The sequence below is a fragment of the Miscanthus floridulus genome, chromosome 9 (assembly GCF_019320115.1).
Source record: "Miscanthus floridulus cultivar M001 chromosome 9, ASM1932011v1, whole genome shotgun sequence".
Classification (NCBI taxonomy): domain Eukaryota; kingdom Viridiplantae; phylum Streptophyta; class Magnoliopsida; order Poales; family Poaceae; genus Miscanthus; species Miscanthus floridulus.
The window spans coordinates 33577137-33649225 of NC_089588.1; the positions used below are offsets into that span (position 1 = coordinate 33577137).

At 46.4% G+C, this 72089-nt stretch overlaps 3 protein-coding genes, 1 non-coding gene and 1 pseudogene across 4 annotated transcripts; 2 read left to right on the forward strand and 3 right to left on the reverse strand.

Annotated features, from left to right (window-relative positions):
* Positions 1–3049: 3049 nt before the first annotated feature.
* LOC136481699 (uncharacterized) lies at positions 3050–4092 on the reverse strand. The gene is made up of 2 exons (XM_066479019.1): positions 3512–4092; positions 3050–3364 (listed from the first exon to the last, which is right to left on the reverse strand). Exon 1 carries the CDS (start codon positions 3821–3823, stop codon positions 3521–3523), a length of 303 nt encoding a protein of 100 aa, XP_066335116.1. The 5' UTR covers positions 3824–4092; the 3' UTR covers positions 3050–3364; positions 3512–3520.
* Positions 4093–16022: 11930 nt separating this feature from the next.
* Positions 16023–25175, reverse strand: LOC136479629 (putative disease resistance RPP13-like protein 1; annotated as a pseudogene).
* A 4035-nt stretch (positions 25176–29210) lies between these two features.
* LOC136484598 (small nucleolar RNA Z247) lies at positions 29211–29347 on the reverse strand. The gene has a single exon (XR_010766106.1). It is a non-coding gene; the product is annotated as a small nucleolar RNA Z247 (small nucleolar RNA).
* Positions 29348–54183: 24836 nt separating this feature from the next.
* On the forward strand, positions 54184–54654 carry LOC136479630 (uncharacterized). The gene has a single exon (XM_066477427.1). The coding sequence runs from the start codon at positions 54184–54186 to the stop codon at positions 54652–54654; it is 471 nt and encodes a 156-aa protein (XP_066333524.1).
* Positions 54655–62662: 8008 nt separating this feature from the next.
* LOC136479631 (uncharacterized) lies at positions 62663–65104 on the forward strand. Its single transcript, XM_066477428.1, has 6 exons — positions 62663–63362; positions 63613–64229; positions 64320–64454; positions 64529–64600; positions 64675–64850; positions 64996–65104. Exons 1-5 carry the CDS (start codon positions 62663–62665, stop codon positions 64819–64821), a joined length of 1671 nt encoding a protein of 556 aa, XP_066333525.1. The 3' UTR covers positions 64822–64850; positions 64996–65104.
* Positions 65105–72089: the final 6985 nt, after the last annotated feature.

The following is a 72089-nucleotide window of genomic DNA, read 5'->3' on the forward strand; positions in this document are numbered from 1 at the left end:
GGCCAAGCCATGACCGCCTCCTCCCCGTGTCTTGGGTCGCTAATCCATCGCCATCCCATAATCTCACGAATTAGTGGTGGCAAGCAACCCCACTACGGAGATCGGACTAGCAGCTAAAAGACCCACAAAGGCACCCCACAAGGGAGGCACTTATAGACACGTGAACCATGCCCCTATCACGCGTGACAAGGGATGCTTCAAAACCCATGCGGTAATCCTTGGCTGACGAGGGCATCCGGGACCATGCCTCTGCTAGGGAAAGCAACCATGACTCAACTACTACCGAGAGAACTTGAAGCAATGAGCTCGAAGGACAATGAGCTCGAAGGATGGTCGCAGCAATGGCCAACTCAAAGCCACAACCCGAAAGCCACAGGGCTAACCCCAGCCGTGGAACCTGAGAGCTCATAGCAACCTCAAAGCAAACACAGAAAGGGTCTCTCCCACTAAGCTTTGGAAATAGGCACGGCCAAGCCACGTGCAAAAATACAAATCTTGAATCACCATGCCGGTGACAACTCTAGTAAGCCTTGGGAGACCCTACTACTGCCACAGAAGGACAAGGCAAAAAAGAACATCACGCTAGCCTTCCTGCAGCAACAGGACCCTAGGGCATAGGAGCATAGGAGGATGCAAGGGGGTCGCACCAGCTCAAGGATGCCTGAATGACCACTCATGGGCTTTCACATGCACCATTGGGACGTAGACAGAGAGCCTTGGGGTCAGGCAAAACCCATCTCACCCAAGATGGGATTGCCTGATCCCCATAGGACGTGCACACCACGAGCGTATTCTCTGTCGCTTGCAAGACCCCTTCTAGCACCAGTTGTCAAAGGGGTGCCACCGACTTTTAGGCACCACCAGTTGCCCCAAGTGGGATGCATAACGAGAACCACACAGTTCTCCTCAGACTTTTCTCCCTCATCTCCTCATTCTCTCATCATCTAACCACTCAGAGAGGCAAAGAACAGTTTGTAGTCATGGTCATGAGTGCCTCGAATGGTAGAAAGGCCCCCATTTATGGGCCAAGGGTAGACTAAACAGCCAGGGATCCCCGCGCCACGTGACAAACCATGGGAGGTCACAACCAATATCAGATGCTAGCGTAAGGTCATGAAAATCAAGACCCTCCCAAAGGCAGGGCCAGTACAGCGTCAACGAGACCACTCGGCCATGCCTGGGTCACAAACCCTGATACACAGCACACTGACGCGGCAGGCTCAGCAGTCGCATACCATGTCGTCAGGGCATCCTGATGGAGCGGAGCATGATGGCCACCTACCGCATTGAACGCACCAGCCTGCAAAGGGATTGAGTGACGAAGCTCGAACAAGCCACGACTACGAACCCGCACTCGACTTGCATGCATCTCAACGCTTTCATGATCCCTTTGCAATCATAAAATCACTCAGGGGCTACTGTCGGGGTTATGATCCCTAGGTGCCTCAAGGAACCGATTAGTTAGCAGGGCGAGTGGCCTGCTATACATCAGCTAACGAAGGCCCGAACGACCAAGGCCCAGCTGAGCCAAGTGAACCTGGCCGAACACTAAGGCCAGGGTCAGCCTCGACCCCTCCCTTATGCCTTAATCGCACAACGCACAAGAGACTGATGACCTCTCCACCGTCCTGACCCCTAGGAGGAAAGGGGAGAGGTCGAACCCAGCCAAGCGTGCCTGTTCTGACAAGAGTGAGCATGCCGCACTGACCCCGCAAGGACCGAGGGGACATCGGTCACCTTGGTCCGATCAGACACCATCCCTGTGCCACACGACATAGACAAGACAACACCGCACGACGGTGGCTGCCAGCACGGCGACCCACCGACCAAATACGGTCCAATAGGACACATATACGATTCTACCCACTACGGGATGGGATCCACGACGGAGGCCTTGATTTAGGGGCCATCCCAACCAACGGGAGCCTCGACCCCAAAGCTCGGGATCATGGCCTCCTGCTTGACGAACGGGGGCGGCCACCAACTCTTGTATGGTGCCCCCAGAACATCAGGAGGCGATGACGAAGACCATAACGGAGAACACGTCGCAAAGGATGGCTGGTGAACCACCACTGTGCCTATAGTACCGCCATGGCCTGCACAATAGCGCCACGCCACACCTTACCGTGACGTGGGCACAAGACCATGACGACAACCACGCCCAGGCGTACTTCACAAGACGACGTAGCTTGCAAGCCAAGTTAGCTAGGCCCCTCCCTTAGGCTCACGACCCATCGGTCGGGAGAACCTTCTTCTTTGTACATGCCCTGGCCCTGGACTCTATATATGGGCAGCCAGGGCATCCTTCCGAGAGGATCCAAAATCTTCAACACATTCACACCGTAGTAGGGCTCCTAAGGCTTCCATTGAGGCAGTCCATCTCCTAACTCTAACTCTCCTACCTCTTCCACCATTCTTGCACCCCCCATTGTAAGAACTTCAGACCATTCAAGCGAGGAATACGGACTCGATCATCTCTGAGACTGGACGTAGGACTTCGGCCTAAACCAGTATAAATCCTCGTGCCTTTTGGATGCTACTATCGTCTTCCTAGTGCAGTGCAATAATTGTATAAGTTTACTAGCCCGGTTTATAAAACACCGACAGGTAGTAATCTCCTATTGGTGGCGGCTTGCTACAATTGTTGTCTTGGCGGCTTGTCTCATAGGGTGATGGCAAGTTCGGCGTGCTAACAATGTGTTCCTAAATGGTGGTTGTTCTGTTGTTCCTTCTCGGTGGGAGTGGTTGTTTTTTGTTCTTTTATATAGTTTGTTGTTGTACTATGCTTTTTCTCTGTTAATACATGCCCAACAAACTTCTCACTGGTGCCTCTTTTTTTTAAAAAAAAAATCTTCAAGCGGAGCAAGTGCCAGTCAACCAGAGTGCTAACATGGCATGTCGAGCCCGCCACATCAGCAGGTGATGTTTATGCCAGGTCAGCAAGTTGTCTTGTATGCAGTGAAAATGACTATGCAAGAGGTAATCTATGAGTAAATATTACTATTTCTGATAGTTAAAGATCAATGCCTTCTAGCTGGCAACATTTTTTTTTAGGGAAACCTGGCAACAATTTCCAACCCAGCAAGCTAAAAAGTATTTGCACAGTTTTTTTAACACATTCTCCTTCCCACTCAACAAGTTAGGCTCAACTTTAAACTCTTAAAACTTTGACAGGAACTATACAGAGAAAGAAATGTTGGCTGGGATCTCATCAAAAAAATATATACAATTTCTCTGTGTGAAATTGGCCTTATAGTTCCAGATTTTTGGCATCCTCCACTTGACATCAATTTGTAGATTGAGCTGAACAGATTTAGTCCTTCGTCTCCTCATGTCGTTTTGCAGCTTCAGCGATCCTAAAGCACTGCAACAAAGCGCAGACGGAAACAAGCATATACCAATCTTAATTTCTTAATCAACGACTGTAATAAACAAAAATCATGTTTTACTCATCATCAATAATTAATATGAAAGTAATTACTAGTTTACACGGCAATGCAAAGTGTCTTACAGTTACTGTTCATGAGCCGGAGCGCGAGCACATGCTGCCGGGCGCCGGCGCGACGGCCATTCTGCGCTCGGCGGCCCGCGCCTTGGCGCACCGGTACGCGCACGTGGCGATCCAGAACGCCCACGGGAGCGCGACGAGCGCCAGGCCAACGGCGGGGAGCCAGGCCGGCGCCTCGTGCGGCGGCAGCAGGATGTAGGCCGCGAGGCACGCGCCGCCGCCGAGCAGGGAGAGGAGGAGCAGCACCGTCACCAGCCACAAGCACACGCTGCTGCCGCCCGGCGCGCCTTGGCGCTCCTCCTGCTTGCCCGGCATCGTCGTGGTCGCTCGTCGGCGGCGGATCAACTCGATCGGCACCGGGGCGCTGGCTAGGCGCGCGTCAAGAAGAGCGGGGCGGTGATCTGCGTGACAATGACATCAATCGGCCGGTCGCCCACTTCTGCTCTTGTTCATGGATGGGAATGAAATGAAACAAAGAAAACGTGCCAAAAAGTTCTGATCTGTTTTGTTCTTCGCCTTTTGTGGATCTTGGTTGGAGGATGAGAAGTTAGCAATGGAGATTCGCGTCGCAGGGCGACAGCATGGCCAAGAACGGCGCGAGAGGCGCAGAGCGAATTCTGGACAGAGTTAGCTTTGGACACCCTATAATAGGCCACTAATGGTGATGGGCTGGCATGCCGAAAAATGGACAGATTTAGCTTTGTCAGTTGAGCTCCATTGCAGAGCTTACAGTTTCTGTAGCAAGGGTAACATCTGGAAACTAGCAGCGTGTCAGTCAGATTAAGTGAACTTTGATGTCATCACACGCGGTCTACTCCATCCGTATTGATGACCCTGGAGAATTGCAGCGCAGGAAATTCTTTGCGTTCTCTGTTCATCTTCTTCATTCTCGAGTGAGCTGAGTGCGTCGGCGGCCTGACGTCAAGGCAGACGGTGCGGGAGCGGTGGCGTAAGGTTCGGTCGAACAGTGGTGGACAGCACCTTAGGCATGCACCGCGTCCCTTGACATCACGGAGTTCGGCGAGATCATGGCGCTAGCATGTTTACCCACAGCCATGGCCTGCTCGCCACGATGTGAGGTAATAGGTAAATAGACCAATATTTCCTTCCTCCTGGTTGTACCTGTATGAGCAGATCCCAACCCAGGCGTCCAGCTCCCTGTCATAGTGGCCTTGCCCTTTGAACAGCAGAGTCCACTCGGCACTCGCCGATGTATGTCCAATCGAAGCGCTCCATGTCAAAGGCGTAGGTGCTGCAACGGTTGCGGTGAAAGTGGTAGACGATTGTCGGACCAACGTCGGGGTCGTAGCCCCACACTGACATGAAGACTGTGCACCCATCTGGGGTGCACGGCGTAGCCACAGACGGAGCTGGACTTGAAGATAATAGTTATTTTTGGGTAGGGCGTTCGTCTAGGCGTATTCGTCCGCAAGCCAGTTCCGTGCACAGTGATTGGGCCTAAGCAGGCAAGGGCTTGTGGCCTCCCAACTCATCTGCTTGCTGCGAATATTTCCCCGCTCCTGTGGCATGTCCAACTCATCTACCTGCTGCAAACATCCCACACTCCCGACCACAGCAGCAACTTTCACCGCAGTGTCCGCTCGTAGCCCACGACGCACCGTCCACCGGCCCCACTCTGTCGCGACCATCTCCGTTGCCCCCATCCTGCGCCGCGCCCCGCCCAAATCTCGTGCCGCATCGCGGCTCCATCCCGCACTGCATGGGGCATCCCCTACCGTGCCCCTGTCCACCTTAGCTATCGCAGCTACGGCGTGCACCGTGCCACCAGAAGGAGGTCGCCAGCTGTTGCTCTCGATGTCCCCATGACCCGAACTTGCTGGCTACCGTAGTTCCACACAGGTAGGCCGTTGCCGCCGGCGACGTTGTGTGCTTCAAGTGTTTGAGACTTTGTGTTTCAAGTGTTTCATTTAGATGTTGCAAAAGAAGATTTGCGATGTTGCATATGTTGCAATGACAATATATGCATGTTGTAAGTCTATGTTTCAAGTGTTTCGGTTGTTTCAAACGTATGTTTCAAGTGTTTTATCTTAATGTTGCATATGTTTGCTATGGCTCTATATGCATGTTTCAAGTGTTTCAGATGTTTCAGACTTATGTTGCAAGTGTTTCATCTGGATGTTGCAAAAGTAGATCTCGATGTTGCATATGTTACTATAGCTTATATACGCATGTTTCAAGCGTATATTTTAACTGTTTAGACATATGTTGCAAGTGTTTCATCTTTATGTTTCAAAAGTAGATCTAGGAGAACACATGTTTCAATGACGTCGGTGGTTGGTGGATAGCTACCTGCTTGTGCTGGGGGCGTCGTCATTAGTCACCGTGTGGGCACCTTTGGCCAGCAGACGCCTCCACGGCGCGCATCTGCAGATAGGGCAGGTGACGGGACCCACATGGGGCCTGGGAATGGGCGTCGGTGTGGGACGGGCTGCTGGGGCATGGGATGGGCGTGGGGGCGCGGTGCGACTTTTGGATGAGGGGACACGGGCACTGGATGGGATGCAGACTCGGGTGGTGGGATGTGGTGCAATATAATGCGCGGGAGCTACGTCCGGACGCGCTGTCCGTCCGGACGTCCAGGTGCTAGCCTTCCCTATTTATTTAGGAAGTTTTGGCTAACAATAAGCTGGACTATTATCTGAGATGTTTGGAACCACTAGAGATACAAAAATTTAGTAGCTAACTATTATCCCTAGTGGTTCTAAACAGACCCTTACCTTTGGTCCCTAAACTTTAAAACTGAAATCTTAGTCCACAAGTTCTGTTATGAAGGGTTTGTGACTGTGTCTGCCCCAAACAGAGGAGAATGGCCCAAGGCAAAGGAACAAGCGGCAAGACGAGTGAGAAATCCCCCATTCATACGGCATACACGAATCGTACATCCAACCTCATCGTCGGACACGGGTAAGGGTGCTTATATGCTGACAAGCTAATAAGGTAAAAGCCCACTCCTGCTTGATATATGCTACTGACATACCAACGGGCATTCAGAAAGAAAAGAAATAAACCCAAGAAAGATTGGACTGACACATCAAAATGTAAAAGGTTCACCACCATTGCGGATAAACATAATAGGATATACATGCTCTAAGTTCCATAACACTTTGACGTTCATCAATGATGTTAACGTACTAAACTACATAGTTTCATCAATCCATCAATGATTATCATTCTAGAGTACATAGTTTCATCCAATCCATCCTAAACAGTTGACTTCAACAGGACCTGCTTCCTGAACAAAGACGCCAACCATGTCAGTCTTCGCAAAAGTCCTCTTTTTCCATGCATTACACATGCCTCAGTGTTAAGAAACAGCCAGGATCTCTAGTGGAGCCTTTAATCTACTCATAAACAATTTCAAAAATCAAAAGTAACTGCTTCATCAATGGAGATGCCAACCTTGTCTCTCTTCACAAAAGGCCTCTTCTTCCCTGTAATACACATGGATCAGTGTTAAGAATGGAAATCTACAACATGTTCCAAACATTTCCAAATGAATTGAAACTTGAGAATATGATTGACCAAGGTCACTAATAGAACATTCTCAAATGCTCAATAATTAAATATCATTTCAAACTTTCTGAATCCAATGAAACCTATATGGTACAGTTGAGAAAATTATATCTAACAAAAAGACAAACAGTTTATACTAACTTCCTTCAGTGCCAAGAAACAATAGCAAATATTTGAAACGAAGAAGACAGGGATTCTAAACTTAACAAGTTTCATAGCAAGTATGAAATAGCAGAACGGTGTTAGCCACATCCTAAATGAACTAATTATATATACAGTATAAGTGAGAACTAAAAAGTGCATGGTGAATAGAGCGTTTGATAATCAACATATAAAGAGTGATGGTATTATATACTACAAACAATAGAAAAGTTTCATAAAATTACCTTCTAGTTACATCCCCTATTTCACTCATTGCTCTTTGTATTTCATGAAATACACCAGGTATTGTTGATTCAAGCATGTGAACCAGGTTTTCATTTTTAAAGAGTGGTACAACATTGCACCACATTATCAACAGATCCAATGACTCTTCTAAGACCATATTCTTGTTTGCACTATGAAGGTCATAAACTGCTACAACATATGAGTCATTCTTTGCCATATTTGAACAAGGTTCTTCGCCACCTCTAGGATAGCTAAAGTGAGTGGAAATAATTGCAACACTTTCTATGATTTCTTTTCTTTCTTATAACTTTTTTTCATTTTCATGGATTTGCTGTCGTAATGTGTCATAGAGGGTGATGAAATGACTTTTTTCCCTAATCTCGCTCAGCAGGGACATATTGTAATGTATAATTTGATGGTGCTTAACAGGGTCATCAGAATTCAATAGGTCAAGAAGGCTCTGCAAATCATCTGGTATAGGCAAGCCACTATCATGAAAAGACAACATCTTCAGAATAATCCGATAAATCCAATGGAAATCATTGATCATTTCATTTCTCTCTCTCTTACATACAACTAATTTTAGAGCCGGGTCAAACTTAATGTTGATGTTACCATCCAACAGGAGAGAGCAAAGGAGACGAAAAGAGCAGCCAACCTCCTCTCCCCCTTCCCCTCTCCTCCTTTTATAGGGGGGGTTGGAGATGATGTTCTCTTTATTTTCCATGATAGGTTGGTATTTAAAAAATGCCACTAGGGGCTACTAATGGACCCTGGTGGGGTTTTGTATTTATAAAAATGCCACCAAAGACTACAAATGGCCCCCAAATATCATTTTTCGAACCTCTAGGCTATGTAATTTGACGTTGAACATGATAATAGGAGTCCCCAACATATGATGCACTCCAACACTTAACCTTCTTAATTAAGATGAATCCAGTAGAAGTTAAGTCTGAACCAACCGTTGAGGGACAACCCATGTATGTGAAGCTGTTAGATATCCTCAATAATTCCTAGAATAATATACTTAGCACTTGGAGGGATATATGGGCATGTGCAGGTCTTTCTCAAGCTGCTTCAATGCCTTTATAACTTTCCTTCCATGCACTTTTACATCCATGGTGAGCTTTGATTGAGGATCAACGAGAAATTATGAAAGTTTTTTTTGTAGTTAACTTATCAGGGCACAAGAATACATCATGACATTTTCTAAGTTCTTCATCAATCGGAGGGTCAGAATTGATGTATTTATTCCCTTCCTTGAGTTGAGCGGTGGTCTCAATTACAGCCTTATAGTGTGCCTGCCTCCGAAAATAGATTTACGGCCTCAAAAAATAAATCATGTTTGGAGGCCGTTGTCTTATGATGACCGTCGTAAATCCATTTTTGGAGGTGGGCATTTTTCAACCGCCTCCATAAATAAAAGGTCCGTCTCCGAAAATGGATTTTTGCGAGACGGTTATTTTTTGGTGCCTTGGTAAAAGAAACGACCGCCTCTGTTAATCGACAGGCATTAACTGAGGTGGTTAAATTTTGTAAAGGTCTTGTTAATGTTTGGATAGTGCCTCGTAAAATCATTTTTGCAGTAGTGTGTGCTGCCTCCGGTTTCTGTTTCAGTTATGCATTTTTAAGCTACTTCTTCATCTTCTCAAGATCTACATCATCATACTGCTGCATTAACAGATGAAAAGAAGAGCGGGGCGATGTGCGTGACAATGACATCAACCGGCACCGGCCGGTCGCCCACTTCTGCTCTTGTTCGTGGATGGAATGGATTGAAACAAAGAAAACTTGCCAAAAAGTTCTGATCTGTTTTATTGTTCGCCTTTTGAGGATCTTGGAAGATGAGAAGTTAGCAATGGAGATTTGCGTCGCAGGGTGGCAGGATTGCCAAGAACGGACTGAGAGGTGCAGAGCGAATTCTGGACAGAGTTAGTTTTGGACACCCTATAATGGGCCACTAATGGTGATGGCATGCCCAAAAATGGACAGAATTAGCTTTGTCAGTTCCATTGCAGATCTTACAGTTTCTCCATCAAGCAGAACATCTGAAAACTAGCAGGGTGTCAAATTCAGTGCACTTTGCTGCCATCACACGCACTCTGTTCCACTCATGACCTGAAGATACATCAAGGCATCAACATGTTTGTACATTTACACAAACGCAACTCCCCTGCACAAGCCACGCAAACAAGAACATCAGAAAAAGAGAGGAAACAGCCATCAAACTAATAAAAAACTGCACACCATGCAAGCTGCCATGCCACACAGATGAGCACACTGCACACACAAAGGCACTGGCCATCAGCCTAGCCTAGGACGCCGTAGAGATCACCACTGTAGAAGCCATCGTCAACCTTCTCCTTGGTGCTCTTCCTCCTGGAGAAGAGGATGTCACCGATGAGCGGCACGATGGGCTTGACCAGCTGCGCCTTCCTCCTCCGGCCGCTGCCCATAAGCTCGACGTCGTCCATCTCGCCAAGGCTCAGCGCGTGTGAGAATGACGGCAGGTACTCGCTTGCGGCGAGCCTGTCGCCCCACCGCTTGCTCCGGAGCGTGAGCGACGCCACGTCGGTGTCGCCCCCGATGCTGCGCCGCCCCGCCACCCCAGCCGACACCGCCTTGTCGGCCTCCATCTCGGCGAGCTTCGAGAGGCCCCGGTGGAGCTGCGCGCTGAGGCTCGCCAGCGCCATCTCCATCTCGTTCCCGCGTTTCCTGAGCTGCGCCACCTCCTGCCGCGTCTCCGCCACGTCGGCCTCCAGCTTCTGGATGGAGCGCACGATCACGAGACCACCTCCCGCCTCGTTGTCCTTGCCCCGGTGGTCGTCGCCGCCGCCGCGCCCCCTGCACGGCTTGACCGGCGAAGGTGATGACGCGAGCGATGTCGGGGAGGATGGCGCCGAGTACATCGGCACGGTGGCGGCCATTATCTCCGCCTCGCTCTCGGCCATTGGGGTGGGTGAGAAGGTCATGGTGCTGCTGCTGCTGCTTGCTTCATGCTTGGCACTCGGGGTGGCAGTAACGCTAGTGGCATTGGCACTGGCGCTTGGGGTGGCAATGGCGGCCGCACTGCTACTGCTGTGCCTGGAATGGCTGTTGCCAACAAGTATGCGGTCGCCGAACACTGCCACTGCCTCCTTGACAGACCGGAACGGGCGGGCTGTGTCGACCTCAGCACGGTCCAAGGCCGCAGCCATGCCGGAGCAGGCAGCCAACGACAAGGATTATGGCCTTTCCTCCAAAGGATCAGTTGTGAACCGGACTGCAGACAGCACAAGCTGCCTTGGCGGAATATATGGAGGCAGGAGAGGAGGGTGTCTTTGCTTCCACTTCAATAGCACGTTGGCCTGTGTCCACCAGCTTCCAAGCAACGAGCAACCGGTTTCCCAACAGCAACTAGCAAGGAGGATGACTTGCCACCTAAAAGAAGGCCAAGAGAACTCAGAAATAAGCCTGGAGTAGAGTTCTGCAGGAGTGCCGCTGAAGCTGCAGGGATGCTTTTTGGGCACTCTTGGCTGGCAATACAAAGAGACGATGGTAACAACTTCTGTCAGATCAGTCACGGGATCACTGTCAGATCAGCATACTTGCAGCAGAAAGGACTGAACAGAAATTCTGGTCGTGGAAGTGGTTGGGAGAAATCATATATATTTTCTTTTTCAGTTGGGGCTGTTCCCTGTTCCTGCAGTGGATTGCAACATTGTAACAAACCGATCGGTTATGTTATGGCAATCAGAAACATGATCGGTTTTCGAAAAAAAAGAAACATGATTCTGGGATGAGAAATAATGATGCAGTAGGTGGGGTGCAGCATATGAACACAGAAGCAAACTGTTACGAATCTATTTTAGATTAGGGAGAGTATAGTACAGGAATTCTCTCTGAATTCACTTACAAGTTACCAACGAGCCGAGCTCGCTGATCTCCAGACCCCAGCCGGCCAATGTATTATCCGTCGTGTCTTCCTTCCTCTCCAGCGTGTCTTCTTATCTCCTATCACCAACGTCTTGGACGGGTGTTTTACTTTTTCACCTATTGTGGGCTGACGTACTTCAGCTTTGGCCGAGCGGCGAGCCTTCCTCTTTGGGCCATTGACTCCTCCAAAGCTCTGTTGGACAACATCTTCATCACCACCAGCTTGGCCAGCCCGCTCTGAGGTCCTCCCGTGATTGCATAGTTATAAGGTAAGTGGAAATACAAGGGCAACAACCCATTATTTGGTTGTGGGCTTATCATTAGCACCACTCATCATCAAAGGTATAATCTTCTGCAACTCCTATCCATCCATCCCATCCATCACCACATCACTCCTCTAAGAATTACACCTTAATTACCATCCCTACTCTAGGTGACCCGGCAGTTTCGGGGGACAACTTTACCTCCTAGAACTAGCTACGCATCTCCTTCGCCGAATCCATCACCAGGACGGCCTCCATCGGCGGTGTGAGGCAATGACGACTCTGGATGTGTCAATTGTTGTTGGTCGCGGTGGCGGTGCCCGTGTGGACCATCATGCCGTGGGTTGTGCCTTGAGGGTGGCGTTTGGGACGATGGGACATCCTATCAGAGGCCACCTCGCCGCGATCATCGTCCTTGTGGCAGGGTCCTTTCCCTAGTCTGTGTGGCCTATGCCGTTGGCTTGGCTATGCCGCGTGTTGGTGGAGTTGAGTTGGCCTCTACCGGCATCACGTCACTGCTAGTTGTTCCTAGGAGGTGGCCGTGGTGGTGGCTACGGTGCCGGCCATGGCGGCGGGGACTACGCTAGGCCATGGAAGCCATAGCACGCATCAGGCTTCGTCCATGGTGTCGACTTTTGTCCTTGGCAGTCGTGATGTCATGGTGGCTGCGGCGGTAGCATGCAGATGTGGTGGGCTATGTTGGTGATTTGAATCTAGGTAAAAACGTTGCCCGGCCTTAAGCTCTGGGCCAACGACGATGTCGTAACCTATGTCATTAACCTCCTTGGAGGCATCATCGAAGATTCCATTCTCCTATTCGCTTGCTGGCATCCGTGTCGGGTCATAAGCCCTTCCTGCTTGCTACTTGGACCAATGATGGTGGCGTCCAGGGACGTCACACTCCTTCTTGAAGGCGTCGTTGTTGTGCATCTGCTGTCATGCCTCCACTTGATCTATTGTTCCTCTTGATGGATCTGCTCCTTGACATGCTTGTGTGTGCTTCATATCCTTTGTAGTGGTCTGTCCTACTAGAGTGCTTGGCTTAGCCACCATCGGTTGGCTCTTGTGGCGGATGCTTTGTCGCCTTCTTCCATGGCGGATGCTTGACCGTTGTTGGTTTCTCTGGCAGATACTTTGTCATCGATGTAACTTTGGTCCGATCCCCTCTGGCAGATACTTTGCTGCCGAGTGTGCTTTGGCCTCTCACCTTGCGGATGCTATGCTGCCAAGGTCGCTTTGGTCTTCTAGGGCTGATGCTTTACCGCCGTTGTTGCTGTTTGTTCATCTCGTCTTCTTTGGGTGGATGCTTTGTCACCACAGCTATGACACTTCTGTAGGCAACCTTTGGATTGGCATATCTTCCTCTAAAAGGCTTAGGCTTGTAGGGCTTTCAGGTTGTGGGTTCTTCCCCCATCGCCGCTCTTTCTTTTCCTTTTTCTATTTGTTTTGGTTTGCTCCTGATCTCTTACCACAGGCTTGGCGGCTTGTAATCTATGCTGCGAGGGTTCTCTCGTAGCTGTGTCGTGTAACTATCTTCCTCTTAATGAAAAACGTGCTTAGGACAATCGTGAAAAAAACCTTAACCATCCTGGGGAGAAATGCACACTCCTCTGACTAGTTATTGTAAAACAAAACACATGAAATCGTCTATGACCATGGACACGTCTTTATGTACAGGTTATAATTCATCAGAGTGGTACATCCGTACCCACAAGATCACCATCTTTTGTGGTGCCCCATCTAGGCTGATATCGGGCTGCCACCATACCCAATCGGTATGATACCACCATACCACTAGCATGTTGAGACTATGCTTTACATCTTCAGTTCAAAAGCTTTCTAATTTCACAAGGAAATTAATGCCGAAATCATCTTTATAATATGAAAGTGCACATTGGCTTGAAAAAGGTGGCATTAAACCACATCAAGGAGATCCAATTTATACTTCACTCGATTGGCTATCACTGCAATTGCATCTCCATGGTGTTTTATGAACACGGGAAAAAGCAAAATCGCCTATGCCAACATTTTGGCTCGAGGGGCTTCCCATCGTCTTCAACATCACCAACTCCATCTTCACCTGCACTTTGACACCAAGGGCTCGCCATCCACTTCTGGGGGATCGCGTGCTTCATATGTAACAACGTCCATGAAGGGACTTGACGCTTAAGGGTGGGGGGTGAATTAGGTAACTTAAAAACTCTAACTTGAACTCTAATTCCTACTTATCAAAACCTATGCAAGATACTATCAAAATTTGCACTATGGTTTTAATAAGTGTTTCTATCACTCGACCGTGTTAAGTTATGTTATACTTTGGTAAAAAAGTGTACAACCTCTACAGAATGTAAAATCTATTTGGATGGCCGCGTCTGCGGTCTCGTACAAGTTATAGTTTGGTTAGAACAACTAGTTGGGATGGGATGAGTGGAAACATGAGTTTGTGTGATTTTGGAAATGAATGGTTGTCTGCCATGTGTTGTGGGAAATGAGTGTTCATCAACAATTAAAATGTGACAAACCCCTTTTCCAGGAATACTCTTATATATAGAAAAATATATCTCTTTTGCAAAAAGTTTTTTTTTTCCAAACCTAAACCTTACATGTGTTGAAATATAGCCCAATGCAAATAAAACTAACCTTTATCTTTGATATATCTCTATGCATGTATTCATATCTAATTCCATAGGATAGGGTTGGATTTGCTGAATACTTTGTAGTCAACCTTGATTTGTTATAAAGAGGGGTATTGGGACTTCGTCTCAGAAGTAGCATTCAATTAAGGTCGTGCCTGCACCTAACTAGCATGTGGCCAAGGCTTGCCAAATGTGTAGTGTGCTTTGTTCGTAGTGGATCATTTGGTCCTTCATTATGTTATGGTTACTTCATATTTTAGTATGGCTCGAATGCCCGCTACCATCTGAACTATTGCAATGAGAATATTTGAATGTAATATATGTGTGTAGTAGACTCCTGGGACGAGTATTTGTATCACATTTGAGTTTCTAATAAATAACTAGGTGCGCTACAAAGTGTCATCAGGAGGTAGGTTTAGTTGACTAGCTTTTCTTTTGCTTTACTATTAAGATAAGATGAGATGACGCCAGCGAGGGTCCGTCAAGACCGACCACTTAAAGGGCCGTACCCCTGGTCCCTTTTGATTATAACCCTGCCCCCTCAAATATACAAGTGGAGATAGGGACTTCTTTTTCCAAGGCTTCACACAATGCTCGACCCCTTCAACTAGTTCTTCAATACTTCACACCATCCTCAAAATCCTCAAACTCTCATCCATTTGTAACACCTACTACAAACTTGAGTACTAGATCGAGGACAGGAACATGATACACCACCCCATTAGACATAGGGCTTCTATCCGAACTAGTATAAATCCTTAGTCACTGAGTGCTAAGCCATCTAGACAAACGCATGATCACAAATTTACTAGCCGACGGTACAAACAAACGTCACCATACTGGAGGTCGAGAGGGAGGTAGTGCTGATGAGGTGAAGCCAAGAGAAGATAGGGGAGAGTGAGGTAGGGGAGGTGAAATAGATAAGTGAGAGGGAGTGGAGAGTGGGTGGAAGGGACATGGATGCATGTGGACAGTAGTGGGATGGAAGGGATAAGTGAGCCCCAAGGGCTCTTTTTGCTAGAAAATTTTGAACAATGAACCACCAACTTGTTTCTAGGTGCAGATAGTATATGAACCATATCCAGAATTTAGATTTAAGGATGTGATTCTTCTCTAGTACGTGAACCACGTCTAAAGAAATTGAGACACATAAAAAAATCATCTTTTATAGTTGGACACGCGTTCACACCAACACAATATCATATTGATTCGTTTCAAGAAGCAAACATTACTTCACATTATCTACCATTTGATATTTACATGAATTTAGTTATCTATATTAGTTGATATTATTTGGCCAAATATTAAACATATTTTGCAATACGGTATTCCATTATTCTGCGTCTAACAACTATTACAAAACCTACGAAACAAATATATACCATGCCGGGTTCATTAGTTCACAATATATTACAATAATCCAGCAAACTCAGCATCTAGCAATTTGAAGACCCACACCAGAAATAAATAAATTCAGCATTGAAGATTCAACAAAATTACAAAACCATATAAAAGTGTTCATCAGTTGCCACAATGGGATTCTGCAGCACTCTTGGTGTGGTGTATGAAGGAATTGGAAAACCACTTCACTCGCAAACGGCACACATGTATGCACCCAGATGTCTCATGCTCCGATGATGGAAACATTGTCATAAAAAACGACGCCTGCTTTTTCAAACAATAGTAAATGGATCAAATATTTATCAGCAATAATTATGGCTTATATTATAGAAGTTACCTATGATGTTTCCCAATCATAAAATGCAAAAAGTATAGGCATCAAAAGGGATCTACGCATGTACCTTTCAAGCGGTTGCTATTGGTAGGTGAGCTACTTAAACATGGGCTAAATTCTCTCGTGGCAATGTGCTGAATCTTTTGCCAATTTGGATCTCCAATTGTTTGACACGACCTCATGAATGCCTCATTGCAGTCTTTAAGTTGAAACGTTTGAAGGGATTGGGGTAGTGCTGGAAGAGATTGAATTCTCATGCATCTATATATTTTCAGTTTCTTGAGTGACTGGAGGTGCCCTATAGTGTCTGTCAAGGCATCCCAGATGCTACAGAACGAAACGGAGAACGAGCGAAGATGAGTGAAGACGTCAAAAAGTCCAGGAACAGGTCCCATTCGGCTGCATCCCCAGAGTTCCAGATTTTGTAGGCCCTTTGGGCCACCGCTCTGCTTATCGTCTACCATCCAGTTAGGGTATTTGGCACCACTGTAGTCTTTGATTCTTAGTTCTTCAAGGCACGTGGGAGGGCAAAGTCCCTCGAGCACCACTGCTTCAACCTGCGGATTGGCGCCACAATCCCAGGACAGTTCTAGTTTTGTGAGTCGCCCCTTATCAGTTAGCTTGGCTTCAAGAGCTTCGTCCATGCTTTCAACAAGATTAAGGTCGGAAATGCGCAAACTGCCACGAATCTTGTTGATGTCCCTCAGCTGTTTTAGCTTGTGAATGCTTACAGAGAAGAACGAGAACTTCTGGAGAGATGTGGACCTGCTAATGTTTAGATGGTCACAAAGATTGGACGATGCATACCGCAGGTTGACAAGGTTGACTATTTCTTCACCAGAGCCCAACGACAGATGTCTGCAACCACCAAAATCAAGCTTCTGCATATGGTAAAGTTTGGAAAATGTCGTTGGTAAAATTACTAGTTGGCATGATGGGCCGCCCATTCGAAGAGCAAGGAAGCGTAGATGCTTCAAGAGACCAATGTTTGCTGGGACCAAGAACCTGCCATTCCTAATCCAACCTACGAACAGTACCCGTAGTTTCGGCATCCTCTTTAACATGCTTTCCAGTACTTTTCCATCAAGTGGTATATGGAAACCAACTGTGCTAACAATGAGAGTGCACAGATTTTCCAGTTCAATAGTCCTACTCCTCTCAACAATGTTAAGCATCTCTCCGTTATAGTTATTGACAAAAAGATGTCGGACACCTCGAGGAACTTCTCCTTTCCACCCATCCTCTATCCTGAAGCAATCACTTCCAGCGACCCTCTCGGCGAAATGGTGCAGCAGATCGTGCATTATGTAGTAGTCATAATGCATCTCTGTTCCTGGTTGCAGAAATGAGGATGATACTAGTTCATCAAAGTATTCGTGACCAACATCTTCCAATTCCTTCCCTGTATTAGAGTTTCTGATGAAACCTTGTGCCACCCACATTCTCACTAACTCATCACGTCTCAAAGGATGTCTTCCCGGAAAAAGACTGCAGTAAGCAAGGCATCGTCTGACCTGCACATCAAGATGCTGGTAGCTCCACGACAGAGCTCCCATCGTCTCGTTCAAAATTAAAGGTCCTGATCTTTTGCTCTTCTCCAAAACTCAACATTTTTCCTTTTACGTAGCTGTCCTCCCACTATTCTGGCTGCTAGAGGTGACCTCTTCAGCTTTGCTGCAATGTGAGCCCCAATACTCCTGAGCGTGCTGCTATCTTGGTCATCTGTAGCCCTGTCTCCAAGTGCATAATACATGAACAGCTTAAGAAAGTCATCATCGTTCAGGTCATGGATTTGAAAAGGACTAGTTTTCACATCAGGGCCTAGATCTGATAATGCATCTGCACTTCGACATGTCACTAGGACCTTGCTTCCTCTTTTTCCAACCTTCAATGGAGAGAGTAGCACTAGTAGAGAAACGACCTTTGATCCACTTTGAAATTTAGCTATAGTCCTGGTATTTTTCGCGCCTGTGACTAGAGAAACCTTTAGTCCCGGTTGGTAGCTCCAACCGGGACTAAAGGTCCCTGCCCAATGTCTACTGCGCTAGGCTTTTGCTGGAGGGGACCTTTAGTCCCGGTTGGAGCTACCAACCGGGACTAAAGGTTCACTTTTACTCCTGGTTGGTCCCTCCAACCGGGAGTAAAAGTCTACTCCCGGCTGGAGGCTCCGTCCAGAACTAGAAAATGACTTTTAGTCCCGGTTTCTGTCTACAACCGGGACTAAAGGTCCCCACCTATATACCCCGTGTTCCTCCCCGAGCCCGAGCCACTTCGAGCTCAGTGTTCTTGCTTCATCGTCGGCCTCTCTTCTTCCGCATCACTGGTGATCACAAGATTTCTTCCATTCCTCCATCGATTCTTCGGTTCTAAAGGTTACGAACTTTATACTCTCATGTTTCATCAGTAGCTTTATTTCATTTTGTGGACTAGATATATGTGGTTTTTTTATGGTAGATTTTTTGTATTTGTAAGTCATTTAAGCTCAAAATCACTTTAAAGTTTGCATATTTGGACGAAGAAAGGTTAAAGTAGTTATTCAAAACTAGTATTGAGTTTTCATTTGTAGCATGCATAGCACACATCATGCTTTAGAGATATAGAGAATTTTAGAGTTTTTTTTAATTTTATTTGTTTATAAAATGAGAAATTTATATTATATTAAAAATGAGTATAGAGAGTAGATGGCAACTGCTTTCGGGTCCTCGGTCTCTCATCGGGTTACAAAGTGACTGAGGCCAGACCTCCCTCTCATTGCATGTGGCAAGTGTGAGGAGAAGATTGTGATGGAGTACTGGGTGAGGAAGGAGTGTCCCAACAAGGGACATATCTTCTACAAGTGTCTGGATCGCAATGTGAGTTATTTTGTCGCATTTGATGATTATGGTTAATTTATACTTATTTTCATGATGATTGTGATTAAAGTTCTAATTTTTTATTTTAATTTCAGTGGGATGGCACTGGATGTTCAGGCTGGTACTAGGAGGAAGAGTATGTTGAACACGTGCAAAACTCTCTTGCACAGGCGGCTACGGCGGCTGATGAGGCAGAGAAGCCTATAGATGTTGAACAAACGCATGATCTGTCTGTTTTAGTTGGGATTGGTCGCGAAATCCTTATGCTGCTGAAGTGCATTTTAGCTTTAGTTTTTTAGTGGTAGTTAGGATTGTCTACATTGTAGCGAGACTTTTATAAATTAATACCTTGTGTGGTGGCATGCATGTCGTATAATTAACTAATTATGTTCTAGGTTTTAATATGGTATGTATGTCATGTAATGCAGATGAGCCGGCATTGGATGTACAATGCTAATCGCCGCTCCCAAGAGTTCATTGAGGGCATGCATTCTTTCTTACGTATGGCCGAGGCAAACAAACGCGATGATTTCATATGCTGCCCATGTGCCATATGTAAGAATTTGAAGGAATATGCTAGCTCAAGGAGTCTTCATTCACACTTGTTGAAGTTGGGTTTCATGCCAAAGTATATTTGTTGGACGAAGCACGGAGAAATCGGGGTTGTAATGGAAGAAGGTGAAGAAGAACAATGGGACGATGATGACATTATTGCTGAATATGGGGCCTTCAATGATACTGCAATGGGGGAAGCTGAAGAAGAGGTAGTGGCAGAAGATGAGCCCGCTGATGATCTTGGTCAGGCCATTCGTGACGCACAAAGAGAATGCGAAAGTGAAAAGGAGAAGATCAAGTTCGAGCGCATGCTAGAGGATCACAAGAAATTGCTATACCCAACTTGTGATGCGGGGCAGAAAAAGCTAGGTACCACACTGGAATTGCTGCAATGGAAGGCAAAGAATGGTGTATCTGACAAGGTATTTAGGGAGTTACTGAAAATCAAAAAGAAGATGCTTCCGAAGGATAACGAATTGCCCGCCACTACGTACGAAGCAAAACAGGTAGTCCGCCCTTTGGGATTAAAAATCCAGAAGATACATGCATGTCCTAATGACTACATCCTCTACCGTGGCGAGGAGTATGAGAAGTTAGATGCATGCCCAGTATGTCATGCATCGCGGTATAAGATCAGGCGAGATGACCCTAGTGATGTTGAGGGCGAACGTCCCATGAAGAAAATCCCTGCCAAGATTATGTGGTATGCTCCTATAATACCACGCTTGAAACGTCTGTTCAGAAACAAAGACCATGTAAAGTTATTGCGATGGCACAAAGAAGACCGTAAGGTAGACAATATGTTGAGACACCCTGCTGATGGGTCCCAGTGAAGAGCAATCGATAGAGACGGGAGTCAATACCCGGCTCTTGAAGATAACCAAGAAAATATTGTGCAAGAAAATACTTGCGAGGTATATATATTTATATATATATTTGAATATTTATATATATATTTGAATATTGTATATATATATTTGAATATCTATCATCTATTATGTGTACACATGATATTTATTTATTCTTTTTTTATATGTAGCCCTCTGGATCGATGACCACAACGGTGAAAAGCAAAAATATTCAAGGCCCAAAAAAGCCATTGGAGGGGCGCTACATAATATCGGAATTCAATATCGAGACAGGCGAACCACTTGGTCCACATGCAAGGAAATTTGTGCAACACTGTGGGTACCTTGTAAGGGACAGACTTCCAATCAGTGCCCGTGAATGGAAGCAAAAGATCAACGAGCCTCATGTTAGTTTTGTCTCTGATCTTGATAAGAATTTAATTTGGGATGATATCCTTCAAGATTTCACGTTGCAAGCGGATGATTATGATGATATCAACGATGATGAATGGAAGGAGCTAGTTCGAAAGTGGGCTATGATGAAGATGGCCACACAATTCCAGACTTGGAAGAAATCCTTATACATGAAATACGTCAAGAAGAACCTAACGCCCAATTTCAATACTAGGGGCCCGCTCGCGAAGTTGAGGCCCTACTGGAATGATTTTGTACAGTACAAGACATCGGAAGAGGGTGAGGAACGGGTGAGAAGGAACCAAGAGAATGCCCGACAGAAGGTATACCACCATGGCATGGGATCTGGTGGCTACGCAACTGCCATTCCCAAGTGGAAAAAATGAAAGCGGACATTCTTGCCAAGGGTATCATACCAGAATCACTCAATTGACCCAAATGTGCGAAGAATTGGTTTTTCGCTCATGGGGGGAGACTGGACCTAGAGACCGGGAAGCTGGTTCATGGCCCAAAACTCGAAAGAGCAACACAAAGATTTTCTTATGCTCTACAAGCTAAAGCTATTGGTGCGTTCAGGCCCAATAGAGAGAAGGATGAACTGACGTATGCCATCGGGACTGCTGAACACAGTGGCCGAACGAGAGATTTAGGACGGAACATTTCTTAGGAGCATGGTTTCCCTAACGACAGAGATACCTAATGAAGCCGGCAGAGAAGGAAGGATGAGGAAGCAGCGCGGATCAGTAGGTTGGAGGAATATGTTTGTGAGTCACGGGAGGCGTTGCTTCAAGCACAGGAGCGCGAAAAAACATGCAAGCTAGAATGCAGGATGAAATCATAAAGCAAGTGCAAATAGCAATGAATGCCCAAAGGCAGGCATCAGATCCAGGAATCAACATTAATATTAGCCCCCCCTGATCAGTTGAAAAGCAGCTGCGCTTCCACGGAGTTGCCAAATCAAGAAGACGCAATGCTACGTTTCCCCGTGGATGACATCACTACACCGTTTACATCATGTGAGCTACATATTCCAAAAGAGAATGCCACAATCATGGTGGCTCTCGGTGTTTTTTCTCCTCCAGATCCTACCAAGACACCAAGAATCCATGGGGCAATAATACCACCTGGATATGTTAGCATCTCAGTGGATAGAGTTAACAAAGGTTTTAGTAATCTGGCTCTTGACATTCCAGGAGGTGATGGGGAGAAGACTCTAGGAGAAGCAGAGAAGACATTCATACTATGGCGCAAGCGCTACATCATTATTCCCGGGGTCTCTAGTCCACCGCCGCTTCCTCAATTGCCAGACAGTAGGTGCAGACAAAAGTGAACGAAAATTTTTTCACTAATTTTCTATTGATATGCATGATTAAAAATAACAATTTCTTATACCTAATTATTCTTTTTTGTACTCACACAGCAGGGTCTTCGCCAACCTAAGTCCAATTATTCAATCTCTAGATCATCATAGTGCTCCGGGCAATCAGGTGGCAATGCCGCCACCGCTGCCACCTCCAAGGAGGTCTCCAACGCCTCCAAGGAGGTCTCCAACAGCTTCCCTTCCTCCCTTGATGACTAAGAAGAAGCCAGCTCCTAAGAGGTCCGCCCCGCAAACGAAGCCATTGGCCCACCAGCCGGCAAAGAAGAAAGCCTCATCTAATCCAGTTATTCCCCAAAAACTGTCTTACGAGAAAAGTGAAAAGGAATTAAATGCTGCAGTACAAAAAGATGTGGACAGTTTCTTCGAAAAAGTGAAAAAGCAACGAGAAGCGAGGGAGAACCCGGAGAAACCGTACTTCTACCTACCTCCAGATCTTCTAAGAATGAAGGTGGACCAGAAAAAGTGAGAATCTCAAAAGACCCTGCCAAAATCGGACTACGACCGCTCTCTCACCAAGTCATTTGAGGCGGCGCAGAAAAAGACAAGACCAGGGAAAGGTGTTGCACAACTCGGACAACAATCGCAACAATCAGTCCCCCCTCTTGTTGTTCGTAATGAATATGGTTCAAACTTAGACTTAGACATCGATTTTGAGGAGCTGGCTCGGTTTTATGAGGAAACTGGTTTGGACCTTGCCCAAGTGCTCGCTGAAGGACCATCTGCTCCGAAAGTGGATCCTTGGAAGAAATTTGAACATGGAAAGAGTCTATACAACCCTGAGGCCTTAGGTGAACTGGGTACGCAAATGTACTTGCTAAACAAGTGGTACATGATGGCGTGTGAACGGGGAGTGGTCTTTGTTCCTGTCAGAGTTAGAAACCAACATTACTTCCGTGGCGATGATGTTATATATGTCGAGTTTGTAGAATTACACCAACTATGCCACTTGGACTCTCTTGATAAAAGTCTCATTAGCTGCTATTGTCTATAAGTGTGATTATTTTCTACTATTAAAGTGTATATATATAAAGCTACATGTATATATATAAATTATATATATCCTCACACTATATTTTTATATATACAGATATGAGATGACAGAACTCAGAAAGAGAAAGGATAATGATGTTGGTTTCGTTGATCCAAATGTCGTATTCAAACACCCTAACCCCCCGCCTCAATGGAAAGCTGAACTCGAGAAAAATCTCATGAGGTTCTTAGTGAACCAACAAAACAAGGACATACTCTTCCCCTACAACTTCAAGTGAGTGTTAAATAATTAATGTCGATCATATGGACATTTGTTCAATTATTTGCTTACTAGCTAAGCTATCTCCCATATATATATATATATAAGTTGACTCTAGTTAATGTCGATCATATTTGTGTATAAAAACATATGCAGCAATCACTGAATATTGATAGTCATCGATATGGCCAATAGTCGGTTGAGCATCTTAGACTCGTTAAGAAAATAGCAAACAGAGTACCAAGACATGATAGACATTATCCAAGGGTAATTTGGTCTCTCTAGCAACTATATATACCCCGATCTCTAAACTGCAACAATCATTAAATGCCAAATTAATTTTTTATTTTATTGGGCGCAGTGTTTGGAAAAGTTTCATTGAGGAACACCACATGAAACATTGCAAAGCGCCACTAGATGTAATCGCACACAAAGTAAGTACTAGCTACATATATATATATATATATATATATATATATATATATATATATATATATATATATATATATATATATAATTCAATTAACATCATGCATGCTTTCAATTCACCGGATCTTTTTTCTCGTAAAAGTGGGTTCTGAGGCAAGAATAGGAGAACAACTACTGCGGATACTATGTTTGCGAGTTCATCATGGCGTACGCAAAAAGAACTCCTAAAGAGATCCTCAAAGTACGTTATATAAATATATTCATATATTCACAATTTCTTTTGTTGCTCATATATATAAGTAATCACGTGACCAACACATATATATATATTAATACTTTTCCTTTAACTTTTATTGAAGACTCTATGGTTGAAGGAAAAAGTCATACGACATAACCAACTGAAAGCAATTCAAGAGACAATAGCAGGATTTCTTAATGACCAGGTCCTCAACCCCGCCAGCGAGTTCTACAATGACGTCAACGAAACATAGAAGCCAAACCAGACGGAGTGAATTTGTTATCCCAAGGATATGATAGAATATACAATGCAAGCTTTATTTGTAATATATATATACATATTATATGTACATAAAATAACGTACAATATATGTATATGCATGTAATATATACGTTAGTTTCATACTTTAGTTTGTACAAAATGTTCGAACATTATAAACATGTAGAATACATATATTACTAGCAGCGTAGAATGCGTATTCGAAAACCTATTCGAAAACCAAAACGAATCATCAATTGAAAATAGAAACAAAAAAAGAAAAAAAGGAAACCTTTAGTCCCGGTTGGTAATACCAACCGGGACTAAAGGGCCGCCCCACGTGGCCAGGCCGGAGGCCTCTTTAGTCCTGGTTAGTCTTACCAACTGAGACTAAAGGTGCACCTTTAGTCCCGGGCGAGAAACCGGGACTAAAGGAGGGGCCCTTTAGTCCCGGATTCGTGCTCCCGGTTGGGAAACCAGGACTGAAGGGGTTTCCCAACCGGGAGTAAAGCCCGTTTCTGTACTAGTGTAGTTGAGGTAGATTCTGGTCCCTAGTATCCTTATTATTGCACCATACATCATCCAGGACCAAGAAAAATCGGTTATCACGTAGTTAGTCCTCTAAAATTTCTTGTTGCATGTTAAGATTAATTAATCTACCACCCCGCGAACCATGCAAAGCCACCTCAGTCATCTCCCTGTAAATTTCCCCAACACTAAATTTCTGAGAGACATTCACCCACAAAACTAGGTCGAAATGGTCACCCTTCTCCTCTTGCAGGTACTTTTTCTTTTTTTCATAAACAAGCTATGCAAGGGTTGTTTTCCCAGACCCGCTGATTCCATGGATCCCAACTACAGAATAACACAGACCGCTGTTGGCATTTGACTGACCATCACCTTCCTTGTCATGAAGCATTGCTATGATCTTGTCACGATCCTTATCTTGACCATGTGAAAATGGTTGGAACATGATGCTCTCTCAGGCTCACGGCTTCGTGTTAATATAGCCAGGAAGAGCCCCCGGCGTGGCGGTACAACTTGTACAACAAGAAGAAGCTAACTACTTTGGCAACTCTAGATTATATCACAAGATTACATCAATCAGGAGATACCTATCATATCTAACCGAAGCCATGATACTTGCCTTCACCCGCAATCCAAGCCTGAACGCACAACCAATCTTCAGGAGATATCAATCAACCAGATATTGAGGTCATGTGATCCTATTGGATATTCTTAATATCCCCCTCAATCACAACTTATCAGTGAGGTTGAGATTGTCTGTGAACATGACCATTTGCTTCTCTAGAAGAGGCTTAGTGAAGCCATCGGCGATCTGATCCGTAGTGCTGATGAATCTGATGTCCAGGCGCTTTGCTGCAACTTGTTCGCGTACAAAATGAAAATCGATCTCTATATGCTTGGTGCATGCATGAAATACATGGTTAGCCGATAGGTACTTTGCGCCAAGATTATCACACCATAAACATACTGCCAAAGGATGTGGAATACCTAACTCATCAAGTAATTTTTGTACCCACATTACCTCTGCAGTAGCGTTGGCCAAAGACTTGTATTGAGCTTTTGTACTTGATCTTGAAACTGTAGGCTATTTTCTTGCGCACCATGACACTAGGTTGCAACCTAGGAATACAGCAAAGCCGCCTGTAGATCATCTGTCATCAGGGCAACCGGCCCAATCAGCATCTGAAAAAGCACTTACAAGCATAGAGTTAGATTTTCTAATTTTTAACCCTAGGCCAATTGTTCCTTGTACATATCTCAATATTCTCTTCAGAGCTTTCCAATGAACGGTCGTCGGCGAGTGAAGGAATTGACAAACTTTGTTGACCGAAAAAGACAGATCTGGTCGTGTGAGGGTGAGATACTAGAGAGCTCCAACAATGCTCATGTATCTGGTTGAGTCCTCCACTACTAACCGAGTGCCACTAGTGACTGAAAGCTTTTCAGTAGTATTAAGGGGTGTTTTGACGGGTTTACACAGCTGCATATTAACTCTCTTGAGGATATCAGAAGCATATCGTTCCTTTGTCAAAAGCAATTCACCTTTCTTTCTTTGAACCTGTATGCTAAGAAAATTGTGAAGGTTCCCGAGATCTTTGATTGCAAAGTCCTTCTCTAAATCTCGGAGAAGAGCATCCATTGCTTCCTGTGATGAACTGGCCACAATTATATCATCAACATATACAAGCATAAAGATGACATGATTTCCTTTCCGATAAAAGAATAATGATGTGTCAGCTTTGGAGGGAACAAAGCCTAGACTCTGAAGTTTACCACACAACCTAGAATACAAGGCATGTGGTGCTTGTTTTAAACCATACAGGAATCTCTCAAGTTTGCATAAGTGATGTGGTTTGTTCTTATCTTCATAACCTGACGGCCGTTTCATGTATACCTCTTCTTCAAGGAAACCATGCACGAAAGCGTTATGAACATCGAGTTGCCTCAAACACCAATCCTTAAGACATAGCTAGAGAGAGCACAAGACGAATTGTGGTTGCTTTCACAACATGACTAAAAGTATCCTCATAATCAACGCCATGTCGTTGTTTGAAACCCTTTACTACTAGGCGTGCCTTATATCTGTCAATTTTCCCATTCTTTTGATTTTATAGACCCACTTACAATCTATCACATTTTTACCTTTTTGAGGTGGAACTAGATGCCAAGTTTTCTTCCTGATCAATGCATCAAATTCAACATCCATAGCACGCTTCCAATTATTATCGACTAAGGCAAGATGCAAATCAATAGGACCTTCAGTGGTGGCTGCTAACTGACCATATTGAATAGTTCCATCAGTGTAAATTTTTTGTTTGCGTATACCTTGTTGTAGACATGTGGTGGGTCGCTGGAGGGCCAGTGTTGTAGGTGATGTAGAAGATCCGGTGGGTTCATCTGTGGTTGGCGTTGAAGATCCGGCGAGCGAAGATCCGGTGGGTTGATCTATGGCTGGTGCAGAAGATCCGGTGAGCGGTGGACCCAAGGGACATTCTCCACCACCGGTCGAAATATCCTGTCCCCCCGTCCGTGGAGCCAGGCGAGGCGAGTTGGAGACATGTGGCGCACGCGGAGAGGATGCCGATGGAGCTGATGCGTTCGTCACGAGCGCAGGAGCTGACGCCGTCGGATCCAAGACTGATCCTGTCGGCTCCGCAGTGGAAGGTGCAGGTGAATCAACCTAGAGATCGCCGCTTGTTCCTGCCAAAACAGAAAATTGCACGGGGAGCATGAAATGACGCCAGTTTCTAGCCAGATTTAGTTCGTTTGACGCCGAAATTTTTTCATGTGTTGCACGCTTAGACATAGGGTTAGTATGCAGGGAATCATTATCAAAATGATCTGAAGAATTGTCATCCCCAAAATCATGTGAAGGATTTGTCAAAGTTGGAGGAAGGAGGAGAATTTCAAATCGTAATCGAGCACCGGCGTTTGGGTGGAGTTCGGCGAAGGGGAAGATGTGTTCATTGAAGACCACATCTTGGGAAATATAGACACGCCCTTCATTGACATCTTGACACTTGAACCCCTTGTATATGTTACTGTATCCTAGGAAGACACAGCGTTTGGAGCGGAATTGCAACTTGCAAGCGTTATAAGGCCGTAGATTCGGCCAACATGTGTAGCCAAAAGTACGAAGAGAGGAGTAGTCTGGTGTTTGATGAAACAGGCGTTCAAGAAGAGTTTGGTTATTGATAATTTTCCTAGGGAGGTGATTAATAAGATAGGTGGCAGTGATGAAAGCTTCATCCCAAAATTTTAAGGGCATAGAAGCTTGGGCTAAAAGTGAGAGACCTACTTCAACAATATGGTGATGTTTGCGTTCAGCGGAGCCATTTTGTTGATGTGCATAAGGGCATGAGACATGATGCGAGATGCCAATGCGCTAAAAGAAGGCATTCAGCTTTTGATATTCCCCTCCCCAGTCAGTTTGCATAGCGATAATTTTTCTATCAAATTGGCGTTCAACCATAGCTTGGAATTCATGAAATTTTTGAAAAATTCAGATTTGTGACAAAGCAAATAAATCCATGTAAACTTGTTGAAATCATCAATAAAGCTAACATAATAACTGTTTTTGCCAACAGAAGTGGGCGCAGGACCCCATACATTAGAAAACAGAAGTTCTAAGGGACTCAATGAGATACTCGTGGATCTAGGATAGGGTAGCTGATGACTTTTGCCCTTTTGGCAAGCATCGCAAATAGTTTCTTTATTCAAATTGGCAACAAAGGGAATACTATTTTTGTTAAGGACTTGCTGAACGACTGCAAAAGAAGGGTGGCCGAGATGACTATGCCACCTGGACGAAGGAACTTGACAGCACCAAATGCCCCTTTATTCGATGACGGCCTAAACCTCAATGGGTAGAGGCCACCTTCACATTCCCCTCTAAGGATGGTTTTCTTCATCGCCTAGTCCTTAATCAAAAAATAGTTGGGATGATATTCAATAAATGCATGGTTATCGGATGTAAGACGATGAACAGATGCAAGGCTTTTGTTAGCTTCAGGAACATAAAGAACATTGTTTAGGACGAGATTTTGATTTGGGGTACGAATAAAACTTCAACCAATTTGATTGATTCTCATACCTGCGCCATTAGCAGCATGAACCTTGTTGTTTCCATGGTACTTGTCCCACACAGTGAGCTTCTCCAGCTATCCCGTGATGTGGTTGGTAGCACTAGTGTCGGTGTACCAGTTGGTGTCGATCCCATATGACGTAGAGGAGGCAGATCGGGATCGCTCTAGTGGCCGGTGAAGGAAGCGTCAAAATGCTTGAAGCAGCGGAGTCTAGTGTGGCCCTCTTGTCGCAGAGCTGGCAATTGGTTTATCGCTGTTGTTGTTGTTGCCACGGTTGCGGCCGCGCCCGCATCCTCGACCACCACCGCCGTGGTTGAAACTACCACGGCCTCCACGTGTAGTCGTGTTAGCAGATGAATTAACCGGATCCACCGTGCAGGAGATCCATCCATTGTTCCCAACTCACTAGCTGGGTGTAGAGCTCGCCCAAAGATAGCAGCTCCATGCGCACCGTGACAACCGAGACAATCGGATTAAAATCCATGTCAAGTTCAGCTAGTACATAAGAGATGATCTCTTCATTTTCAAGACGTTTGTCGGTGGCCGCCATGTCGTCAGCAAGAGATTTCATCTTGTTGAAGTAGTCGGCGATTGTAGACGAGCCCTTCTGTGCTGTGGCCAACGCCATGCGCGTGTTGATGATACGGCCCCGAGATTGGGAAGCCGTCATCTCTGAGATCACTTTCCAGATCTTGGCCGATGTGGCGCAATTGGAGACTTGCACCTGGATCTCCTTGGAGATATTGGAGAGCAGATAGTTAACGATTTGCTGGTCCTTCGCAACCCAAGTTTCATACTTAGGGTTGGGGATGAGCTCAGTCGGCTTGTTGGCCGCCTTGGGGATCTACTTCGCCGGCATCACAATGTCGGGCTCGAGATAGTGCGCTATCTGCGCACCGCGAAGAGCAGACAGCACCTGGGCGCTCCATAGGGGAAAATTCCCTTTGCCTAGCTTCTCGGTGATGGGACAACCTATCAGAGAGAACGATTGTTGAAGCGCGGAAAAGGAAGCCATCGAGAATATTGTGGACTAACCTAGCTCTGATTACCATGTGAAAATAGTTGGAAGCTGATGCCCTCTCAGGCTCATGGCTTCGTGTTAATATAGCAAGAAGAAGCTAACTACTTTGGTAACTCTAGATTACATCACAAGATTATATCAATCAGAAGATACCTATCCTATCTAACCGAAGCCGTGATACTTGCCTTCACCCGCAATCCACGAAGGTTGAGGGTGTGGATGTACATCTTGACCACGAAGGTTTCCAGTCCTTGTCAAGATGAATTTTGGTGTGCCTCTTTCACTAGTACATGAATCATTTTTACCAATGGTCAAAAATGATCTTCGGAGTCGGTTTAAAAAACCGCTATTATGTCACCGATTATAAAAATAAGTGATCTGCAGGGGCAGCTTTAAAACCATTCCTAGAAATCAATTTTCAGGGACCGTTCTCTTAAAGAAACCACACTTAAAAAATCAATTTTCAAGGTCGACTGATATAAGTCAGCCGTCCCTAAAAAAATTAGGAATTTTTAAAAATCATTTAGAAGTCTATTATAAAAAATAAGAATAAATAATGGGGCTGGAAGCCCATAGGACAGATCACATCTCAGAAGATTTTTTGCCTTTTTTTTGAACGAGTGCAGCTGTCAGGATTCGAACCCAACCTCTCACCTCGCATATTCTGTCCCCAACCACGACACCATACAATCACTTGTGTTTGCTCATATGATGCTATCTATTTGTACTAATAGATATGAATCTTGTAATCAATATTTTGACTCATAAATGGTTTTAAAAGGAAAATTTTTCAACTACAAAGTTTTGGATCTTGTCGCGCACTACAACTTTGATATAGAGCGTGTCTCTATCCAAGGTCATTTGAAAAATCTAAAAATTTGAAATTCAAAATATAAGAACTTAATTTATATATTTGGAACCCTAAATGATATCAAATAAAGATTTTATCATCTACAAAGTTTTAGAACTTATCGATCTCTACAATTGTGATATAAATTTTTGTCTTTATCTGACTTCATTTGAAAAAGATATGAATTTATTTGTGCTATAGCTATTTTTAAGATGGTTGACTTAGTCAATTGCCCTTGAAAATTGATTTTTAAGGACGGTGGACTTAATAAAACCTTTTCACCCTCTCCCCTTGTAGGACCACAAGGGTGAGCATTTCCAGAGACCTACTCTCCTGACTGCAGGTGCACGCTGGCGCTTGGTTGATGGAGAGGCCATGATGGTAGCGCAGCAGCAGATGGAGGCAAATCCTAGCCTGAATAGATGTCGTTATGGCGGTGGCCAATAGGTCGTATACAATGAGAAGACCTGCATGATCTCAGATCACATCACGATCACGATCTAAATGACTAGGTTTCCAATTTGCAGACTTAAACGCCAAACAACCAGAAAATAAAACTACAATAAGAGGCCATGGTCTCAGAAGGTGATGGGCCTGAAAGCACCTAGTCCCCTTGTTGGGTTTCGGTGATTAATGACAATACAAGATTACTATGACTAACGTGTGTTTTGCAGAGGCAATTAAGTTAGGTCATGGTAATGGAGATAAATTGGGCAATCAAGGTGGTCATGCCCCTACGATGGAAATCGTTTCGGTTTTCAAAGGATTGTCGTCAAGGTTAAGGATGACTAGTTCTAAGTATCGATTGGAGTTGGAGAGACACTTAGAGTAGTTTAGGACTTTGTTTTTCCTTTGGCTATACTATTAAGGGGGGTATAGATGGGTAGCTTGACCTAGGTGAGTCTAGTGAGTTAGGTGTGGTGCACACTTGTTAAAACTAGCTCTAGGTAGCTCCTACATATGCCTAAGATCCTTTGGAGCAAACTTCATTCACATATGATCGAGAGTTGGAAGTGAATGGAGGGTCAAATGCTGACCGGACGCTGGCTCCGGTGCGACCGGACGCTGGCCGTAGGGTCCGGTCAGTTCATTTGACCAAGGAGATTGCGTCTGGCATGACCGGATGCTGGAGTGGTCAAGTGACCGGACGCTGAGGTCCAGCGTCCGGTCGACTCCAGTAAGATTCCAGAAGAGAATATCCGCGACCGAACACGTCCGGTCAGTACTGACCGAACCCTAGGGGTTCAGCGTCCGGTTGAGTACAGTAAGGTTCCAGTGAGGGTTTAATGCGACTAGACGTGTCCGGTCAGTGATGATCGGACGCTGACAGCATCCGGTCAACACTTAAACACTAGTGTGCAGGTTGAACTGACCGGAGCATCCGGTCAACATGACCAGAGCGTCCGGTCACCCCGCAGAAGCACATAACGGTTTGTTTTTCAGCCAGTGTTATAAATAGAAGCTCCAATCGTGTGTGGAGTTACTTTTTCTCATTCCAACAACTGAGAAACACGTTTGTGAGTGCCAAGAAGAGCAAGGTCCTAGTGAGGTGATTGAGATTTGAGAATCTATGAGAGTAGCCTCATTAGTGAATCAAGAGTAACAAAGTGTGCATCCACTGTTCTCATTAGGCTTCGCGTGGTCAAGTGAGAGTTTGTGCTTGTTACTCTTGGTGATCGCCATCACCTAGATGGCTTGGCGGTGATTGGGAGCTTGGTGATCACCCGGCAGAGCTTGTGGGTGACCCAACTCAAGTTGTGAGCGGTTGTGGGTGATTCACCGCGACGGAGTGTCGAAGAATCAACCCGTAGAGAGCACTTGATCCTTGCGCGGATCAAGGGGGAGCTACACCCTTGCACGGATGCTTCAACGAGGACTAGTGGGGAGTGGCGACTCTCCGATACCTCGGCAAAACATCGCCACGTTCCTCTCTCTCTATTTACTTTGAGCAATTACTTTGAGCAACTCAATACTTGTTTTTTACATTCATAGAATTGCCATGCTAGAGTAAGTTTGGAACATAGGTTGCAAGTCCTTTGTGCGTTAGATTAATAGAAACACTTTTCTAGGCACAAGGGGTTAATTGGGCTAACCATAGGATTTAATTATTGCAAGAAAATTTAGAATTAGCCCAATTCACCCCCCCTCTTGGCCATCTTGATCCTTTCAATTGGTATCAAAGCCTCGTGCTCACATTTTTAAGCTTAATCGCTTTGAGCAAGATGTCTCATAGGGATGGACCTCCTCCTATCTTTGAGGGAGATGACTTTCCATATTGGAAAATCCACATGGAGGCGTACTTAGAAGCTCTAGACGTTGGTATACTTAGAGCCGCCTCACAAGGCTTCCCAAAACCTTAGGATGCTACTAACTTACAAGGCGATGAAGTTAATTATGAAAAGTGGAATGCAAAGGCTCAAAACACCATCTTTTGAGGCCTTTACAAAGATGTGTTCAACCGCGTAAGGAACCACAAAGATGCCCATGCACTATGGTCGGATGTTTGTGCGCTCCATGAGGGAACCAAGAGTGAGCGTGAGGAACGCTATCATCTTGTAATTAAAAAGCTAAATTCTTTTGAGATGCTTCCCAAAGAATGAGCTAATGAGATGTATTCACGTTTAAATATTCTTGTAGAGGAAGTCAATGGGCTTGGACTTACTCAAATGTCACCATTCGACGTTGTGAGAAAGATCTTGAGTGTCCTCCCCATTGACAAATATGGGCATATTATGACCGTGCTACATCAAGGTGATCTTTTCACCACTACACCGACATAAATCTTGGGAAAGATCAATGCTCATGAGATGTACATGCACATCACGCCACAAGATGGCTCATCCTCTACCAAGAAGAAAGAGAAGGACTTAGCATTCAAAGCTAGCCAAGATAAGGGCAAAGCAAGACTTGAGTATGAGAGCTCAAGTGATGAAGAAGATAAAGATGAAAATCTTGCTCTCATGGTGAGGAAAGCCGCCAAGATGCTAAAGAAGCTAAACAAGAGTGGCATCAAGTTCGACAACAAGAAGAAGAAGTTCTTCACAAGCTCTAGAAGAAAGCCAATCTCCAAAATGGATTGCTTCAATTGTGGTGAACTTGGTCATCTAGCACATCAATGCACCAAGCCCAAGAAAGACAAGTTCAAGAACAAGAACAAGGGCAAGAAAGATGACTCAAGTAACAAAGATGAAGATGAGAAGAAGAACAAGCCATACAAGAAGAGAGATGGCAAAAAGAGGGACTTCCACAAGAAGAAGAAGAGTGGAAAGGCCTACATTGTCGGTGATTGGCTCACGGACATTGATTCATCTAGTGGATCATCCAATGATGATAGTGAAGATGAGAAGGTGGCCGCCATTGCTATTGATCTTTCATCTTCACCGCCACCATCGCCATCATCCTCTACACACCTATGCCTTATGGCCAAGGGTGAACGCAAGGTAACTAATAATGATGATAGTAGTGATGATGAGCAAGCTAGTGATGATGATAGCGATAGCGATGATGATGATTCACCTTCATATGATGATCTTGTCAAAATACTAAGAAAATACACTAAGATCATTAGAAAGAGTAGAGCTAAAAATGAAAAGCTTGATGCTAAAAATGATTCACTCTTAGCAAAATGCGATACATTGGAAAAGGCTAATGTTGAGCTTAAAGAAACAAATGATGCTATATCATCCAAACTCAAGGAGCTCAAATCTTCTAAGAAAGAGCTTAAAGATAAACATGATAAACATGAGTGGGTGCACAATGAGCTCATCACTAGCCACAACAAGTTAAAAGATGAATATACAACTCTAAAGATCAATTATGATACTCTTGTTATTGCTTAAGAATTTTTACCAAATGAGCCACATGATGCTACTAACCATGTTGCTAAGATTGATATAGCTACATCATGTGATGATTTAATTGATGAGAGCATTGAGCAAGGATCTAGTGGCAAAGGCAAGAAAGTGGTTGAGTGCAATGACTATGATGAATATGTCAAGCTCAAGAATGCAAATGAAAAGCTCATGAAAGATCTTGAAGAAATGAAAAGCCACAACACCATTGTGCTAGAAACTCTTGATCATGATAAAGAGTTGATCCTTGAGAATGAGAAGCTCAAAGAAGAGAACAAGAAGTTCAAGATGGAGAAATAGCATCTCAAGATGGGATTGAGCAAGTTTGCAAGAGGCAAGCATCTCCAAAGTGAGCTACTCATGAACACCATCATGAAGATGGATAGAAGTGGCATTGGATATGTGGCAAGTGTAGAGAAGAAGAAGGCTCAAGTTCAACAACAACAATCAAAGCCAAAGCCAAAGAGATGTTTTGAGTGTGGACAAGAAGGCCACTTTGCTCATGAGTGCCAAACTCCACCGCCACAACCCTTGCCCAAGCATGCTAGACCCTTTGCCTTCAATGCTCACTACATGCTTAGAAAGGATTCTAGTGGAAAGATGAAAGCCATGTTCTTAGGACCCCCTAACAAGAATAGGCCTAAGAAGATTTGGGTGGCTAAGTCACTTGTTGAGAAGGTGAAGGGCCCTCAACAAGGTTGGGTTCCTAAAGCTTGAATCTCTTGTGTGTAGGTGAACTACAAGACCGGTGAAAGTCATTGGGTTATTGATAGTGGTTGCACTCAACATATGACCGGTGATCCTAGTATGTTCACCTTACTAGATGAAGAGGTAGATGGACAAGAGAAAATAACATTTGGAGATAACTCAAAGGGCAAGGTTAAAGGATTAGGCAAAGTGGCAATATCAAATGATCATTCCATCTCCAATGTGCTATATGTTGCTTCATTGAGTTTCAACTTGCTATCCGTTGGACAAATGTGTGATCTTGGCTTCCAATGCTTGTTCACCGTGAAGGAGGTTGTTGTATCCAAGGTAGATGATAATCAAGTGATATTCAATGGATTTAGATACACCAACTTATATCTAGTGGACTTCACCTCCGAAGATGCAAATTTTAAGACTTGCCTATTCACCAAAACAACACTTGGGTAGCTATGGCATAGAAGACTTGCTCATGTTGGGATGAGCTCACTCAAGAAGCTTATGAAGAATGATTTGGTGAGAGGGTTGAATGATGTGAAGTTTGAAAAGGACAAGCTTTGTAGTGCATGTCAAGCCGGCAAGCAAGTTGCAAATACTCATCCAACCAAAGCTTTCATGTCAACCACAACAGTGCTAGAACTCCTTCACATGGATTTATTTAGACCAACAACATAGAAGAGTTTGGGAGGAAATCTTTATTGTCTTGTGATTGTTGATGACTATTCAAGGTATACATGGGTATTCTTTCTTCATGAGAAATCCGAAGTTGCATCTTGCTTCAAAAAGTTTGCCAAGAGAGCTCAAAATGAATTTGAAGTGAAGCTCAAAAAGATTAGAAGTGACAATGGGAAAGAATTTGACAACACAAACATAGAAGCTTATTGTGATGAAGTTGGAATCAAACATGAAGTCTCCACAACTTATACTCCTCAACAAAATGGTGTAGTTGAGAGGAAGAACCAGACATTGATCACTCTTGCAAGAACAGTGCTTGATGAGTACAACACCCCCAAAGCTCTATGGACGGAAGCAATCAACACCGCATGCTATGCATCCAACTGCCTATTCCTTCAAAAGTTTCTTGGCAAGACACCTTATGAGTTGCTCAATGGGAAGAAGCCGGACGTATCCTTCTTTAGGGTGTTTGGTTGCAAAGGCTACATCTACAAAAAGAGGCAACACCTAGGGAAGTTCCAAAGACGTTGTGATATTGGTTTTCTTATTGGTTACTTATCAAAGTCCAAAGCATATAGAGTATTTAATCATGCCACCGGCTTGGTTGAAGAAACATATGATGTGGAATTTGATGAATCTAACGGCTCCCAAGGAGCACATGAGAATCTTGATGATGTAGGTGATGAACCATTGAGGGAGGCTATGAAGAATATTCCGGTGGGAGACATCAAGCCAAAAGATGATGAAGATGATGTACGAGTCATTGATCAACCTTCTTCATCAAGTGTGCCACAAGATGGTGAAAAAGATGGGAGAGTAGAAAATGAAGATACTCATGTCTCTCATGAGCAAATGGTGGTACAAGCACAAGATGTTGATGCTCCACAACCTCCTCCTCAAGTGGTCAATAGAAGAAATACACCTCTCCTACAAGATCATCCACAAGATCTCATCATAGGGAGTCCATCAAAGGGTGTAATGACTTGATCTCAAAAACTTGCTTCATTTATTGCTCATCACTCTTTTGTCTCTTGCTATGAGCCTACCAAGGTAGAAGAAGCTCTTAAAGATCTGGATTGGATCAATGCCATACATGAAGAGTTGAACAACTTCACTCGCAATGAAGTTTGGACTCTTAAAGAGCGACCAAAAGGTGCAAGAGTCATTGGAACAAAGTGGGTGTTCCACAACAAGCAAGATGATCAAGGTGTTGTTGTGAGGAACAAGGCAAGACTAGTTGCAAAGGGGTTATCCCAAGTTAAAGGTTTGGATTTTGGAGAGACCTTTGCACCGGTTGCAAGATTAGAAGCCATTCGTATCCTACTTGCATATGCATCACATCATGAAATGAAACTATATCAAATGGATGTGAAAAGTGCATTTTTAAATGGCTTTATTAACAAACTAGTCTATATTGATCAACCTCCCGGGTTTGAAGACCCTAGATGTCCTAATCATGTTTATAGGTTGTCCAAGGCACTATATGGGCTTAAGCAAGCCCCAAGAGCTTGGTATGAGCGCCTTCGGGACTTCCTCATTGAGAAGGGCTTCACCATTGGGAAGGTCGACACCACACTATTCACCAAGAAGCTTGATGGGCATATCTTCATTTGTCAAGTATATGTTGATGATATCATCTTTGGATCATCAAATGAAGACTCATGCAAAGAATTTAGTGAATTGATGTCAAAGGAGTTCGAGATGTCCATGATTGGTGAGCTTACATTCTTTCTTGGTTTTCAAGTCAAACAAATGAAAGAAGGCATCTTCATCTCTCAAGAGAAATACACAAAAGATCTTCTCAAGAGATTCAAGATGGATGAATGTAAGCCAATCAAGACACCAATGCCTACCAATGGACATCTCGACCTAGATGAGGGAGGTAACCCGGTTGATCAAACTCTCTACCGTTCCATGATTGGTAGCTTGTTATATTTAACCGCATCTTGGCCTGACATCATGTTTAGTGTGTGTACGTGTGCTAGATTTCGAGCTAATCCTAAGGAAACACATTTAATTGCCGTAAAAAGAATCCTTAGGTATCTTAAGCACACACCAAGCATTGGCCTATGGTATCCCAAATGAGCTATATTTGAATTAGTTGGCTATTCTGATTCGGATTATGCCGGTTGCAAAGTTGATAGAAAAAGCACATCCGGAGGGTGCCATTTGCTTGGTAGATCACTTGTGTCTTGGTCCTCCAAGAAACAAAATAGTGTGGCTTTGTCCACCGCCGAAGCGGAATACATTGCCGCGGGTGTTTGTTGTGCACAAATATTACACATGAAACAAACTTTGCTAGACTATGGTGTAGTTCTAGAAAAAGTACCTCTTTTGTGCGACAATGAAAGTGCGGTAAAACTTGCAAATAATCCGGTTCAACACTCTCGCACCAAGCACATAGATATCCGCCATCACTTTCTAAGAGATCATGTTGCTAAAAATGATATATCACGAGAAGGTGTGAGAATCGAAGATCAATTAGCAGATATCTTCACTAAACCGCTAGATGAGGCTACATTTTGTAGATTGCGGAATGAGCTCAATGTGCTTTATTTTAGCAACTTCACTAAAAATTGAGCTTGTGTTGTCCCTTGCATTGCATTGTAATATACAACATGCTTAACGCTTTATAATGCATATAGGGCTTGTCTAACATGGTTAAGATAACCGCCGAAAAGCGTGTGAAGAAGTTTAACCTTGGATCAAACTTGACAAGCAACTAGATTTACTTACAAGTATTGCATATGCATGAATGTTGTTTTGTCGTTTTGTTCCATTTGCCCTCTTATTGCCTATTTTCTTAAAAAGAATTATAGCCTAAGGCAAAATATTTTGAAAAATATGAGGGTTTGAGAGAGGTCACTCACATCAGTCCCAATTGGTGTTTATTTGGATCTTATTTGGGTTGGGACTTGATTGGGAACAGGCAGCGCGAAGGAACTTTGAAGATTTGCTGAAAAAGAGTGACCGGACGCTGCACCAGACTCTACAGTCCAGCGTCCGGTCAGTTCACAGGAGGTGAACTCGCTGCGAAGGAGTGACCGGACTCTGTCTTTTAGCGTCCGGTCAGATGATGTCTCAGCATCCGGTCGTGTGAAGAAGACGAAGGCTAAGTCGACCAGACTCTAGCTGCGTCCGGTTGGTGTCCACCGGACGCATCCGGTCGTGATTCCAGAGGAATTGGACCTCTCTGGAATCGACCGGACGTTGGGTGGTAGCGTCCGGTTGCTACCACTGGAGCGTCCGGTCAGTAGATTTCGTGCGGTTTCAGAACTCTTTTTCGCTTCCTTTTTTGATCCACTGGGGGCCACCCTATTTAACCACGCGCCGTACTGTTTTTATCCCACATCCGCTCCTTGCCCTAGCCGCAAGCCGCCGACATCACCGCGCCTCCCTCGTCCCAAGCCGCCGCAAGCCCTAGCCGTCGAAGAGCTGCCCATGCCCGTCTCTGCCCTCGCCGCAACCACCGGTGCTCGCCGTGCCCGCACAGCTCCTCTCTGCGCCAGCGCAAGCTCCACCCGCGTGCCTCCGTTCCAGCACCATCGAGGTCTCGCCCTAACGCGCTGTTCTTCTCCTGAGCCATGGGCTATGCCACCGTGGTCCAAAGCCAACCCTCTGCTGTCTAGCACTGGTAAGGCCCTGCTTGTGCCCATGCATCCTCATTGCAACTCGCCGTCATGCCCTAACCCGCACTGCTATTACAAGCATTGACTTCCAATTGCAACAAGGGCCATCGATTCATCACGAACCCTAACCCTAGTGGTCCCGGTGATCCCCCGCGTGATGCTTCTCTCCCCTTTCTTCGGATCGTCGATTCATCAGGTAGCAAGCGAGTCGATTCAATTTCATACCTACATTGCTTGCTCTCATAGGGTTTCACATCTATTAGATATATCATATTTACTTGTATATCCTTCTATTCCATCGTGCAGTGAGTCGGTGTCATTGAGGTGTCAGTGGCAGTTGATAGTCAACTTGGAGCCAAGCTCGTGAGTACGGATCGAGGCCAAGCCTCAAAAGTGCCAGTGGACAGTTGATCTTATCAGCGGCAGTGGTTCTAGTCAGATCAGATGGCTCGCACCAAGAATGTTGGTGGTGGTCCAGGAGATGAGGATTGGAGGCCCCCGCCTCGCTAGCCTACAGGACCTAAAGGCAAGGCGATGAAGCAGGTTGCATCAAAGAAGCGCAAGTACCCTGATGCAGAGACAGCGAGAGCAGCAGCAGTTGTAGAGGCCACAAAGCGTGCCAAGAGAGGAGGAGCTCGTAGTGGAGTGGTTATTACAGATCATCTGTCACCAGAGGCGTAGGGCAGACTTGAGCATATTGAGCATCTTCATGGTAGTCTAGCTAGGACTGTCATGATGGAAGGACGACATCTTCCCATGGTGGATCCTCAGCCTCAGGGGGAGTCACAGCAGGAGTCACAACAGCAGCTCCCACCAGCAGAACCTCAGCTAGCTCAGGAGACATAGGAGGGACAACTGTCATAGCAGCCTCAGGAGGGTGAGGAGGGCCAGTAGGCCGAGGAGGCCGAGGAGACCGAGTAGGCATCCTAGCCATAGCTACGCCGCTCTGGTCGTACCCGTGTTCCAGTCTCACCGAGGCTAGCTGCTCAGCAAAGGGGATCATGTCCACCGCCCAGACCATAGGGTCCACCTCCAGTGGCCCACCTTGACTTGAGGGCTGCCACGGCCAAGCAGGTTCAGCAGCTTTGCTTCATGGAGTTTGATGTGTGGTTTCCACCCAGAAGGGATGAGAGAGCAGTAGAGGGTTTCTACACACCGCTCTAGGAAGACTTCTACAATGCATATCTGAACAGTGGGGTAGTTTTCAGATCTCAGCGGGTTTGCAGCATTGAGGCTATAGTCATAGCAGCTGGAGAGCATATTCGCCCCTACCTTGCTTATCTACCAGGGCTGACAGATCTGATTGGCTAGACAGGATTGTATGTACCATCTTGGGTTCGACAGTTCTATGCTTCACTCTACATTGACCCGCATCATAACTTTATACACTTTGCATTCAGAGGCAGAGACTATAGGATAATGAGTCAGAGGGCCAGGGAGATACTGAGGTTACAAGAGCAGCCTGTCAGGTTACATGAGGTATGTTATGGACAGCAAGAGCCTCCTAGGCGTCCTCATGGTGGTATGGTGCCCCCTACAGATCTTGTGCGCCATTGCTTCAAGGAGCCCTTTGGTGAGGGGTCGAGGAGGAACCCCAGTGACCTTACTCCTATAGCTAGAGTGCTAGAGGCTATCATAAGGAGGACACTAGTTCCCAAGATGGGTTACAGAGAGGGTTTGACTCGCCTCAAGCTTTGGCTCCTCAACGCCCTAATGTGGCAAACAGTGTTTGATATTTGGGACCTCCTTCTATTAGAGATGGAGGATACTATAGCTGAGGACTTCAAGGGTCGCAGGCAGCTTCCATATGCACATTGGATCACATTCCTTATTCTCAAGGCTGTGCAAGTTAGGACACCAGAGATGGTTGCAGAGTACAGAGGTGCCACCATAGAGTTTCCAGCTTATAACATGGCACAGAGGATCAGGCATAGCACACCACAGGCACCCACTCAGCCTCGCTGTCATCTAGATGTACCAGAGTCCATAGCTCAGCAGGACGAGATTATCAGAGGCATAGCCGCTACTGAGGAGGAGCAGCTTGAGGATCAGGAAGAGAGGACCGAGTCTAGTGACAGTTTGGATGACGACTACCTGCCTATTCCTCAGATGCCTCCATGCAGACATGATGCAGAGGCCAGCAGTTCTAGCTCAGCTCCACCTACACCGCAGACGAACCCCGCTTTGATTGCTATCCTTGAGCGGATGCAGCAGGATTAGGCTAGATAGGCTCAGGAGATCGCTGCTAACTTTGCATAGTTTCAGGCTTGTCAGGATGAGTTCCAGCGATAGCAGTAGGTCCTCCAGCAGTAGCAGCAGCAGTTACTCATGCAGCAGCAGCTTTTGGGATTCATGCAGCATGTAGTGACAGCCATTGGGGCCCCACAGCCATAGCCTTCGCCCTAGATTGGTCAGCCTACTACCACTATGATGACTCCAGCAGTATAGCTCAGTGGGCTTCAGAGTCAGGGACCGCCTCCAGTTCTGTTTGCTTCATTGACAGTATAGGTGTCCCAGTAGTTATCTTTGCCAGTGGTAGCCACGCATTTCACGCCATTATAGATAGGCTTCACACCGGATCAGTCACCCTCGCTATTTGTGCCTGACACGTCAGTCTCCAGGAGTCTTGGAGCATCTTTTAGCGAGTTGACAGGGATGCCCACACCACCACATATGCATGCCGCTGGTCCTTCTACAGCAGCTCCCGTCGTCATGACTACTCAGAGGTCCCTTCTTTTGTCGCATCTTTAGATCCTATGATAGACATACCAGCAGCATCACAGGCTGTACCTGCCCAGCTCAGACCCAGACCGCTTTAGCGATGCTTCCAGCCACAGAGGGTCAGTCAGTATAGAGCTCAGGGTCAGATGATGATGGTGCTTAGTTCTAGCTTGCCCCTCGTACCTCAGCGCCTGGCTCATCTGTTGTAGCCCCACCGACCGACCCTTAGGTTTTGGTGTTTGACGCCAAAGGGGAAGAGGGTTCAAGTATGTAGACTCAGGGGGAGCGACTTTTAGGGGGAGCCTAGTTTGCTATTAGTCTATTATATACATTTGGAGTTTTATTTGTGTGATACACTATTACTATTATGCATTCGTGTGTTTACTTTCATGCATACTATTATATCTATGTGATAGTGATATCTACGTGATTGTGATATATGACATGTGTACTCTCTACGTTGAATTCCTTTATATGTCATATTACTTGTGTTATGCTCATTTGCTTTTGCTTCCGCACTTTACTCCGATGCAAATGAGCTTTATTACTTGTACTCATGCTTATTTCATATCTTTTGAGTACATCGTGTTGGCTTGGGTCATATAAGCTTGCCTAACTCTTTTGTTCTTATTGACAAAAGCTTATATGAACCAAGCATGTCAAAACCCTCACTCTTTCACATACTCGAGGTGGTATTGTCATCAATCACCAAAAAGGGGGAGATTGAAAGCATCTAGGCCCCTTGTTGGGTTTTGATGATTAATGACAATACAAGATTACTATGACTAACGTGTGTTTTGCAGAGGCAATTAAGTTAGGTCATGGTAATGGAGATCAATTGTGCAATCAAGGTGATCATGCCCCTATGATGGAAATCGTTTCGGTTTTCAAAGGATTGATGTCAAGGTTAAGGATGACTAGTTCTAAGTGTCGATTGGAGTTGGAGAGACACTTAGAGTAGTTTAGGACTTTGTTTTTCCTTTGGCCGTACTATTAAGGGGGGTATGGACGGGTAGCTTGACCTAGGTGAGTCTAGTGAGTTAGGTGTGGTGCACACTTGTTAAAACTAGCTCTAGGTAGCTCCTACATATGCCTAAGATCCTTTGGAGCAAACTTCATTCACATATGATCGAGAGTTGGAAGTGAATGGAGGGTCAAATGCTGACCGGACGCTGGCTCCGGTGCGACCGGACGCTGGCCACAGGGTCCGGTGAGTTCATTTGACCAAGGAGATTGTGTCTGGCATGACCGGATGCTGGAGTGGTCAAGTGACCGGACGCTGAGGTCCAGCATCCGGTCGACTCTAGTAAGGTTCCAGAAGAGAATATCTGCGACCGGACGCATCCGGTCAGTACTAACCGGACCCTGGGGGTTCAGCGCCCGGTCGAGTACAGTAAGGTTCCAGTGAGGGTTTAATACGACCGGACGTGTCCGGTCAGTGATGATCGGACACTGATAGCGTCCGGTCAACACTTAAACACTAGTGTGTGGGTTGAACTGACCGGAGTCTCCGGTCACCCCGCAGAAGCACATAATGGTTCGTTTTTCAGTCGGTGTTATAAATAGAAGCTCCACTCGTGTGTGGAGTTACTTTTGCTCATTCCAACAGCTGAGAAACAAGTTTGTGTGTGCCAAGAAGAGCAAGGTCCTAGTGAGGTGATTGAGATTTGAGAATCCAAGAGAGTAGCCTCATTAGTGAATCAAGAGTAGCAAAGTGTGCATCCACCGTTCTCATTAGGCTTCGCGTGGTCAAGTGAGAGTTCGTGCTTGTTACTCTTGGTGATCGCCATCACCTAGATGGCTTGGTGGTGATTGGGAGCTTGGTGATCACCCAGCGGAGCTTGTGGGTGACCCAACTCAAGTTGTGAGCAGTTGTGGGTGATTCACCATGACAGAGTGTCGAAGAATCAACCCATAGAGAGCACTTGATCCTTGCATGGATCAAGGGGGAGCTACACCCTTGCGCGGGTGCTCCAACGAGGACTAGTGGGGAGTGGTGACTCTCCGATACCTCGGCAAAACATCGCCGCGTTCCTCTCTCTCTATTTACTTTGAGGAATTACTTTGAGCATTTACTTTGAGCAATTTAATACTTGTTTTTACATTCATAGAATTGCCATGCTAGAGTAAGTTTGGAACATAGGTTGCAAGTCCTTTGTGCGTTAGATTAATAGAAATACTTTTCTAGGCACAAGGGGTTAATTGGGCTAACCGTAGGATTTAATTATTGCAAGAAAATTTAGAATTAGCCCAATTCATCCCCCCTCTTGGGCATCTTGATCCTTTCAGGGCCAAAATCACGATCTGCAAGGCGAGTGAGCTCACACGTGGGAGTTCCCTTCTCTCTTCCCCCTCTAGACAAAGAGAGCTTTGATATTTAAGCATGTCATCCTCTGCTTGAATGAATATGGTGAGACTAAAGTTGCACCACACCTAGATATGCACACACATGAATAGGCCTTTGATGTTTGTTTGGCCCATTTTTTCAACATAATATATACTTTTATCGCGAATAGGGTATACCCATATTTCAGTAAGACGAAGAGAATTACATGACACAGCTACGAGGGAACCCTCATAGCACAGATTACAAACCACAAAAATAGTGGTGAGTGACCTAGAAAGAAATGTAAGAATAATAAAGAGAATTAAAGAAAGAGAGCGACTGCCCACAACCCCTATATCTGCCAGCGATTCCACCGACGGCCAAGCATTCACCGGGGAAGAAGCAACACCCACTGTGGTAGAGCATCCACAGGAGGGACTGGCCATGACCACTACCGGATTCAGCTTCTTTACCGAGTGCCTCAGGCACTTAGCAAAGACCGATATACACTCGGCAAAGGGCGCTCGGTAAACAGTTTATCGGCAAAGACCTCTTTGCCAAGTGCACTTTATCGGGCACTCGGCAAAGCCTTTGCCGAGTGCTAATTTGACACTCGGCAAAGAAAAGTTGCCGTGACGGCGAGCGTCACCATGATGGCGGCTTTGCTGAGTGTCAAGGTCAAGCACTCGACAAAGGTTGATGATTTGCCGAGCGTCGTTGACTCAGACACTCGGCAAAGTTGGCCACTATGCAGAGTGCCACCGACAAGACACTCGGCAAAGCATGTTCCCAGGTTGTGACTTTGTCGAGTGTTATGGCCATTGCACTCGGCAAAGTGACTGAAAACAGTCTTTTTTATTTATTTTTACATCCCATCCAAACAAACAGAAGATATATATAACAAACATCACCAACATCACATATATATCACCAACACCACATATATATCACAAATGTCACATATATATCACAAACATCACATGTCTCACAATATATCACAAATAAGTTCACAAGTAATCCAAGTGCGCCATCATCTACAACCACAATTACAAATAGAAGTACCATTAACAACCACAAGCATCATCACCAAGATGGCCAATGACACTAATTTGGTGAAGGATTCGCTGAAGCATGAGGATCGTTCGATGCCGCTGATTGATTCTGCACAAAGGAGAAGAGATTGCATGTGTGAGACAAGATAAATATATACCATACATGAATAAAACATTCATACTCCACTAGGTTTGACCATAAGCATGAACATACAAACTAAAACATTTATACTCACAGGAGTAGAATAGTGAGGAGGTGGAGGTGTAGGTGGAGCGAATAGCGAAGGTGGCGGAACTACACCCGTAGCGGCACCAAGACTTTGCATGTACTGAAGAATGTCTGCCATCCTCCGCTGCTCGACCTCCCGTTGGGCCTCCACCCTCTCCATCTTCGCCTGCGTCTACTCCCATATCCTCTTCTCTTGTTCCAGCTGGGCCTACAATATATTCACCCCAATGTTACAATAATGCAAAGGAAAGGTATAAAAAAACCAACGAACGACGAATAAACCAGGAATAACCTTGAGTGCCTCCACCCGGTGGTGTGAAGTGTCCTGCCGAGGTCGTATGGCCGGACTCGTGCTCGTGCTTCTTGCCCGAATCTAGAAGAGACTAGGAGTAGCGACCGAGTCGATTGAGCCGTCGCCAATCCAGTACCGCCCATGCTTCTTGCCTCCTCCCACCCTCATGACGACTTCTCCATCAAGGTCCTCAGTGCTCGGATCGTACTCTGGCCCATGGACCTCCCTTGCCATCGATGTGTACTCACTGAGGCGGTTGTGGACGGTCGCATTGATGTACGCCTCAAGCCCATCCTCCGGGTTGTAGTCGACGTCGAACGTCTCCTTACCCTTGTGGGCCATAGCAAATGCCTTGAAGATGGAGCAAGGCTAGCCACCATGTGATGCCGACTGCGAGAAAAATAGCAAGATGATTAGAAATCATGCAGAATTGAGCGTTAGAATAAATAAATGAATTCGCGGAACCATGTTTCTGTGTATCCGCTAAGGCTACATCTGCCTTGATGGTGTGCTACACCTGGCATCATCAAACGCCGCTCCTGGCACAAGTTGTGTGTCTCCTCCCACTCGTGTGAGCACCACTTGTCCACCATTTGTACCCAGCACTGGGGATGCATGGCACACCAATAAGGAATCATCTACATGCCATCAAGTACATGACATATCAGAAGATGAAATTAAGCCTACTTAATCTCAAATGGAATCAGTATTAATGTTCTGTATTTACCTGCAGGTACTGGTCCCGAGTCAGCGTCATGGTTCTTGCGTTCCTTTTGGTGACCTTCGTTCCAAGGACGGTCCCATGGTAAGTTACGACGGCCTAGATGCGCGCCTCGTAATGCATGTCCACAACCAGTTTTTTGCACCATTTGGTAGCCATCGCATTTGCCCTGGCCTCATGTCTGTCCTGGCATCTAAAGAAATCCTACATACAAACACGATGTATCCATTCATTATTTCAAGAATGTCCAATGAATGCAATGTATTGAACAATGTAGTGCGAGGAAGACTTACCCACAGCTCTTGCTTCACCCGCTCCACCTTGTTGTTGAATACCCTGTGGTCCCGATCTGCAGCATCGGGGGCGGTGGCGTAGTGGTCAAATGAGTAGGACGGCCCCATCACTCCAACGTACTCAATCAGGCCAGGGAAGTGCTCCTTGCATAGAAGACCGAGGATGCCATTGACTTGGCATTTGTGAGCACCCCCACTAGCCACAATCGTCCAGTTCCTGCCCAAGTGATTAAGAAAAATTATTAGTTTCTATTTTGATTTTCAACATATCATATAAAGTAGTGATAACATCTAAAGTTACTTACTTTTCCCCCTTCGCCTCCTCCTGCGTGTCCTCCTGGGGCACCTGCTCCTCCTCCTCCTCACACGACGGGGCGGCAGGCGACAGCTCCCTCCTGCGTCTGCTTCTCCTCCTACTCTCCCTCGGTGCAACGGTCGTTGTCCTTCCGTACAAGGACGCTAGCTTCCTCATCCCACCGCCCACCATCTTTGTTCAATCACCTACAATTAAAAAGAGTAAATCAATAAGCATAGATAAACAAAAAGTACTTAGAAAGAGATGCAAAATAAACAAAACGTAATTACAAAATAACATAGTATTACATGTATTAGAAATAATCTTCATGATCGAGATTAGCTAGATCATAAGTCTCATCATCACTATCAATCATGTCGAAATAATCAACACTATTTGAATGAGCAATGTTGCCATTGTCATTGTCTAAATGTAATCGCTCAAGCATTTGTAAGTCCTTCATATTTTGCACCTCATCTCCAGCGTCCTATTCAATAACCGTTTCATTGTCTACTTCCATTCCGATCGCTTCGGTTAAGTCTATCTCAAACCTCCCTTCTAGTCCCTCTTCTTGAAAGAACTCTCTATCATATGTGTTTGGGTCTAAGTTGTAATCTTCATCATTTGGGACAGGCACTTTACCGTATGGTGATACACTGTGCACAATATCCCAACCCTTAAGATGCCTTTTGGTTTGACACGCATATGGGAGATAATAAACTTGCGTGGCCTGTTGGGCCACAAAATAGACATCGTCTCCTGGTAAGATGGAATCCTGTCGAATTTCGACTAGCCCAAGATTAGAATATGTTCGTCTCGTTACTTCAGGATCAAACCAATTGCATTTGAATATGACGGGATTAAAAGGTTTGGAACCATGAAACTTGAGTTCATATATTTCTTCAATTCTTCCATAATACTCAACCTCATCAACGCCGGGCGTAAAAACTCTGGAACTTGTAGTTCTTCGATTGGACTGATTCTGCTCGTAGCTTGTTGTGCGAAAGCGATATCCATTCACATCATAATCGGAAAATGACCTGACCCTATAGGCAAAGTCATCGGCAACATGTCTCAACTCGGCACACATAGACGCATCCCTCTGGCCTTGCAAGCTCAAGTAGGATACATCGTTATATTATTCGCACGTACGAGTAACTTGGAATGTCAAACTAAGTACGAGCTAAATTGGATGGTACCTTCCGTTTGAACCAAGAAATGAAATCGGGCATTCCATTTCCCACACCCTGTCTAAGAAGGGTATCTAGCTACTGCGGGGTAGGATCCCTTGATTGACGCCAGAATTCATGAAGAAATTCCCTGTACCAATGAGAAACAAGGGGGTTGGATGCAGAATAATGACAGCGTATTTAACAAGTTCGTTGAGAACTTACTGCATGTATGGCGCCACTTCATCAACGTTTGTCAACACGCATAGCATGATATGGCGCCACTCTTCATGATTCAAGGTCTTGGGGGTCGATGAACTTGCGCTTCCGAGTTGCCCTCAGAAAAGGCTGAGGTTCGATTCATTTTCTCTAGCATTGTAATGAGGGGGTGGATTATGCACGCTAGGGAGGTTGTCACCATAGTATGTTGTTGTGAAGGTCGCCACCTCCTCCATAATGTATGCCTCTGCAATAGAAGCCTCTATTTTGCATTTATTTCTACATTTCTTTCGAAGAACCTTTAGACATCTCTCGATTGGATAGCACCAACGGCCTTGCATGGGCCCCCCCATTCATCCCTCATACGGGAGGTGCAAAATCAAATGCTGCATCGGATTGAAGAAGCTAGGTGGAAAGATTTTCTCCAACTTATAGAGCAACATAGGTGCCATTCATTCCAAGTTAGCAATCACGGTCCAAGATAACCCCTTGGCACAAAGCTGGTGAAAGAAATAGCTCAACTCTGCCAGCACTAGCCAGACATGCTCAGGGACATTGCCTCGAACCATCGTCAGAAGAAGCCGCTCAATCCATATGTGGTAGTCATGACTCTTCATCCCTAAGACTCGCATAGTAGATAAGTTCACTCCCCTCCTTAGATTAGTTGCATACCCATCAGGGAACATTAATGTCTGAATCCATTCTAGTACTTCCCTCCTTTGGGGTTTGCTCAAGACAAAATCGGCCTTAGGCCTTCTCCATGTCTTGCCATGACTAGGAGGCTTCATATGTTGGTTTGGTCTATCGCATAACATTGCCATATCCACTCTAGCTTTAACGTTGTCCTTTGACTTGTTAGGAATGTTCATGATTGTTGTCCAAAGTGCCTCGACGACATTCTTTTCAGTGTGCATTACATCAATGTTGTGTGGAAGGAGAAGGTCATCAAAATAGGGGAGCCAAATCAAGCTCGACTTATGAGTCCATATATGTTGCTCACCATATCCCACAAAACCACCTTCTGGATTGATGACGAGACCATCTATCTGTTCATGAACCGCGACACCAGTCATTATTGGTGGTGCAGGGTCTGTCATTACAACACCTTTCGTAAAGTTCTTGATGTCTTGTCTGAATACATGGTCAAGAGGGAGGAATTGCCGATGTTTGTCGAATGATGAATACATGCCACCCTTCTGTAACCAAATGAACCTCAGACCTTCCTTGCATACTGGGCATGGGAACTTCCCGTGAACACAGCAGGCGCAGAATATCCCATACGCCAGGAAGTCATGCAGGGAGTAGTGGTACCAAACATGCATTTTGAAGTTTTTCTTTGTAGCTCGGTTGTATGTCCATACCCCTTCCTCCCAAGCACGGACCAATTCATCAATCACATGCTCCATGAACACACCCATATTATTCCTTGGGTGTCCAGGAATTATCAACGACAAGAATATGTTCTGTCGTTGAAAGCATACGTCGGGGGGAGATTGAGGGGGATAACAAACATGGGCCAACATGTGTATGGGGCAGCCATCATTCTATAAGGATTGAACCCATCTGTTGCCAGCGCAACATGTACATTACGAGCCTATTTAACATTCTCATGATGAATGCCATCAAAGTGGGTCCATGCTTCACCATCGGATGCATGTACCATCCTGTTAGGATTGTATCGTTTGCCATTTTTGTGCCATGTCATATGTTTCGCGGATTCCTTGGTCATGTATAGCCGTTGGATCCTTGGTATGAACGGAAGGTGTCATAGGATTGTCACGGGAATGTCAATCTGCCTCTTCTGGCCATCACCAGAATCTACCTCCAAGAACATAGATGATTTACACTTTGGACAGTACTTTGCTTCCACGTATTCTTTCCTAAATAGGACGCACCCCTTCGGGCAAGCATGTATCTGCTCATACGGCATGTTAAGTGCACGAAGGAGTTTCTGTGACTCATGCATGCTCTTTGGTAGAAGGTGACCCTCCAGAAGCAGGCTGGCAATAACTGTCAACATACCATCGAAGGCGTCTCGACTCGGGCTATACTGGGACTTTAACGCCATTATGCATCCAATGGCATCCAGTTGAGAAACCTTTGTCTAGTCGTGAAGGGGTTTCTGTGCCACAGCAAACATGTCGTAGAACGCCTTTGTGGTTGCCTCTGGTTCCTCCTCCGTACGTCCTTCAGCGAACTCGCTCCTTTAGCAGCCACACCAAATGCCCGTTCCAAGAAAGCATCGGTCTTGTTGATCCATTCATTGGTGACCTGACCCTGACTTGCGCGGCCCGTGTACATCCACTCACGGTCCTCCATCCTCTAACATATATAGCGGTGAGTAATATAAACATCAATTGCATCTACACGACGTTCCTACTATCTAATAGGTGACGATAGGTCCTAATCCCACCCGCGGATCCGTAGACGAGGTTTGTTTCCATGCTCTACTCCTATCCGAGACAGAATTTTGGCAGCACCTCCCCGTTGTTCTCTAAATACACGTCCTGCCAGGGAGAGTGTGTATCCGGAGAACAACAGGGTGATGATGGTGAAACTCTGTCTCGGATCAGAGCAGACCATGGAAACTAACCCCACCTACGCATCCGCGGGCTGTCCAAAAAATATGGACAATTCGAAACAGATACAGTTTTAGATATGGAAATATCTATATATTTCCAACCGTATCTCTTTCGAACGGGAGACACCTAACTAGGTTACGTGATCTACGACCATGATACCGAAAGAGGGGTTATACCTAGGGTGGCGGTGGAGTCAGGCTAGCGGGGGCTGTGGCGGGTCGGTGCTATGGCGAGGCGACGCGGTGTAGGCAGACCCGCAGCGGCGAGTAAGGCGATCGGGGTCGCCGAGGTACTCCGGCTCCGCTCCGATGGGCTCTTCTCTGCAAAAAAAGAAACATAAAACTGTCAATACAAAATTACGGCAGCACCTTCCCTGCACGGTGAGGTTTCCAAAACCTGCAAGAAAACCAACGGCACGATGGCCGACATGCACAAGATTATATCCAACCACATATATATAACAATGTCACAACCACTACTATGACTCCTACGACTACCACCACTGCTACTCTACCACTACTACTACCGCAACTACTAGTAATACTACGACGACGGTAGGGCATACCTAGTGGGCGTCGTAGGGCGGCGGTGGTGAAGGGGCTAGGGCGCCGGTGGACAAGGCGACGGCGGCCGGGGCACCCCCTCCTCCTCCTCCTTCTTCATCCTCCTTCCACCTTCTTCCTCCTCCTACTTTTCTTCCTCCTTCCTCCTCTCCCCCTCTCCTCCTCCTCCTCTCTTTCTCCTCCTTCTCCGGCGGCGCGGTGCGGGGGGCGACGCGGGTGGCGGCGGTGGCGGTGGCACGGGTAGCAGTGGCGCGGGCAGCGCTGGCGCAGGCGTGCCTGCGTGCGTGTGTGCGGTGTGTGGGCCGGCTGGGCCGGCGGGGTTAAATCCCCCCTTTGCCGAGTGCCCCCGATCTAGCACTCAGCAAAGTTTTTTTATTTTTTTAAATTCTTTGCCGAGTGCCACCCGGACTGGCACTCGACAAATAGGGTTTTTTTTAAAAAATCCCTTTGCCGAGTGTCTTCTCCTGACACTTGGCAAAGCGCTGATTTGCCGAGTGTCAATTTTTGACACTCGGCAAACCATATTTTTTCACTTTTGACCTCCAAACTTTTTCTGTAGTCCTCATACAATACCTGGTACTCCATGTTCCAATGTGGCACATTTCTCGGACTTTTTCTATATTTCTTTAATTTATTTTATTTAATTGAATTTTCTTGGATAATTTAAATTATAACTGCTAGTCATTCGAATAATGAAAAAAATGAATGGAAAAATGATATTCATGTTATTTAGTATAATGTGAGGCCGTATCCAGGAACATACCACCAATTTTGAACATCTTGTTCACGAAACATGGCCACGAACTTGCGGTCGAGTTGTTTTTAAATTCTTTAAAAAGCAAACGAAGACCGAAAATCTTGAAACTTGTCGAGATATCATGATATCATATGTGGAGGCTGTGATAAAAAATTGAGAAGGTTTCGTACAAGTTGTCACGTACGATGCTCGCAAACCGCAGAATCTCTGGAGAAATTCTATACTGAGGATTCCTGCACCAGGAAAAGATATAGAAAACCAACACATTTCTACCCAGCGAGTTAACAGACAGGTTCAGGGGACTCTCCTTCATCGAGGGACCAAAATAAGTCATCAGATCAAGGAAATGAGGGGCAAACTGCTACAAAGGCATTGCAAGAAAAACTTCTGTCGCTTACTCTTGTGATGTATGCTAAACTGGAAAATGCAGATTTCAGCATTGCGCTTCAAAACAATGGCTCAGCATTTGTGGCGAAGCTCAAGAGTATGGTATATATATAGGGTGCATTTTATATACTCCCGGGAGTAGTTACTTCCATAATCAATAAATCACGTTGTGTATGTGTACATACTCATTTATTAGTTTGAGTATGTTGACATACTAATATTAAAATACTCCAGATCTTTACTATGTAAAAAAAATTCAAAAGAGCACATATTTTTTAATATATTATATAATTATATGATAGTAGCATATAAAATAAGTATAACCATATACTCTAAGTATACATACATACTTGTCATACATAGTACCCTAGATGGTCTAATATGATGATATACTCCATCTACGTATATTTCGTCGTGCCATATACGCCCAAAATCTAGAGATATACACTTAGGAGTAAGTACTCCCTCCGTGTAGGAAATAATATATATATATATATATATATATATATATATATATATATATATATATATATATATATATATATATATATATATATATATATATATATATATATAAGCACTAGATCTAGCAGCAGATTAATGAAATTAGCCCCGTCCCTCCGGTTAGTAACCTACTAGTCCACCAGTGCTTAGTTATCTTTATTCGATGTGTTTATTACAGGAACCTTTAGTTTGAGCTATGTGTTTGGCATTAAAATCTTCATTTTCGTCACTTCCTTCGTACATGTGTACACTGTCTATACAGCGATAGTCATCACGCATACATAGATATTTCTATCACGTGTTTACTGTCAATGGCCTTGTATGGTTGCTGGTGTTTACATGTATTAATGCTGAACCTGTTATATCAGCTCTGGACATGCCAAGCTTATTTTTTCATCTCAAGAGCTAGCTAGTCATGGATCTTGTGGCCGGGGCGGTGGGCAGCGTCATCGGCAAGCTCGGCGAGCTGCTCCAGGCAGAGTACAAGCTGCAGAAGGGCCTGCCTGAGCAAATCAAGTTTCTGAAAGATGAGCTCGAGGGGTGCGCAGACGGCTCTCAGCAAGGTGGGCGAGGTGCCGCCGGAGCAGTTCGATCCCCAGGTCCGGCTGTGGGCTAGCAAGGTCAGGGAGGCGTCCTACGACATGGAGGACATCCTCGACACCTGCCTCATCGAGGTGGCTGACCCAGCTGAGAAGAAGGATGGCTTGCTCAAGAATATTACCGACTTGCTCAAAAAGGGACACCAGGAGTTCAACAAGAGCAAGGCGCGCCACACCATCGCTGGCGCCATTGAGGACATGAAGAAGCGACTCCATGAGGTGTCTGACCGCCGTGACAGGTTCTTCGTTCCGCTGGCTCTGCCTGCCCCGGCGACGAAAGCTGGATCCTCGCCTTGCGGACATGCACAAAGAAGCGGCGCAGCTCATCGGCATCAACAATCCGAGGGCGGAGCTCATAGCCATGCTTCTGCCGACGTCTCACGGCAATGGAGATTCTGACGTCTCCTGCAGCGGCGGCGGCAACAGCAGGAAGATGAAGGTCGTTTCTGTGGTTGGAATTGGGAGACTGAGCAAGACTACCCAGTACTGGAAACGTCAAATTTGCCGAGTGTTTTTACGTATGCTGAGTGTATTCCGTCGGACACTCGGCGAATAATTTTTTTGCCGAGTGCTGCGCTAAAAACATTCGGCAAAAAAAACACTCGGCAAACAGGTAGTTTGCCGAGTGTAAAAAAAACACTCGGCAAACAAGAGGTTTGCCGAGTGTTTTCTTTTTTGCACTCGATAAAGAAATAAAATCTTTTTTTTTTGGAAGAAGGAGAAGAAAAAAAACTTTGCCGAGTGCCTAGATCTAGGACACTCGGGAAAGAAATAAAATCTTTTTTTTTTGAAAAAGAAGAATAAGAAAAAAAAAATTTGCCGAGTGCCCAGATCTAGACACTCGGCAAAGAAATAAAATCTTTTTTTGGAAAAGAAAGAGAAGAAAAAAAATGGAAAAAAACTTTGCCGAGTATCCAGATTTGGACACTCGTAAAGAAAAAAAATATATTTAATTCAGGGGCACGACCGCGACCGCGACCCCTCCCCTCCCCCTTCTTCTTCTCCCGCGACCGCGACCGTGCCCCACCCCTCCCTCTCCCAGCACGGCGGCGCGCCCCCTCGCTCCCTCCCCTCCCCTCCTCCCTCTCCCTCTCCCAGCGCGGCGGCGCCCTCCTCCTCCCTCCCTCCCTCCCTCCCCTCCCCTCCTCCCTCTCCCTCTCCCAGGGCGCACCCCGCCCCCAGCGCCCCCTCCCCTTCCTGTCGTCCCCGCCGGCGCCCCTCCCCCTCCTCTCCTTCTCTTCCCCGGCGGCGGCCACCCCCTCCTCTCCCTCTCTTCCCCGGATCCGGCACCCCCTCCCCGGATCTCTTCCCCGGCATGGCCGGTGGTGGCGTGGTGGTGGTGGGAGGCGGTGGCTGCCGGTGGTAGCAGCTCGGGCGTGGCGGGTGGTGGCGTGGTGGTGGTGGGTGGCGGTGGCGTGGTGGTGGTGGCTCGTGGCGGCGGCCGTGAAGCCGGGAAGCAAAGGCAAGACGGAGGGCGTGAAGCTGGGCCGCGGCGCAGGGGAAGGGCGCCGCCGAGGAGACCGACGGTGGCCGGCGGAGACCGGCCAGTGGTGGCTTTTTTTCGAAAAAAAATGTTTATGGTGCCTTTTTCGAAAAAAATATTTGCCGAGTGTATTTTGGGCACTCGGCGAAGTCTGTCGAGTGTCTGACAAAAAACACTCGGCAAAGTCTGTTTACCGATAAAAATTCACCGAGTGTCGTTTGCCGAGTGTCACACTCAACAAACCCTTTGCCGAGTGTTTTTTAGGCTTAGGGGCACTCGGCAAATCTCCTGGTTCCCGTAGTGACCGTTGCCAAAGCAGTGTATGATGAGCTTAAACCACAATTTGATTGCTGGGCTTTTGTTCCCGTTGGCCGTAATCCGGACTTGAAGAAAGTCTTTAGGGACATTCTTAGAGATCTTGACAAGCAAACGTACGTGGCTTCCAAACTTAAATTACTGGATCAGAGGCAGCTCATAAACGAACTCCATGATTACCTTGGAACAAAGAGGTATGACGAGTATCCTCCTGATATTTTGGGCTAATCATTGTATTTTTATAGTCAGGGAAATTACACAATAACTTGAATTGCAATATGTGATGCAATTTACCAGTGTATTTGACACGCATATCATTTAAGCATACATATATGAGTTTCTATTCTTTAAGTCTACTGTAGTAGTTTGCTTTTTAATTGAAGTAAACTTCCGTCAGTAATTGCTTATTTTCACTGGGGTAAATAATTATGAGCCCTAAACTGATCAATATTATTAGACACTGTCAGTTGATTAACGGTTGGTTATGAAATACTACATACTAATTTTTGTTGGTCAAGAAATATAATGTTTACTTTACAAACTAAAATATTTACATCAAGATCATAAATATTGAGTAGATTTCAGATAAAAAAATACATTACATTAGTAAATTTTCGCTAGATTTTTAAGATTTTATTCTATACTTTGTCACTCTTGTTTTCTTTTATACATGCTCAACGGTTTATCAACTTTGGGTATTGATCTGTACTGTCATGTTGCTAGGTACTTCATCGTTATTGACGATGTATGGGACATAACAACTTGGAACATAATCAAATCAGCTTTGGTTAACAATAACACTGGAAGTAGAGTAATCAGAACTACTCGTAATCGAGATGTAGCCAGCAGGGAGGATGTTTATGTGCTACGCACACTTTCCCCTGATCACTAGAGAAATTATTCAAAACGAGGCTGTTTGGTGTTAATGGTGAATATCCTGCTAATCACCCTGCGGAGGCATCTGAAAAGATTCTGAAAAAATGCGGTGGTGTACCATTAGCTGCCATCACAATGGCCAGTTTGTTGGTGGGTAAATCAAGAGAAGATTGATTTGATGTGTGCAACGCTCCTGGGTTCTATCGTGGTAAGGGTAACCAGCAAGTAGATGATACCGAGTGGATATTGTCTCACAGCTACTATGTGTTAGCCGGACTCCTCGCCGGCCGCCGGAGCAGAACTCCGGCGAACTCTCGAACTCACGCGAACGCGGACACAGAGAACTCACACGCTGGATTTTGGTGCCTCAACAACTGCCTTAGCTTTTCTTGTTAAGTGTTCCTACTTATACACAATGAGCTACTAATAATAGCAAAACGAAAAGGAGTGGTGGACAGGCTATCCCCGGCCACCATGCCCGCCATGCGCGCCACACCTCCGAGCTCCGTGGAGTCCGTGCCATCCCACGCACTGGAGCGCGTCGTGCAGACGCTGGGCACTGCCCACGACACAAGTCGTGGGCGCAGTACAAGACGCGCCTGGGAGGATGTATATCCAAGCCAGACTCAAAAATAAACCGACGATAAAGATGAATGCAAAAGAAATGACAAACACAGGTTTACTAAATATGCCAACACTTCACCCCCTAAACCTGTTGTTCTTGGCCAACCTTGACGACACCAAGCTGAACACGGAGTTCGCAGAAACGATCACGCGCCAGCGGCTTTGTCAGGATGTCAGCGAGCTGTTCCTCTGTCCGAACATGCTCAATCCTCATCCTCCCATCTCCAACACAATCTCGGATGAAATGATAACGCACATCAATGTGTTTGCTTCGATCATGAAAGACGGGATTCTTACTGAGGGCGATTGCAGATTGACTGTCCATCTTCAGGAGGAACGGGGCACGCCGCTCGCCGTCGAGCTCTGCAAGCAGCTGTGCCAGCCAGATCCCCTGGCAGGCGACCATCGTACCTGCAATGTACTCAGCTTCGCAGGACGAGAGGGCGACCACCTTTTGTTTCTGTGACTGCCATGTCACCGCGCAGGAGCCGAGGAAGAACAGCACGCCAGTGGTGCTCTTCCTTGTATCAATGTCGCCGCCCATATCGGCATCACTGTACCCGAGCAGCTTCAGCTCCCGCGCTCCACACTTGTAGTAGCACCCGTAGTCGACGGTTCCGGCGACGTAGCGCAGGATCCGCTTGGCGGCGTTGAGATGCTCCATCGTTGGCCGCTCCATAAAGCGACTGACATACCCGACTGAGAAGGCGATGTCAGGCCGGGTATGCACCAGGTACCGGAGGCAGCCGACCAGGCCCCGGTACTCGGTGACGTCCACCGCCTCAGCGTTGCTTGTCTTGGACAGCTTCAGCCGAGGCTCCATCGGGGTGTGACAGGGATTGCAGGTCCCCATCCCCGCTCGGTCTAGGATCTTCCGAGCGTACGCCGTCTGAGCGAGCTTGATGCCGTCATCTCCCTGCTGCACTTCAATCCCCAGATAAAAACACAGGAGACCGAGGTCGCTCATTTTGAACCTAGATTTCATCTGCTCCTTGAAGTGGTTGATCTCGGCGGCGTCGTTCCTGGTGATGACGAGGTCGTCGACATAGACCCCCACCAACAACCGGGAAGCTCCTCTTCCTCTGGCATAGACCGCATGCTCCGACTCGCTGTGGCTGAAACCCAGCTCGCCCAGAGTGCGGTCCAATTTGGCGTTCCATGCCCTCGGTGCTTGTCGAAGGCCATAGAGGGCCTTGTCAAGCCGCAGCACCATGTTCTCCTGCCCTGCGACAACGAAGCCAGGGGGTTGCCGCACGTAGACCTCCTCGTTCAGCTCCCCGTTCAAGAAGGCGGACTTTACGTCCATATGGTGCACCGGCCACCCCTCCTGGGCGGCGAGCGCGAGCAGCAAACGGACGGACTCGATCCGAGCGACAGGGGCGAACACTTCATCGAAGTCCACCCCGGCCTGCTGGACGTAGCCCTTAGCGACGAGCCTCACCTTGTGCTTCACGACGTCACCGGCGGCATTTCTCTTCGTCTTGTAAACCCACTTGAGGCCGATTGGTCGGTGCCCAGGTGGTAGAGGTACAAGACGCCAGGTACTGTTGCTCTCGATGGAGTCCATCTCCTCCAACATCACTCGACGCCACGGCTGCAGCTTCTCAGCCTCAGTGAACGAGGCGGGCTCGCCCTCGATCTACAGATGGAGCTCTGCGGCAACCTGTCGAGCAGCAAGACCAGGAGGCGTCGCGTTCCCGAGAACGTTGTCGAGCGTGCGGTACCTTGGCTCGACGTCGTCGTTGTCGGCGTCCCAGTACTCCTCGGCGTTCGGCGGCGGCGACACGAACTCTGGTGAGGTGGGTGCCGTCGCAGGTTCAGGCGACTGTGGCGCCGACGACGCTGCAGAGGTGTTCGCCATGGGTGCGCCGGGGCTTGGCGCGGGAGCTGGACTGGTATGGGCCGGGCTAGCGGGCGCCTCAGACCCACCCCCGGCGATATCGATGTAGTGGTCCCCGGCGTCGATCTGCAAGTTGTGGTACTCCACCACGAGCCCCGAGTCGGTGTGCACCCCGTCATCATTCTCCTAGGTCCAGGACGCCGTTTCGTCGAACACAGCATCCCGGGACACGACGGCGCGACGCGCCACCGGGTCGTAGAAGCGCCAGGCCTTGGCGCTGGGCTCGTACCCGATGAACACGACTAGCGTGCCGCGGTTCTCCAGCTTCTTGAGATTGGGCTTCACCGTCTTGACGAAGGCAGTGCAGCCGAACATGTGAAAGTAGGAGACGTCGGGCCGCCTGCCATGCCATGCCTCGTAAGGCGTCACGCCGTCAAGGGCTTTTGTGGGCGCGCGGTTCAGGATCCAGACGGCAGTGGCGACGGCTTCTCCCTAGAAGACAGACGGCATGCCCCTGCTTTTCAGTAGAGCACGCGCCATGTTGACAACGCTCTGGTTCCTTCGCTCGACGACCCCGTTCTGCTGGGGCGTGTACGGCGCCGTGTGCTGCCACTCCACGCCACGGTCAGCGCAGTATGTCTCGAACTCGACGGAGGTGAACTCATCGCCGTTGTCCATCCTAAGAACGCGCAGGTGCCGCCCGGTCTCCACTTCAACCCGAGCCTGGAACTTCTTGACGGCGGCCAGCGTGTCGCTCTTAGCCGCTAGCAGGGCCACCCACATGAACCTGCTCTTGTCATCCACTAGAAGCAGAAAGAATTTCTTACCGCCGGGAGTCGCCGGCGTGATGGGGCCGCACAGGTCGCCGTGGACAAGGTCCAGCAACCCCTCTGCCCGCCGCTTGGCCTGCGACGGGAATGGCCTCCGCTTGAGCTTGGTGGTGACGCACTCGGTGCAGAGCTGGTGAACTCGATCGATGGGAGGAAGCTCCTGCACCATCCCGTGTTTCTCCATCTTGTGCAGGGCGTCGAAGTTCATGTGTCCGAACCGCTCATGCCACAGCCACGCGCCATCGGTGGCGCGCGTAGCCAGGCAGAGCGGCCGGGCCAGCTTCACTCGCAGGAGGTAGAGGCGTTCCGCCGAACGCATTACACGCAGGATCAGGCGGTCCTTGTCGTCGCGGATGCGGAGCACCCCGCGCCTGATGTGCACATCGCAATCCCCTTCATCGAGTTGTCCGAGGCTCACGATGTTGGAGACGAGGCGCGGGATGTAATACACCCCCGTGAGCGGGAGGTGCTCACCGGTCTTTCCCTCAAACAGAACGGTGCCGGAGCCTTGGATCTCCACCTCAGAGCCGTCGCCGAAGCGGACGGTGCCGCGGATCGCCGTGTCGATGTCGATGAAGGCGTCGCGGTTCCCCGTCATGTGGTTCGTCGCCCCGGTGTCCAAGTACCAGGTGGTGTCGTCGCGCTCGTTGTCGCCTCCGAGCTGCGCGAACACCTTGGCCTCCATGATGCGGAGGGGACGGCTCGCCGATGGAACTTGAATTGGCTTGGCGGCGGTTGGAGACGGCGCTGGACGCAGAGTGGCATGGGCCATCAACAGCGTGGGCTCCCTTTCCTCTTCTGCCTCCGCGACGTGGGCCTCGGCCTTGGGTTTGCTCCTGCATTCCTTGGCCCAGTGGCCCATCTTGCCGCAGCGTGCACATGGATCTTTAGCTGGATTGGGCTTCTCGCCGTCGCGGGTTGCCCAGTTGGCCTTCCCCTTGCCTTTGACGCGTCCATGGCCGCCGCGCTTCTTGTCGCCGGCGTTGCCGCTGGAGCTGCTGCCGCCGCCCTTCCCACCGGCCTCGCGGATCTTGAGCCTGGCCAGCCACTCCTCCTCGCAGAGAAGCAGCCGGCCGTGGTTGTCGTGGACGGGCTGAGGCTTGCGGCGTTGTTCGACGGCGCGCAGTCGCCCGGTCACCTCCTCCACGGAGATGGTGCGGATGTCGAGTAGTGTCTCGATAGAGATGGCTACCTGCGCCAGGTGTTCGGGCACGAGCTGCAGCATCTTCCTCATGATCTCGACGTCGGTGACGTTGTCGCCGAGGATGCGTAGGTCAGACGCCAGCCCGTTGATGCGGTTCGCAAATTCCTCCGCGGTCTCCGAGTCCTTCCACACCAGCGCGTTGAACTCGCGGCGGAGCTGCTGGGCGTTGGCCTCCCGGACGTGATCGACGCCCACCCGGATGACCTTGATCGCCGCCCATGCCTCCGCGGCAGAGCCCCTCTTCTCCCGCAGGGTGGACAGCATGTCCGCCGGCACCGAGCGCAGGATAGCGGCGAGTGCCAGGCGGTCGTGGCGGTACTCGACGTCGTCGTCATCGAACGGCTCGACGGCGTACCACCAACCGGTTGCCTCGAAGTTCACCTGCATCAACATAGACCACTCCTGGTAGTTTGTGCGGGTGAGCATTGGCCACTGGACGCCGGCAGCAGGGTTGTCGGCGCGCTGGACGACGAGCTCGCGGCGCCCACGGCGTGGCGCTGGCGATGGCGTGTACCGCCGCCCACCGCGCCCACGGCGGCGGTTTGGCATGCGCGACCGGCCTCCGACCGGTGCTGACCGGCGGTCCATCTCCCGATCTCGGCTTTGATACCAGATGTTAGCCGGACTCCTCGCCGGCCGTCGGAGCAGAACTCCGGCGAACTCTCGAACTCACGAACTCACGCGAACGCGGACACAGAGAACTCACACGCTGGATTTTGGTGCCTCAGCAACTGCCTTAGCTTTTCTTGTTAAGTGTTCCTACTTATACACAATGAGCTACTAATAATAGCAAAACGAAAAGGAGTGGTGGACAGGCTATCCCCGGCCACCATGCCCGCTATGCGCGCCACACCTCCGAGCTCCGTGGAGTCCGTGCCATCCCACGCACTGGAGCGCGTCGTGCAGACGCTGGGCACTGCCCACGACACAAGTCGTGGGCGCAGTACAAGACGCGCCTGGGAGGATGTATATCCAAGCCAGACTCAAAAATAAACCGACGATAAAGATGAATGCAAAAGAAATGACAAACACAGGTTTACTAAATATGCCAACACTATGATCTGCCTTCTTATCTAAGGACCTGCTTACTGTATCTAAGTGTGTATCCAGAAGACTACGAGATTGAGAAAGATTCTTTGATATGGAAATGGATAGCCTAAGGTTTCGTAAAGAAAAGCGGGTCCAGCTTGTTTCAGCAGGGAGAGAAATACTTCAATCAGCTCATAAACAGAAGCATGATCCAGGCGGTCGAGTCAGATGATTACACGGCCGGCATAGTATGTGGCTGTCGAGTTCATGACATGGTGCTTGATCTCATCCGTGACTTGTCAAATAAAGAAAACTTTGTGACTATCTCATCAAATGATGATGAAGGAACATCACCACATCAGAACAAGGTGCGCAGGTTAGCTCACCAGAAAAGAATTATGAGGCAAACTCAGCAGGACATGGCACAAGTGAGGTCATTGGTTGCCTGTGATTGTAATATTGATAGTTGGGTCTTGCATCCAAGCTTTAAACTCATGCGAGTGCTGGATTTAGAGAGATGCGAAGTAAGTTTTGCTGGAGGCTGGCAGGGTCTTAAGCACCTTGGAAATCTACTTCATTTGAGGTACATTGGTCTGCGAGGTACATGTTGTGCTGAAGATTATCAGCTCCCGGAAGCAATAGGAAAATTTAAGTTTCTACAGATACTTAACTTGGAAGATTCTAGCACAGGGGTACTGCCATCGAGTATTTGCCAGTTAACGCAGTTGGTCTGCCTACGTGGTGACCGCTTCTTTACGCACGCGCCGGATGGGTTATTCCTCGGGAAGGTGACGTCATTGGAGGAGCTGCGTATATGTATTTATTACCTGGATGAGGATTCCCAGCGGCAATTTATGAAGGACGTTGGCAACCAGAGCGAACTCAGGGTGCTCGCCATTTATGTCGGTTGCTTGAAAGGGACGGTGCAGTCAGATCTAGTGTATTCACTAGGCAATCTCCACAAACTCTAGCATCTGGAACTGATGGATTCTTATGAGGCTCCCGACGAAATTAAAGTCATCACGGAACAGATGGATTCTACGGATTGTAATGGTGATGCCGCAACGAGGGAGTGGGACAGAGTGGTGCTTCCGCGGCATCTCCGGCATTTGGGTTTAGGTTCTATACCATTCCGTCTGCTGCCATCATGGATTAGTCCCGCCTCCCGCGCATCTCCCCAACCTCCGCTACCTGTGGTTGCGTGTGGATCATATGGACGAGTCAAGTCTGCGAAGCTTGGGTGGGTTGCCAGAGCTCCGTTTCCTCTTGTTGTCAACGGCTCGGCCATCATCGATGGCTTGCACGGCAACTGTAGCTAATATTACTGCGGTCGATGGCTTCTTCAAGAAGTTGAGACTTTGCTTCTTGCATGGCTGGATGGTCCAGTTGGTGCTCAATGAGGACTCCAGTGGTGTTTCGTTTAGCATCTGGAATGGAAAGGGTACTATGGCCTTTCGTTCCAAAACGAAGGACAAGTGCAGCAGATCAGAAGCACCACCGCCCGTGATGCCAAACCTCGTAGAGCTTATTTTTGACGTCCACGTTAGGGCCTTGCTGTATAAGTATGGAAACGGTAGCTGCGGTGATCTCGGGCTGGAGTGCCTGCCTTCGCTTCGCAGGGTCATAATAGCTGTCAATTGTGCGGGTGCCTCTACTGATGACGTGGAGAAGGCAGAGGTTGAGCTAAGGAATGCAGCACAACTCCATCCCAACGGTCCTAGTATCAAACTCGAACGACACATCATACCATATGCAGATCAAGACTACAAAGAGGTACGTGCATGGTAACTTCCAACATGCAGTTCAACTTTTTTTTGTACTAATCAAATTCCTTCCCAATTCCAGTCCGATGATGAAGAGGAGTCCGACGATGAAGAGCATTCCGATGATGAAGAGGATTCCGACGATGAAGAGGAGTCCGACGATCAAGTTTCCGCGAAAGAAGAGGAACGCAAACTCAAACGATGCAAACAATCTACAGATCAAGATGACAAAGAGGTACGTGCGTGGTAACTTCCAATAAGCAGTTCAACTTTTTTTTTTGTACTAATCAAATTCCTTCCCAATTCCAGTCCGACAATGGTGATAATGTTTCCGCGAAAGAAGAGGAACGCAAACAATCTACAGACCAAGACGACAAAGAGGTACGTGCGTGGTAACTTCCAACACGCAGTTCAACTTTTTTATATACTATAATCAAATTCCTTCCCAGTTCCAGTCCGACGATGGTGATAATAATGTTTCTGCGAAAGAGGAGGAAGGCGGGGCCTCAGCAGCTGGCGATGAAGTCACTGTCACGGAGTCAGGAGGCGATGAAGTCGCTGTCACGGAGTCAAGAGGAAAAAAACGCAGCCGAACAGGCTGATCCATTCTTGTGGCTAATTTTGATTTCCGGTGACCATCATTACTCATTAATGTCGCCATGCAGCTTTATATATATATATATATATATATATATATATATATATATATATATATATATATATATATATATATATATATATATATATATATATATTTCTTAATGGCCCTCTTGCAGGTTCAGCTTTTGGGTTAATTTCAGGATGATGGAATGGTGGCAGTACGTGTTACCTGCGCATGTTGACATGTCTGTATTCGTGGGTGCATGTACTTTCTTTTAAATATTGTGTGCACAATATTTTTGGTTGCTTCTTAGCTAAAAAACAAAAACAAAAAATTCAAAAAAAAATTCAAAACCTAAAAAACTAAAAAAAAAACTTGTTTCTATATTTTCTTTTCTTTTGGGTGGGTGGGTAGGGAACTCCGCCTATGCAACGTTAAGCTAACACTTAATTTCGCATAGCTGGTCCCAAGCCCAGAAAAAGGAGGAGGGCCTACCCATACACATTGCTAAGATGTAGTAAAACTCTAAACCTTTAGGGTGTGTTTGGATGGAGAGACAAGGTGGGACATGACAGGGTCATCCATGTTTTTAGGGATGAGAAGATCCCACTAGATATTTAGTTGGAAGGACGGGGACATTCTTGGTTTGCTGTTTGGTAGGAGGAATGAGGACAAGATATATTGGATGGCGTTTTCCTGCTGTCTGTCGCAAGGTCCGAATGTCGGTCGCACATAGTGATAGGGCCCGCATGTCAGTAAGTGAAAATAGAGGACAAAGGTGGAGGGTGGAGCTCGAGATCCCGTTGGCGCCATGCCGTCCCGCCAATGCCACCCACCGCGCAGCCCCGCGGCGCCGGCCTGCCAGCACAGATGCACAAATACATCACATCTGTGCTGGTGGGCGCTTAGATCGCCCGCCAGCACGGAGCCATTTGTGCTGGCGGGCACTAGCCCAGCGGCCCTAGTCACCTTTGTGCTGGCGGGTGCCAATTCTGCTCGTCAGCACGCTAATTTCGACGTGCCAGCGCAAATCATTTCTGGCGTAGTGATAGATAAACCGCCAGGCAAGTTGTCCTTGTCAGCCAACCGCCAAGGAAGACCTGCCAAGTATAGAGAGCCAAGGAAACGCGATTTTCTTCGCTGCTGACTGCCAAGGATCATTTCCTTGATGGTTTGGCTGCCAAGCAAACTGGAACAACGTCAAAATTACCAATACGTCATATATATATGAGTGCTGGAGCACTCGGATCTTCAGTGTGCCGAGCCCATATACTATTTTTGGTTTGATCTACTGCTGTGGCAAGTTACCACAACAGTAGCTAACGTCAGTTACTCTCTTCCCTTCTTTTTGAGATTTCATTACTCTCTTCCCAGATAATAGTAGCTCACCACTTTTCATGAGCATAATTGAATATCAAGGTGGCATAATAGCCTAATAGGGTCTAGAAAACAGGACAATCTAGAGTAGAATAGATGTCATTTCACTAGCTAGCCTTTCCGTTCATGATTCACTAGCGAGATATGTTTTAACTTTAAAGTGTGACCATGCATTTCTGGAAAACGAAGAAACTCTATTTAGCGCATACTGGTTGAATTTAAGAAATCTAGTGCAAGTATTGTTGGGGACATGCAAGTCCTCCTTTTAATATAGGAGCAGAGAGAGGGAGCCTACTCTGTTATAAGTTTTGCATTCCCCACTCCGTCGGAATTCTTCATAACTTATGTCAGGGAGATTTCTTTGGGACGTTAGGCTGTTAATATCTGTAAATGCTTACCAAACTATTTTAGGTATTAGGGAACATGGCAGCAACTTTTGACCACTCAAAGGTTAAAAAAATTTATTATAAAGTTCATCAACTAACTTTCTGGAACACTCTGTGTGATATTTGTTTCTGATAGTGTCTGCTGAGAAATGCCTGCTCAACTATCTAGTGTATGTGTATCCACTTTTGGCTGTCGTAGCCTTGATATTCAGGAATGCTTCCTGTGTTTGATTTCTTATTTAGGACTCCTACCCTAAGCTTGTCTAATTGAGTTTTTACCTTTTATCTAAGGGTGAGGCTTTTCAAGTGATTGATGGATCCTTCTAGACAGGTCAGTTCTTCCCTATGTATTATTTCTCTATCTCTGCATATTATCCTTTATCTCCTCAAATGACTAAGTAATATTGCATATTTTCTTAAAAGCATGTCACCACATAATCAGATCATGTGATCTTCTGGTACTTTGACTTCCTCCCTGACCCTGATCTAAAAGAATCATAATGGCATCACATTGTGGAAGTTTGCTTACTTATAATGGACGTTCTTAGAATAACTAAGTAAAACACCGTGGCCATAATCTGCTACTCTGCTTTGCTATTTGGTTCACTTGGCTTGTTGTCTTTTGCTGAGTTGGTTTCCATTTCGTGAATTCACTATATATGTAAATGTAGGTAGCCTCAGCATGTGTTCGCTTCCTTTTGTACCGTGCTTTATAATTTTATTTGTTAGTGTGATTTAGCTTTTTAATTAAATCCTAATGCTAATCAGCTTTATAGGAATCGAAAAATGAAATGATAGATCACTCACTCTTGCACTAAGTCAGTTCCATTCTGGTCGCTCATACTGATGCCTCTACAGTAGTCCAACAGGCTGCCTGACCATTATTTTTTTAGATTAAGGAAAATATCCGGTCTTGAACATTCACATGTGAATGTCGATGACCACAAAAGAACCATCCGGCCACAAAGCCAGAGAATGCAAGAGCACTTAGACTCCACACCTCAAACGAGGAACAAAGAAAATAAGAAAGAGCCTTAGAAAGAAAGCTAGAAAGACTAATCTTCAAACTTCTTCTATGCTCTTGCTTCAGAAGTCAGGAGCTGCCATAGAAACTGCACTTAGTCAATCTCTATCGCCCTCCCTCCAAGCTGACCTTGTACCACCATTTTAGGGACTCCAAAACGGCGCCTCACGAGGAAAGCAACGCCAAGACGCCGCCGCCGCCCGAACCTGCGATTCGGTTTTTCGGTTTTCACCTGAAAACTCGCTGGAGGTCGAAGTCCTCACCGCAACGCCTTCAACAAGGAGAATGATGCATCATGGCGCACCGTCGTTGCTGCACCGGTCATGGCTTTCGCCTGAGAACCTGGACACACTGACGATACCAACCTCCAAATCCCAGGCCGTCCACCTCGGATCCTCATCGTGCCGGCCGCCGCCGCCTCCATGGAGCCGAACAACGATCGCTAGGAGCTGCCATAGGCCACTGCCTAGAGAATCCACTTGCGGGGCACCGGAACCACCGTCCTGGAGCACCGGGGAGAAGAGGTCTGGGCTCGCCGGCACCGGATCCGCTGCCCCAACAGGACCGGCCGCCGCCGCCGTCACGGAGCTGCGCCACCTCCACTGGAGGCGCCCCGGACCGAGGCCCGGCGGATCCCCCCCGAACCTCATCAGGAACCCTGGAGAGAAAACATCGCAGCTGTAGCACCCGGTTGTTTGAAGAACAAAACTAATACACACTAAGTTTAAGAATATAGCTACAAATAAAGGTAATATCGAAAGACGATGCTTAATATATAATGTATTTAGTATAAATGATATAACCTTAAACAGCAAACAGCGAAAAGACAATTTCGATTTTCGGGTGAAGACTCCAACTCCACAGGGACAACTGACTGGTCGATAACAAGCCTAACTCCTCCAGACTAGCAATCTGGTACCCATCCGAGATTTTTATCAAAATAATTGAAAAATAAAGCAAGCCTAAGTATATATCGTACTCAACAAATATAATACGGGGTTCATGAGGCTCAAATGCTGACACTGGTTTAACTGTGATTAGCTTTTAATGAGTCATCTTTTAGCAATTGAGTGGCAACAAGTTTATTCACAAGCCCATATAAACACATGATTAGATAAACATGAATAATGAATAGCATAAACAGTAATTATTAATGAGCATTTTCATCATCAGTATCATCAGTGTTCATCATCTATTCCGTAAGGGTTCCAAGGCCTCTCGTGACCATAAGCACGGCTGATATACCAGTTTTATAGCTCTGCAGAGGTTGTACACTTTCACTGTGAGTCGTGATTTACCCTTTCGCCCGAGGTGATCAGCCTCTTGACCCACTACCAAGGAAGGTCGGCAGGGTTCACTATGAAGCCTTTCAAAAGTTTGTCTAACAAGTTAGGGCCGCTAAGGTTTTTCCATCAATAAACATGAAACCCCCTCAAGGAGTGACTACTAAAATATCAAGAAATTAAAGTGCACCCGTTTGACAGGCCGAGATCATACCTGACGGAGCTCCTCTTAAGCCATAAAGGTAACCACTGACAAGCTAAAAAAGATCCTCACATTGAGCTAAACCCAGAGCCATGTAGCCCTCACAGCTGTACTGTAAATTCCAGACAATTATTTACAGATAATTTCTTAGGGAGAGAAATCTTAAGCATTTATTTTGTGCTACATCGTCATTCTATCCGAGGGGTCTTAACTCATACCGTGTATTATATAGCACAATACACCAGCACCTGATTCAAGTGGGAACGATCCATCAAATGGACTTATCCTTCGGAACGGCATAAACTCACTCTACCAGTTTATCCTAGTATAGGTGTGATCCATTCGACATGTAGAGTGGGCCTTAGCCGTTTTTCTAGGGCTAGTCGTTTGGGTTCTAGGACTAAAGTTTAGTCCATATCAAATCGAATGTTTAGATACTAATTAGAAGTATTAAACATAGACTAATTAAAAAACCAATTGCATAGATGGAGGCTAATTCACGAGATGAATCTATTAAGCCTAATTAATCCATTATTTGATAATGTGGTGCTACAGTAACTACTCGCTAACTATGGATTAATTAGGCTTAATAGATTCGTCTCGTGAATTAACCTCTATGTGTAATTAGTTTTATAATTAACTTATGCTTAGTCCTTCTAATTAGCATCTGAAGATTCGATGTGACACAGACTAAACTTTAGCTCAGGGATCAAACACCCTTGCTGCGTTTGTCTTGATCAGAGTATGGCGCTGCCCAGCATCGCCGGCGGGCCAATGGTTGCTGCGCGTCATGCGCTCTCGGGAGAAAGGATGGGAAGCAGGTGAAATCAAACCAATTTTCACCAAAAATTGAAGTGTTTAAACTTTGTTCAAATATTTGATGATCATTTCAAAAGCTTCAACACTAGAGGTGTTACTCTAGTCTTCCATCAGCCTGATCTCCAATCTTGCAGCGTTTATCTTGATCAGCCCTACAGGATTGTACCGCTGAGTTAGTCTCCACTGATCACTCACTTCAATCATCACCGGTCAGTTGTTCGCATCAATGCATATGTAGGTGCAGTTAAGGCATCAGACTATTCTTTTTTATATTGGAATTCAGAGTTGAGATATGGGACACGTACTAAAATTATTGGCTCTTCATTCATCTATTTTGATAAAGACTTCAGTTTTCCTGTATAGAAAAAATTGGGGCTGTCCTGATTTTTTTTTCTCATCCACCTATAGTGGCGTGTTCCGTTGCAAATGGCCGATGGATATAACAAAGTCGGAAAGTTTGTTTTGTGGCTGCTAATTAGTAGATATTGCTCGCATCCCACGAACTTCATAGCTTTGACGGTCTTTCTTTACTTGGGCCTGTTTGTTTGCGATTCCTTGCAGCTTCTCGGCGTGGAAAGCTAGAAGCTCAAGCAAACAGTGAATTTATCGTGCAGTTTCCGGAAAGCTGGAAGCCACCCATAAATGCTGAGTTTACATGGAAAGCTGAAAAACTCAGTTTTGTGAGTTTTTTTTAGCTTTCTGAGCTCAGAAAACCAAACACATCTTCAAAAAACTTTGTGTTGGCTTTTCAGAACCAAAAAGCCGGCACCAATTTTTTCAAAAAAAGCTCAAAAGTTGCAGCTCAAACAAACGTACCCTAGCTTTGGAAGTGCGTGCCATCCCATTCCCATGCCATCCTGGGATCACAGCTCAAACAAATATGCGTGGTGAAATGACTGGGCTCAGGTCAGAGGAGTGCGAGAAGGGCAGTGGGCAGATGATGATGCCCAGGCCAGGGCCCCCTCATCAAGACTTACCTACACTACCCCTCGGACGTACAAGGGTGACTCAGAAAGTCATCAGGCGTTCCATGTGCCATGTGATGAACGCTCCTCTTGCCATCACTAGGAGAGAACTGACTGTCCAAGCGCCCCCTTTTTACCCCGTTTAAAGTAGGCCCCGGACAACTGGGGTGTGCCACGGTAGGCTAGAATAGGGCGGAGCTTTACTCCCGGTTGGTATTTGCAACTGTTACTAAAGGCCACCCCTTTTGTCCCGGTTGTAACGGCTAGATTCCGTGCACCGACGGTGCCACCCATTTGTCACGGTTGGAGCCTCCAACCGGGACAAAAGCGCCACCCTTTTTGTCCCGGTTGGAGTTACCAACTGGGATAAAAAGATTACTCCTGGTTGATAATTCCAAAAGGACAAAAGGGTGGCCCTTTTGTCCCAGTTGGAGGCTCCAACCGGGAGTAAACTTCAACCGAGACAAAAGGGGTCATTTTTGTCCCGGTTGGAATTGTAAACCGTGATAAAAACTCATCCCCCATTAAAACCAAGGCAGAGGCCTTTCTTCCTCCTCCAGCCCGAGCCAGTCCGCCACTCCACAAAGACGTGCTTCACCTCCTGGCGCCGAAGAAAACCTAGGGGAGGTGCTGCCCAAATTTTTTTTCCTCATTTCCGTGGGGATTTCGCTCATCCAAAGTGTTGTGAAGGTTATCTACTTCATCCTCCGCTCATTTATTGTTGTTATGCTTTAGAGATGGAGAAAATTGAGTTTTCTTGTTAGAAAGAGGGAGAATGAAGAGGATTTGTATTTATACATGTTTTTGAGCTAGAATGTGATGGATAGTTTGCTTCATGTGTAGAATGGAGATGGATAGTTTATTTGCTAGAATGTGAAGTAGAAAATGGAGAGGATTTTGACCTAGAATGTGAGGGAGATCATGGAGAGTAAATGTGAGGTAGAATGGAGAGGATTTCAATATTAATTATGAGGAAAAAATTAGTATGTCATATGTGTCATACATAGTATGTATCCTTGCGGCGGTTTAAGAATGATGCTACCCTTGTCTAGATGGTTTATCTTGTCAAATTCAATATGTTTTTTCAAATCCATACTTGTTGTACTTGCATACCATGTTCATCTCGGTGAGCATGTTCTCCGCCGAGTGGTAACGGACGTCAAGGAGGAGCTCTGATTCTACGAGGGGGGTGGCAACGGACATCGTGGAAGAC

Coding starts and splice junctions, on each gene's coding strand:
- LOC136481699 (XM_066479019.1), bottom strand. CDS start 3,823: ATGCCGGGCAAGCAGGAGGAGCGCCAAGGCGCGCCGGGCGGCAGCAGC.
- LOC136479630 (XM_066477427.1), top strand. CDS start 54,184: ATGAGCTCGAGGGGTGCGCAGACGGCTCTCAGCAAGGTGGGCGAGGTG.
- LOC136479631 (XM_066477428.1), top strand. CDS start 62,663: ATGATCCAGGCGGTCGAGTCAGATGATTACACGGCCGGCATAGTATGT. Junction 64,230..64,319: donor CAGATCAAGACTACAAAGAG/GTACGTGCATGG, acceptor GATGAAGAGGAG/TCCGACGATGAAGAGCATTC. Junction 64,601..64,674: donor CAGACCAAGACGACAAAGAG/GTACGTGCGTGG, acceptor TCCCAGTTCCAG/TCCGACGATGGTGATAATAA.